Source organism: Ziziphus jujuba, chromosome 10 (assembly GCF_031755915.1).
Source record: "Ziziphus jujuba cultivar Dongzao chromosome 10, ASM3175591v1".
Lineage (NCBI taxonomy): Eukaryota > Viridiplantae > Streptophyta > Magnoliopsida > Rosales > Rhamnaceae > Ziziphus > Ziziphus jujuba.
Window position 1 is genome coordinate 2385280 of NC_083388.1, and position 72089 is coordinate 2457368.

The 72089-nt window shown below is 32.9% G+C and overlaps 5 protein-coding genes, 1 long non-coding RNA gene and 1 pseudogene across 6 annotated transcripts; 3 read left to right on the forward strand and 4 right to left on the reverse strand.

Moving 5' to 3' along the window:
• Positions 1-811: 811 nt before the first annotated feature.
• Positions 812-6067, reverse strand: LOC132799608 (uncharacterized). Its single transcript, XM_060811902.1, has 4 exons — positions 5492-6067; positions 1507-1995; positions 903-978; positions 812-819 (listed from the first exon to the last, which is right to left on the reverse strand). Exons 1-4 carry the CDS (start codon positions 6065-6067, stop codon positions 812-814), a joined length of 1149 nt encoding a protein of 382 aa, XP_060667885.1.
• A 2063-nt stretch (positions 6068-8130) lies between these two features.
• LOC125420828 (laccase-17-like) lies at positions 8131-9445 on the reverse strand (annotated as a pseudogene).
• Positions 9446-11568: 2123 nt separating this feature from the next.
• On the forward strand, positions 11569-12629 carry LOC132799609 (uncharacterized). Its single transcript, XM_060811903.1, has 2 exons — positions 11569-12081; positions 12174-12629. Exons 1-2 carry the CDS (start codon positions 11569-11571, stop codon positions 12627-12629), a joined length of 969 nt encoding a protein of 322 aa, XP_060667886.1.
• Positions 12630-14692: 2063 nt separating this feature from the next.
• On the reverse strand, positions 14693-17229 carry LOC125420947 (cysteine proteinase inhibitor A). Its single transcript, XM_048468618.2, has 3 exons — positions 17050-17229; positions 16607-16835; positions 14693-14986 (listed from the first exon to the last, which is right to left on the reverse strand). The coding sequence occupies exons 1-2, from the start codon at positions 17149-17151 to the stop codon at positions 16611-16613; spliced, it is 327 nt and encodes a 108-aa protein (XP_048324575.1). The 5' UTR covers positions 17152-17229; the 3' UTR covers positions 14693-14986; positions 16607-16610.
• Positions 17230-25253: 8024 nt separating this feature from the next.
• Positions 25254-34366, reverse strand: LOC107409354 (uncharacterized). The gene is made up of 3 exons (XR_007239133.2): positions 34188-34366; positions 33707-33944; positions 25254-25517 (listed from the first exon to the last, which is right to left on the reverse strand). It is a non-coding gene; the product is annotated as an uncharacterized LOC107409354 (long non-coding RNA).
• Positions 28867-29513, forward strand: LOC132799578 (uncharacterized mitochondrial protein AtMg00820-like; the record flags this gene model as incomplete). The annotated part of the gene is made up of 1 exon (XM_060811799.1): positions 28867-29513. A coding segment is annotated over exon 1 (489 nt), but the record flags the coding sequence as incomplete, so codon positions are not given.
• Positions 34367-50350: 15984 nt separating the features above from the next.
• Positions 50351-58348, forward strand: LOC107410436 (protein DGS1, mitochondrial). The gene is made up of 14 exons (XM_048469192.2): positions 50351-50692; positions 51592-51706; positions 51883-52086; positions 53343-53480; positions 53625-53786; positions 54289-54483; positions 54729-54829; positions 56181-56270; positions 56407-56479; positions 56559-56587; positions 56670-56793; positions 57162-57272; positions 57813-57913; positions 58011-58348. Exons 1-14 carry the CDS (start codon positions 50457-50459, stop codon positions 58129-58131), a joined length of 1800 nt encoding a protein of 599 aa, XP_048325149.2. The 5' UTR covers positions 50351-50456; the 3' UTR covers positions 58132-58348.
• The last annotated feature ends 13741 nt before the right edge of the window (positions 58349-72089 follow it).

Consider the following 72089-nt stretch of genomic DNA (forward strand, 5'->3'; position numbering starts at 1 on the left):
CAACCCTCATAGATCCAAAATTCATAGAAATTGAATATTCTTCTTGTTGTGACATCTCCATCATAGATTTCTCTTTACGTGTATAGTCTTTTCCAACAGCACCGAATCCTTGACCTGCATCTCTACTCCCATGATCTTCATCTTGTGTTGCATGTGTGTAATATTGTTTACCAGTAAATGGGCTTAATCCAACTTCTTGACTTGGTGATTCCCTTTGGCCCCTACCTCTTCTACCTTCTAATTCAGATAATTTATTGAAGTTATCTTCATCACCACTAGAGCTAGAGTAATTACTAAGAGTCTCAAATTGTGAATGTGTACCACCTGATGGAGCTGAAGCACTAGTAGTTCTAGTTAGCTCTCTCATAAGCCTTTGAAATGAATCACCACTACTAGAATTTACTTCTTCAGTAATCACTTTTTGAACATTTATCCCTTCTTTTTCAGCTTGTTGAGCAATTTTTGGATCAGGATTCCCCTCATGATCTTCTAAATGAACATCTCTAATCCATTGGTATATTTGGTTGCCCTCTTCATCATCATCTTCCATTATAGTTTCAAATATTATTGTTGGATCCAAGTCTTGATGATTTTCTTCTTCAGCTTCCATATCCCTCAACTTGAGTTTCATATTATAATAACAATAGACTAGTTTTTCAATTCTACTATATGCTGGTCTATTTCTTTGTTTTGTATGTATTAGTGCAAAAGTGCTCTAATTTCTTTCACAGGCAGAGGATGATGCTGTTTGTGACAAAACTTTCAATGCCAATTTTCTTACTGTAGGTGCACTATCACCATACATGACCCACTATTCAACTGTTACAAAATAATTATTATATGATTACATATTTGTACTATTAGATCAATTGATATTCACATACTACAATATTTAAACTTACCAGGAGACATCTCTTTTCTAGAAGCAATTGCTGTTGGTCTTGCAAATCCTTTCCTTGCATCCTTGAAGTATGTAAGCTGTAAAATAAAATAAAATAAAGTTATAAACCCTTAAAATATATTATGTTAATAAATTATCATCATTATACCTCCTTTCCAAACTGGCTAATTGCGGCTGATTTAGGATCCAATGTAGCATAGACATCGTGTACAGTTTTTATAAGATTAGAATCTTCTCCAACCCTAGGTCTATATTGATATTGAGAATTTAAATAATAAGCAATATAAAAGGGAAAAAACAAATATATTTTAGTTTAATTAGAGATAAATAATGAAAGATATAAAGTATTTTACATTAACAAAAAAATAAAAGTCTAACATATTTTATATAAATTAACTATGAGCTCATACCTGCTGCATGTAATGGATGCTTTAAGGTTTTATTCCACCTATTATTGATAATCTTTAATATCCACTTTGCACCATGCATGTTGTCAAGTTCCTCTTTAACAATTCACATCAACTCATACACTGCTCCCATTGTTGGATAAACTTCGGTGTCACAATACGTAAAAACTTATATAAAGGCTCAAGCAATTGACACACCTTATGTGCTTGATCCCAAAAAGTATGATTAAGTACTATATTTTCCACTGTTTGGCCTTCTTTTGAAGCACTATAATTATGATTAGTCCAATCAGTAGATATGAATAGTTGCTTAAGTCTTGCTTTCTTTTTAACCAAGCTATCAAGCGCAAGATAGTTTGTGGCAAATTGTGTAAGTCCCGGACAAATGATGTCACCTTTGCAAGTTTCACACATCTTTGCTAGCAACCAATTATGATTGTAGATGTAAGTTGTGATTGCTCTAGCTTGCTTGATCACAATAGCCATATTCTCATTCTTCCCACTATCTTCAAACATGAGATCAATGTAATGTGCTGCACATGGAGTCCAATACAAATTGTAATCTCCCATCAATTTCTTCCCGGCTTTAACAAATGCAGAGCCATTATCTGTTACAATTTGTACCACATTTTTCTTTCCAACTTCCAGAATTAGTTTCTCCAATTGCTCATATATGTATTTATGATCCTTTATTTGATTTGAAGCATCAATAAATTTTAGAAAAACTGTGCTTCCTTTTGAGTAAACAATGAAATTAATAATAGACATCCTGGTGGGACCCGTCCATCTATCACACATGATTGTACAACCATAGGTTTCCCACTTCGCTTTCATTTGTTTACATGGTCTTTTATGTCAGGACTCGTCCAAAATTCCTCACCGGAACCCTAGACAAATCCTAATCCCAGGAAAACCCTACCGGACCTTCCAATGGAAAATCCGGCAGAACCTCCCCTAAGGGTTGGACTACTACAATTTTCCTACACTGAAAATACACTTCTAGAAACATCCCCTTATTCCTCCCACATTATTACAATTTAATCCACAACTTTCAGCACACCGATAAAATAAACAGGAAATTCATGTAGTATTAATACAATAGGTCCAGTAAATGTACATAGCATCAAAGTTACAGATGAGTGTGAAAGTTATACAACATAAAATAGAAAACAATAATACAATAGAATACAAGGAAGCATAACTCTTGAAACTCAACAGCAACAAACGTCGAGTTGATTCTGATGTCATCTACCAGCCCGAACCTAAGGGAACGGAATTTAAAAACGTGAGATGCTAATCATCTCAGTGAGTGACCCTATCTACTGTACAATTATAATGGTAACGAAAATTATAGCATATTTGAATAATTAACAATAATTGAGCAAATAAATAATAATTAATTGAAAATAATAATTTCTCTCAAAACCCTCACGGTTCATTCGGTTGGAAAGTTCCCCTTTTAAAACATTTCACAAAACCCAGCAATTGTATTTCTCCAAAATCAAGGTAGCCAATAAATAATTAATTAAATAATAACTAAATGGAATATCAACATTTAAAATACAAAATCATGCAAATAATAATATAGAGCACCACAATTTATATGAAAATGTTTAATTAATAATTACCAATAAAATGCAACAATTTTTGGAACCCAATGCACTCAGAAAAATAATCCGGAATAAAGTAAATTTTGAATAACAATTAATAAATCATATAGAAAAATACCACAAAATTATTTGTTTGAAATAAACAGTAAAACTTAAATAAATTAACCATTTTATTTGAATAGTATTTCCAAATAATAAGCTTGAAAATTCAAATCGAAAAATAGCCTGATGCACCACACTATATACCAGTGATGCCCTACGGTACTCAGCGTCCCGAGCACTCTTAGGCGGCGATTAAAGAGAGAACCGGCATACGGTCGCTTCGGCGTCCCGACAGCGCCGCTGCTAAAACTTGTCATCCTCGCCTAGGAGGAGGGCGGTTATGTGCACTATACTAAACCGGCCTGCCCTCAGGTCCATAGGTAACTCGCGGGAGACTAAAACCTGTGTGCTAATCACAATCTCATGTACAGTACAGAACACCAGTACTGCATAAGTGCGTCCAAAATAATTAAAATAAAATAAATACCAATAGCCCATTTTTATTATTACCAAAAATTTCCGAAATTTACCGTGGGAGTTATAAAAATCTCAAATCCCACATTCCTTGCATTTCTCACCATATATCAGCAATATAGAAGAAATATGGTTTACTCAAAACCATGAAATCAACCACCTCGCATTATAAATGCAGAATTACCTTTTTAAAACATACAGTACCATCATACCAATATTTTTCTTCAAATCCTTTAAATCAATTTTTTTTTCCTTCAAAATAATATATAAGGCTCACAAAAATATTTAAATATATTTTCTCTTCATAAGCCCTTGATTGTACATGAAAATCCTAGGTAAAAATAATAATAATAACAATCCAGAATTTAAATAATAAATTCTTTGAATTTCTCCAATATTTAATCATGGCATCAAAATATATATATATGCATATAACCAAACATCCGAAATTTGACATTATAAAATAAATATCAAATTTTATAAAATTCCAACCACATACATATATTTTCCAAATATTCAAATATCACCAAATAAATATAAATCATCATCCGAAAATAGTTTTTAAGGTGGGTCACTCACCTTAAGTGTGTATGTCAATCAAGATCCTCCACAGGATCAACTCCACTACCCCCACGTGCACCTAAAATATCCACAATACACAAAACCAATTATTTTAATATTTTAATCGGGTAACACCCAAATGGGTACCCGGGAAGTGAACACAAACGACAACCAAAATTGACGAGCAATATACCGAATCGAAGCTTGAGGGACGAGGATTACGAATCCGGTCTTACTTCCCGGAGATTGGACCCGAGGTGGCCAGAATTTCACCGGAAAGCTTTCGGGATTCAACTCTTCGATTCTCTTGAATCGTCACAAATTGGAGGAAAATGACCCCGGATTTGGATTCAGGGGGTCGGAATTAGTGGGGAGGGATCGGCGGTGTAACTGGGTACTCACCGGAATAGTGATTTCCCCGGCGAGCTGTCGCGGTCATCGGCAACCGTCGCAGCCGGCGGCGCGTATGGTGGCTGGTGGATGAGATTTTTGGGGGTTTTGTAGATCGAAGGGAGAGGGTCTCAACGGGATCGGAGGTGACAAGAATGGAGGCCGGAATGTGGAGATCTCGGCAGTTGAAGGAATCGGAGCCGCCGCCGGAAAAAGCCCTGATCTGGGCGCATCGTCGGTCGGTTGGCCATGAAATTTTGGGGTTTGGCTGGGAATGGAGAGGGGCTCCTATCTGGCCGGCACGTGTGGCAAGATTCGGCCGGAAAAATTGACAACTCCGGCGGCCGGTGGTTTTCTCTCTCCCTCTCTCTCGCCTCTCTCTCCTTCTCTCTCCTCCCCCCCCCCCCCCCGTTTTGCCAAAATAAAAGCCACCGTGGGTGAGACTATTTACACATGTGGACCTCTCAGATGTCGACATGTGGTGTCACTGTTCACTTAAGCCAAATATAATAAAATATTACGATATTCGGAAAGCTTCACATGTCCATAACTTTTTAACCAGATATCTAATTTAAGCGTGCCGCTAGTCTATGAACTCGTATCGACGAGTACTTTACAACCATATGAAAGTCAAAACAAAATTCTACAACCATAAAAAGTCAACTCCCGGCATTTTTTGGACAGTTTGAATCTCGACTTGTTTTGGCCATAACTTTCAAACCGTAGCTCCGTTTTCGACGTGCTACTAGTCTACGAACTCGGAGCATCATGTACTTCGCCACGGCACCATGGTCAACTAGAAATTTCAACTGGAACAAAAAGTCAACTTTTGACCCACTCGGTCAATGGTGAACATCGGTCAATGTGCAAGAATTTCTATGTAGTTTGGGATGGGGTGTTACATTTATCTCCTCATACTCTATATCCAAATATTTGTGCTGATCTCATAAGGGGTTGGAGGTTCTATACCTGGCCCTTCTTGTTGGCATCCTGCTATCAAATTCTTGAAATAATGGGATGATGCTTTATTTGTTAGTAAATTTTAATAAATAAAAAATTCTTCCCATACCTTCTTTTATTTTTCTTCCAAAAAGAAATTTTTTTACATTTTTTTGCTTTGCTTTAGAGGACTTGTATAAGCTTGGTGCAACAAATCTTGATTGTGGATCTTTAAAACTCTTTGTTTGTTGTACTGCAGGTTTAGCACGACTGCTAGATTCGCCTCCTTCAGCTTGATATCGAACTTTGTGGAGATGACTTCTTTCCAACTCTGATTGTTTAGAAGCACCAATTGCCTCCCGATAATCATTTTTCTCATATGGATCCATCCCAGGTGGATATGCTATGTCATCATCATCCTCATCATCCACATCATATGTTTCAGCATGCAGTTGTCCTCGTAAATCTGCATGAATCTCTTCCATTCTATTTGGTTTTTGGATCTTACATTGTTGTTTTCCTTTTAACGAATCTATTATGAATTTTTTAACTTTAGGAGGCACTTGACCACAAGGTTGTACATTGTGTGAAGGATCAATACCACTAAGGTGGTATTTTAATCGTGTTACTCCACCACTCTTCATCACACGATTACAATATTTGCATATTGTTCCACTTTTATTACCTTCAATTGGAAAATCATGTTCCCATGCAGGATCACGTCTGCTTCCTCCACTAGCCATTATCCTATAATAATAATAATAAGAGTAACAGTAGTAGTAACAATAACAATTTTAATATTTATCTATGAATATATATATATATATATATATATATTTGAATTTTTGATCGGAATTGGATAGAGATATTTGATTAAAATATTTTCTTATAACTATGTAAAATAATTTAGTATAACAAAAAAATCAAGATCTTTGAAATTAAATAATTCATTTTTAATGAATGTACCTAGTACGAAAATGATTCCTTATAGATCTCCAATGCCTTGAGTATAGATGTTTACAATTGGAACAGGGACAAAACACTACATAAAGAAATAACCAATATTTTCAAAGCAAAAAAAGAAATAACCAATATATTTAGGAAAATTTAATATACTTTAACAATGTATATTCTAGCCGACATATATATATGTATAAGATTTATTTTCTAATCAAGTTTTTATTTATTGTTTATAAGTTTCAACATATTATATTATGAAGTTTTGCTTACGTAGAAGACAACATGAAAAAATTAAATGACAAAGTGGGTTTTTTAAGTTATGCTTTTTATCCAGTAAGAAAAAATAATTATATTTTCAATCACACATCATACATTAAGTTTAAGGTATATATTAAATTTGGATTTGTAAATCTAATCATTTATGATTACTACATATATATATATATATATACATATATACATGTTACATTTTCACCATATATATATATAGAGATAGATACATATGTTAATATATAATTAATTAGCTTACAATTAATAATTCAAATAACAATAATACAAGTGAATTAAAGAATTTAGATCTTAAAGTATAAAAGTATATATAAACCTCTTTTTTTTTTTTTTAAGATAAAGAAACTAACCTGTAAAAAGGATATCCAAAGAAGTTGTATGAAAGAACTTGAAATTTTGTGAGAACCGAAAATATGTATAAGAAAAAATGTTAAGAACAAAACATCAAACTTGCTCTTTAAATAAAATAATAATGTGAATTTTTTTTTCCATGGAATATTTTATGATCAAAAGCACACTCATGACTCATGAAGAATATGTATTGGCTCTGGTAAAATATAAAAGACACGTGAAATTATGCAAAGACAAGATAGTGGACAACCAAGTGTAGTATATAGAGACAAGAAAGTGCCCAAGCAATGGTCAAACACACATTTATGAATAATATTTTTTAATTTCAAAACTACATAATGATATACTAATATAAAAGACACATAAAATTATGCAAAGATAAGAGAGTGAACAAGCAAATGTAATATACAGAGACAAGAAAGTGTCCAAGCAATGGTCAAACACACATTTATGAAGAATATTTTTTTAATTTTAAAACTATATAATGATGTACTAATATAAAAGACACGTGAAATTATGCAAAAACAAGAAAGTGGACAAGCAAGTGTAATATGTAGAGACAAGAAAGTGCCCAAGCAATAGTCAAACACACATTTATGAAGAATATTTTTTAATTTCAAAAGTCTATAATAATGTACTAAGATTCTCTAGCATAAAAATATTTTTTCAAAACTATATAATAATGTACTAAGATTCTCTAACAAAAAAAATAATTTTTTAATTTTAAAACTATATAATACTATTGTAAGATACCCCATGGTATAAGAAATTCATGGAGAGTATTTGGTTGATTGATATAATTGAATGATATATTGTCTTCTTTTTAAAAGAAAATGAAAAATAAAATTTATGAAGTTTTTAAAAAATTATGAATTTTCTTCTTCAATAATATTTATGAATTTTAAAAAAAAAAATTTCATAGATATTTTTGAAATTTCCATGGAAATTTTATGGAAATTTTAGAAATTTCCATGGAAATTTTTGTGAAATTTCGGAAATTTCCATGGATATTATGGAAGTTTTATCCATTTTTATGTCAAATCTAAATTTTATATTGACCCTTTCAAAAAATGAAAATATCAAAGAAATTTCGAGGAAATATCGGATATTTTAAACCTTGGTTTGAGTAGCATTACAAAAATCTCTCTCTCTCTCTCTCTCTCTCTCTCTCACTTCCATATACCAAAAAGAATATTAATGCCTAAAGGATAAAAATCGCTTAACAAATTAAAGATTATGAGAAACAATTTAAGGTTAGGTAGTTCCAAATCAAATGTCAACATTTGGTAAGGTCAGCTGGAGGAGGAAGCAACTTTTGATTGGGAAGCTTTCCATCCAACACTAGCCAACCCATCTTCAACCCCCAACTTAACCATACACCTATTCAAACATCGAAATTCAAAACCAACAGATTTATTACATGATTATGTATATCTTGTTTACTATATGTAAGAGTATGGAACTTGCCAGGATTATCTGCCAACATAGAAATTGAATCCATGAATTCTGCACCTAGAATGCTGGTGTCCAGCGTTACCAACTCCACACTAGTGTTAAATGGAAGAACCACAAGCTTTTTTCCATTTCCCGCCATTGTATAGTTAAATGGGAAAATGGGATTGCTCGGAAAGCCTGGTGTGTAAACCTCATTGGATTGGCCAAAGTAGTGGGCCTGGAAGAGAGCAGTGTTTGGGACTGCAAAGGAAATATTATTGACGGAAGCAGCAAACATGGTTGCATTAGGCCCCTGGCAGGTTTGGTTATTCTGCCATTGGCAAGGAGTTGTTCCAAGACCTATTGTGAAGAAAAATCTTTTGGCAACCTTTTTGGGGACATCAGCAAGCAGTTAGGCATTGGCTAAGCTATGAAGTTTATTGGTGAATTTTGTTGCATAAGAAGTGGCTTGAATAGTGGAAGTTTCTTAATGGAGAGTGGTGTTGAATGAGATGGAGGTTCATATTAAAGAATACCAGCAACCGTGGAGTTGTCGAATGTGCCTAAACCTGTAACATATGGTCTAGCAGTCATGAAGAATGTGGTATTTGGGTAGTGGGTTTTGGTTTTGAGATGAACATTTGTGGTTTGGCCTAGGGCTATGAGAAGGTTCTCTGTTTCGAAGGTTTTACATAAATGGCGTCAGCTTCAACCACTTGGAAAGTGTTTGTCTGCAATGCTGAAGAAGAGCTGATCATTGAGTGCAGTATCGATTAGGCATGGAAGGTAAAACTTCCCTGGCTTCACTTCGCCTTCAATGTATCTACATGTCAACATCCAATTTGAACATGATTATTAGTTGAAAATTCTGAATTTCGAAAATGCCAAGTGTCTTATTTTGGAGTAGAATAAGAATATAAGCTTACCTTGGGCAGTGCAATTGTACAAAGTCCCTGGAAGTCCATTCAGGGTATAGGCGTTAGAAACATTTGGACCTCCACTTGTTTGCATGGCCAGGGTACTGACTGCCACTGGATCTGCATTCCACCGTTCTCCCATAATATATATAAACATTATTTATATAGACATTTTTGCTAATTATCACTCTTGAAAGAGAAGGAAAAAATAATGCAAAGAAAACATGTTTTAAGAAAAATGTTATACAACATGGCAGTGGATGATATTATATATAATTATATCATTTGTGAATGAGAGATTTCTCAAGAATCCCTCGATCAATGTTTTCAAAATTAAGAATAAATTACTAGGATTTTAATAATCAAATAACTATATTAAATAAAAAAAGGTTTAGATTATTTGATTAAATAGTGAAAAACTAATTTAAATTTAACTTAAATGATTTAATAGCCTTTTTTACAAAAATGAAAATATCACTTATGACGCAGGGAATTGGTTGCAGTCCAGAATAGAAATCGAAAACTATCTGAAAAAGAAATTTGAGGACTTGTTCAAAGCTGAACCTATCAAGTTTTGTGAGTGTCTTGATGAATACATCCAACGAGCTATCAAAGCTGAACCTATCAAGTTTTGTGAGTGTCTTGATGAATACATCCAACGAGCTATAATTGATGCAGATAATGTGAGATTGGATGCCATTCTTACTGCTGATGAAAATTTTAAAATAGTGAATAGCATGCATCCCATCAAGGCCCCTGACCTGATGGGATACCTGCTATTTTCTTCCAAAAATACTGAAATGTGGTGAGAGATGAAGTAGTTTAGCTTGTTCAAAATGCTTTCCAATCAACTACAATTCCGAGGGCCATCAACAAGACTTTTTTCATGCTCTTACCGAAAGCCAAGCATGTATCTACATTCAATCACCTCAGGCCGATCAGTCTTTGCAACACAACCTACTTGGTCATCTTGAAGCTTGTAGCAGAGAGAATCAGGCCTTTTCTGGACAACATTATCTCACCCTCACAAGCCGCCTTTGTTCCTGGCAGATGGATAGGTGAGAATTCCTTATTAGTTAATGAAATTGTGCACACAATGAAGAAAAAGAAGATAGGTCCTGGTCTGGTTGGTCTCAAAATAGATATGATGAAAGCCTATAACCGAGTAGATTGGGGATTTCTGATTAGAATTCTTTCGAAGTTTGGTTATTCTTACAAGTTGAATAAACTTATCCTGGGATGTATATCTACTGAATCAGTAGAGCTTCTACTAAATGGGAGTGTTTTTGGTAAAATGAAGATGCAAAGGGGCCTCAAGTTAGGAGACCCCCTTTCCCCATTTCTCTTCATCATTTATGCCGAATTGCTTTCCCGAATGCTTCTGAAGTTGGAGCGAGACAAGAAGATACACGGAAATAAATTAGGAAGATCTAGCCTGTCAATATCACATCTGTTTTTGGCAGATGATATCCTTCTTTTCTGTAAGACCAATCTGGAAGAGATCGAAGAGTTAAGGAACTACCTCAATTCATATTGCAGATGGACGGGACAAAAAATAAATCTCTCGAAGTCAGGTTGCTTCTTTTCAAAGAATATTCAAGGTAGCTTAAAGGCAAGAATAAAAAATTTGTTTGGTCAAAACGAATTATCGAAAGAGGCCAAGTACCTCAGAAACCCCATGTTCGTTGGAAGAAACCACTCTAAGGCATACAAGGATTTGAAGAGGAAAATAGAGGCAAATCTCCAAGGATGGAAGGCTAAATTGCTCTCTCAAGCAGGAAAATCCACCCTGATAAAATCAGTTATTAGTGCAATTCCTCTATATGCTATGTTGGCCTATAAACTCCTAACAAGCTGGTGTCAGGATCTAGAGAGGATGGCAAACCCTTTCCTATGGCACCAAGAGACAAATGGAAAAAAAATTATTCTGATCTCTTGGTCAACGATTTGTAGGCCAAAGTTTTTTGGTGGTCTAGGTATCCGAAGATTAAAAGATATCAACATGGCTCTTCTTAGTAAGCTGGCTTGGTTCCTAGCTAGGGATGCAGATAAATTATGGGTGAAAGCTTTAAAAGCTAAATACTTTGCTAGAAGTTCCTTCTTGCAGTGAAAAGAAGAAAAACCGTTTGTGGAACTAAAGTGGCATTCTTCAGTCCAGGAAGCTTATTTTAAATGGCCTATGCTTCCGAGTGGGTAATGGAAAAGATATAAACTCTTGGGAAGATCCTTGGGTGCCAAACAATCCAAGTTTCAAACATATTCCTAACTCAGCTAAAGCTCTCAACAATTGTGGCATGGTCAGCTCCCTTATGGAGTCAGATGGTAGTTGGAATATGGAAAGGATCCGACTCTTGTTCAACAGGGACACAGTTAACAACATCTGCAAGATACCATGCACCAACAGAAACCTTGATCACAAACTTATTTGGATTGGAAATTCCAATGGGTGCTTCTCAGTCAAATCAGCTTACAAGATGGAATTCTATGATAAAGGTGTCGTTTCTCAATGGTGGAAGCATATTTGGACTTCCAAAATACATGAGAGATTGAAATTTTTTCTCTGGAAGTTAGCCAACAATGGCCTCACCACTGCGTCCAATCTTCTGTCTAGAAACATGGTTATAAATCGAAGAGATTGTGTTCATGGTTGTGGACAACTTGAATCTAGTTGGCACCTGTTTTTCCTCTGCCAGATAACCAGAGCTCTATGGTTTGCTATGCCTTCGAGCATTAAGTGGGATAGCCTTCAGGATAAATCCCTCAAACAGAAGTTAAATTTGCTAATCAATCCTTCTGGAACTCTCCCGGTCCACTCTATTGACAAAGAGGATTTCTTCCTCTATGCCACTCTCATTTTAGACCAGCTATGGAAACTAAGGAATAAATCTCTTTTTGACAGACAAATGTTCTCTCTAGCATCCCCTATGGACAGGTTGAAAAGGCTAAAGCCATATTATCGCAGACACGGACTGAAGGCATGGCTACTCATTCCAACAATACGCTATGGGAAAAACCTCCATGCCAGTCCATAAAAATTAACACAGATGCTGCAGTAAAAGAAGGCAAATCTATGATAGGAGTTGTGGCTCGAAATCACTTGGGTGAAGTCCAGAAAATAAAGGCTGTGAGGCTACAATCAGACATACCGGAACTAGCAGAAGCGTTTGGAGTTTTACAGGGTCTGAAGTTAGCTAGTAAAGAAGGCTGGTCCAAGGTTTGGTGTCAGTCAGATGCTAGGAACGTGATCACCAAAATCAACAACCCAACTGGTCAAAATACTCATTGGGCTGCTGAAGGAATTTTCACAGATATTGTTCGATTGAAGCATCAATGTCTGGTTCACTTGGTCTCCTAGAAAAGATAATTTCTTAGCACATTTTGTTTGCAATTGGTGTATCCAAAATGATGTTTCTGGTTCTGTTGATGTTGATTATCTTCCTAGCATTTTTTCCTTTTTTTGTAACCCAGGAGAGTGGCAGAGAAGCCAACTCCTTTTAAAGGATGTTTTCCTTGGGGTTTTTTTGGTTTTATATTTCCAGAGCCAAAAAATAAAAAAATAAAAAAAAGCCGCCTGTTATTTTTTTCCTTTCTATTTTCTTAGTAGTGTCTCTTTAAATGGTTTGTTCCTATTCACCCAAAAAAAAATAATATATATATATATATATTTGTTCCTTGAGGTAATTGGTTTTTGTGAGATTCCATTATAAAAGTTAAAGTACAATTTAAAAAAAAATAGAACAAAATTACTTAACTGAATTGACTTTTTTAATGGAAAAGTTCTAAAAAGAAAATATAACAAACAAAAAATTAAGATTTAAAAAACATTCATGTAATTAGTTTACAAAGAAACCATAAGAATAGTATTTGTATATATATATATATATATTAAAATAGCATGTAATCAATTCAAAACAAAATAAAAGGAAACTAGTAAAAAGGCATATGAAGAAATTAACGGCTAAAAAAAAAAAAAAGTGAATTATTAATTAAATATTAATTCACACTAAAAGAAAACAGTAAATATAAAAAAATTAAGTAAAAATTTAAAACAAAAAAAAAATTCTAAAAGAAAAAAACCAATAAAAGATATGCGTAAACAATTAATAAAAAAAAAAGAATAATTTTCAGAAATATGTAAAAATATTAAAAAATGAGTAATAATTAAAAAGTATAAATCAAAAAAATGCCAAAACAACCTAAAATTGTATATTAGATGATATAGAAAATTTTCAAAACACCCTAAGAAACTAACTAAAATATTCAACTAACTAATATATTTTTCTGAATTAAAAACAAGAATGTAAGATAAATTTTTAAAAAAATGTAAAAGAAATAATAAAATAAAATGTGTTGGAGATAGGGAAAATCAGTTTAAAATAAATTTTAGAATTTAATTTATTGGATACAAAATTTTAAACAAAATAAATGTGACTAATTGATATGGTAAACATATAAATAGAATTTTACAAAATCTAATTAGCTTTGTGGAACTAACTATTTCTTCTTCTTCTTCTTCTTCTTCTTTTTTTTTTATCCATGACAATGTTATCAAATGAAGTACTTGAGTGGAGCAAAGGAGTAGGGAAATAATCTAAGTGGAGTAAGTGGGAAGTGAAGAGAGAATTCAAGAAGAAAATGTGGGAAAAAATGTAGAGAGAGCATAACTAAAAAGGGAAGGGGAGTGAGAAAGTAGATGGTAAGGAGAGAGAAAATGAGAGTGGATTAATAGAGAATGTACGGTAGAAAGAAGAGGAAGTGGATAAAGAACAAATGCAGAGAGGGAAAGTTGAGGGGAGAGAGAGAGGACTGGGAAGAAAAATTAAGAGAAATTGGGGATTTTTTTTATATTTTTTTTTGGTTGTGAGTAGCTCTGATTATATATCTTCAATGATAATTTATTAAGTTAAAAATTACTAACACTCTACATTGTAATTTTATTAAGTTAAAAATTACTAACACTCTACATTGTAATTTGCTTGTCCATGGACTTAAAAACAATAATATCATGTCCTACCTGTTGAATTAAAACGTCATTCAATGTTGGAGAGACAACAGAGAAAGTAGATGTTGGATACAGAATGAACGCAGAGGGGGAAAATTGAGGGGGAGAGACAGGACTAGAAAGGGAAATTAAGAGAAATTAGGGATAATAGTTTTTTTCTTTCTTTTTTTTATTTTATTTTTTATTTTTTTAGTAGTTTTGGTTATACATTCAATGATAAGTTTCAAAACGTTGAAATTACGATGTCAAAAATTACTATACTCTAATTTGTTTGTCCATGGATTAAAAGAAAATAATATTCAAGTCCTACTATTGAATTAAAACGCAAAGCCGAATAGACAGACCACTTCATAGATAGGACAATGTGATGGGCCTAAATTTAGCTTCTCAAACGTTGAGATCAAACTAATACTCCATAATAATTTAAAGAGATTCACTATGATCCAAAGATTCAACAAGGTGGTTACATGTATCCATTCAAAGTGATTTTTCACTAAATCAAACATTCAACAGGTAACATGCATCCATCCACAAACTTTACATAATTCAAAAACTTTACATAAGTCAAAAGATAATTATATATATATATATATATATATATCATTTTTCCAAGAAGGATTTACCTCCATTTATAAATGGAGTTCACCTTTAACGTTATTATGAACTTAGGCTTCAATTAAGCATGGTAATTTCTGCAAAGTCACCATCACCTGAAATTCAGAAAACATATGTATATCTATTAAACAAAAATAATTCCAATGATCCTAAGACGCTATAATCAAAAAGTACAAATCAACAGGTCGTCCTTCCACAAATATTTAGCAATTTTCCTATTTAATTCGTTTGGTGAGTTCAAATGTCAGACAAAACAAACATTTTTTTTTTTTTTTTTTGTTTTGGGTAACCAAACTTGAAAGCCATGAACAACAACATTTTTAACACCAGTGATTTTCCACAAACGATCTAAGCAGAGCATTTAAAGAGAACAGTTCCGGTGATGAAATTCTATTTTCTCAACGGCTCTTCAAGTGTCACCACGCAATCTTTGTATTCTATATAGATTATGACTGTAAATAAATAATCGTTCAAATTTCAAAGAATGGCCAACCAACTCTACGGAATATATATGAGCTAAAACACCTTTATTACCAAAAAAATAATGAGCTAAACAACTAGCCCGACAAAAGGTGTCATGCCCTTGAGTTTCCACATAAATTTTCATGTAGAAGAAAGAATAGTTTCCCTACAGAAGTCCAAAAGTATCCATCTCATAATCATTCTAGATCATGTTACCTAATCTTTGTCTCAAACTTTTTAGTCCTCTCTATCCTCCAATGTCATATGTGGATTTATTTTCCTAAAGTAATGTTTGGCACAGCTACTTATTTTTCAATTCTCAAACATAATATTAAAAATCAAAAATAAAAAAGGTAGCCAACCCGAGGTTCCAATGTCATACAACATATATGACGTAATGGATTCTAATAGTTTTTGGAATAGATTTTAGTTTTTTTCTTCATAGTGTTTAAAATCCCAAGGATAAGTTAGACGTTATACAAGGTATTAATCTCTATATAGCAGCAATAATTTATAGATAGAAAGTGGCTACTTAATACAATTTGCTCAGTGGGTGTCTAATACGACATAAGAGAGAGTGACTGATAGAACCTAAATACTTAGGAATAGGTAGAAAAATCAGTATACATTAAACTTTAAGGTTTAGGCTTTCACTACCCCACTGAAACTCTTTCTATACAGTTTGAACATGAATAAACACATACTTATGTGATTCTATCATTGCCTTTTCTTTTCTTTTTTTTCCTTTTTTTTTTCTTTTTTTTCCTTTTTTTTTTTTCTTTTTTTCCTGAAAGAAACTAATTTTCTCATGCAAATTTCGAAAGTATAAAGGTTATGAAACATTCTTGGATTATTAGAATCCAAACAAGATCTAGGAACCAATATAAAACTGCGAAGAATAAGTGATGGATTAGATAAAAACTTCTAAAGCATTCAATACTAAATTTGATGAGGGATCGTTATTGGTCACAGAGACATGGAATTTGCTCACAGGTGAAAACTAAATACATGATTTATATGCAGAGTTACTATAATTAATTCTTCTGTTTCCAAAAACTAAACACAAAGCAAGGAAAACCAATTGGCTTGCACAGTATCTACCTACCGACGAAATTAACAATTTGGAATAAAATTCCATATTTACAAAGGGGCAAAATACTTGCTAAGATAATACTAGATACAATACAATAATGGTAAAAACAGAGACATATATGCAAACAGGGAGTTTTTAAACAATCAGCCAGCTAGCTTACCAAGCTAAGCACTAGTGGTAGAGGTGGTAGAGGTGGACTCACTAGGAACATCACCAATAAGTTTGAATTCCTGCACCTCCTTGAAGTTCTCCCATGGCTTCACCCAGACCTTGGCTTCGTAAATTTTCTTCTTACCTCCATCGATTGCTTCAAGGGTTATGTAGTACAAAGTACCAGAAACGACCTGCTCTTTTGTGTTCACCACTTTCACAAACTCCAAAAGAGCATTCTGAACAATACCCAGGATTCTATTATCAACCACAATCAATTTCCACATACTATTTTCCATAAAAAGTTACACCAAAACCCCAAAATTCCCCTAAAAACAAAATTTCCCTAAAACCAAACAAAACCCATAAGAAAAATTCATCCAAACACATAAAAATCTGAATATTTGAGAGATGAGGTTGGAGCAGAGAAATGGGTATAAGCAGAAAACGAACCTCTTTCTTGTTGTAGTCGTCAACGGCGTAACGAGCCAGGTTTTCGATCTCGACACTGTTCTCGTTCCCTTGCACTTCCTTGATGCCACCCAAAGTCGCCATTATTGCTCAAATTGTTTTTGCTTTCTCTCTATAAACTGTTCTACACTCTCTTTCCTTCTCTTTCTTCTTGTGAAAGTGAACGAACGAATGAATGAATGAATATATAAAGGCAGAAGATTGGTGGGGGCCATTGATGGTTCACAGTCTATAACGCGTTTTATGGCTTTCTGTAAATCGCCGTGGTCAGTTTTGCCTCCGTAGGTGCCGGAATCTGGTGTTGCTGCTCTTCTTTTTCGCTTTCTGCACCAGCCACCTCTCACCAATCAAACTGTTACATGGTGTGCATTATTGTAATTTGACTCCTTTTGACATTTGACTTGTTGCAAGTGGATTATTGAAAAATCATACGTCTATCAGTAATCTCATGGTTATTTTCTCATGTAACGTGGCGTATATAAATTGGTTGCAGTTTGGTCGTCGAAGACTTTTTGGTAGAATGGATTACTGTGGATTTTGCCCCATGTAATGCATATCTACTTTGAAAAACAAATAAAAAAAAAAAAAAGATATATAGTGAATTTTGCTTAGCTGATAAGCTTTTGGAACAGATTTTCCATTAAAAAAATTGCTTTTCGAATTAGATTGTGTGGTCCATTCCGAGGGACTAATGGCCAATCGTATAATAAATAAATGTAAAAATAAAACTATATTTATTTTTGGCATTTCTTTTCTAGAAAATCTGATTTTTTGGATTATTTCTTTCTTGTGGATGCGATTGAACACGTTTAACATAACCAAGGATACAATTGACAATCTCCCAAACAGATATTTACTATACATGAAAATGATGTTTAGAAAATGACAAACAATCTACAAATCCTATACTGCTCAAGACTTTTGTCGTGGGTCATGATTATTCATATTAAATTTAAATATCAACCAAATTAATAAATATTAATACAAAAATTAAATTTAAATTATATTTTGAGTAACATATTGGTTTTTATTTTTTAATCTAATTATGTGTAGTTTAAATTATTTATTGGTAAACCTGGTAATTCGTGTTCGTTGGTTGTGTTCGTGTGAACCCGTTTAATAATCGTGTCAAAAATGCCTAATCCGAACACGACCCATTTATTAATCGTGTTAGGTATCCAAAACACTAAACCGACCTGTTTATAAACAGGTCAACACTACACGGCCCGTTTAATACGATTATTTTAACGGGTCGTGTTGACCTATTAATCCGTTAACCTGAAATTGACCTATTAACCCGAAAACTAACTTATTAACCCGTTAATCCGAAAATTAACCTATTAACCCGAAAAAAAATTTTATTTTTTTTATTTTTATGTTTTTGTTTTATTAAATATGTATTTTTTGTTTTTAAAAAATTAGTAATAGAAAATTATTTTTATAAAATTTTTAATTTATAATATTTTTTAGTTATTAAATATTATATTAGTGATAAAATATTAATTTAAAATTAAATTTAAATGGATTATAATAGGTGTATAATCGTGTCGGGTTGAAACTGACACGTTTAATAAATGGGTCGTAACGGATCAATTTCAAGTTAAACAGGTCAATCCGAAAATGACACGATTAATAATCGTGTTAAACGGGTTGACCCGATTATGACCCGAATCCATTTATAATAAACTCAAACCTATTTATTCCCTGTCGTTTTCGAGTCGTGTTACCGTGTCATGATCCAAATTACTAGGTCTATTTATTGGTGCTAGTTAATGTTATTAAAGAGGAAAAACAAACTATAAATACCAAGGTAAAAATCAATTTAATTTGAAAATCCTATCGGGACAATTAATAGTGTTTTCAAGTTCCAAACTTTCTATCCCAATATCAACCCCAAAAAAAAAAAAAAAGTTTTAAAATAATTGAAATGCTAAAAGACTTTAATTTTTATTAACACTAGAATTGAAGTAAACAAATTGAACCTATGGGTTGAGGAAAAAACAAAAACAAAACTTAAAAACACCTTATCAAACGGTGAATGAGTTTTTTTATAGTTTCCTAAAATATATATGTACATGTATAAAAACTCTTAAAATAATTGAGATGGTAGTGCTTTTTTTCTCAAAAATATAAGATATAGATAGAAACAAAGGAAACAAATAATAGATAATTTTAAGATTAATATCACATAGACTCCCTTAGATTTACTTCTACTTCAAATAATAATATATAGAGGTTTCATACATTTTAAAACATTCCATTATTAGGTATATTTCGTTAATTTTAACTATGAAAAGAGAAAAAAGTAAAGTGATTAAACCATCTAAAAAAATTAAAATTTTATCTTATATGTATTAAAAACGGTGAAATTAATGAAAAATTCATTATTGTTGCAGTTCCTTAAAATAAATGCTCTATATTCCAAAAAAATTACTTATTAATTTTTTCTTAGGCTGTAAATTAATAACTGTTTATTATCTGTTATAAAATGAAAAGAAAAAATTAGTTGTTGATCTCCCAATATAAAATGTTCTAATACCTAAAATTGGAAATTAATAAACCAATTATTATATTTTTTCAAAAATAACAAAATATTTAATTAGTTGTTGTTCTTCCTAAATAAAATGCTCTATTACCTTAAAAACTATTTATTCTCCTTTATGTTTTTGGCTAGAAATTAATTAACTAATTATTATATTTTATAAAATGAAGAAAAGATAAACAAAAATAAATAAATAAATTAGTTGTTGCTCTACCAAAATAAAATGTTTTGCTACCTAAAAAATTAATTATCCCCTGAAATATTTTTTAGCTTGAAATTATTATCTTTAATTAATATGTAGTTTAGTCAATTCGACTATTTGATATCATCTTCCATATATATAGTACATAATGATAAATTATTAGAACTATTAATTTTTTTCTCCAATTTATAATTTTTGTATTTAACTTTGCTTTCGATTCTTTTTTATATACTGTAAAAAAAAATTTTTTTGATTCCTTTTAATATGATTCAAAATTTGTTTTATCAGTATTTATTCATTGCTAGTATCTTTAATTTTTTCAGTCTATTACTTGGTATTAATGCTGAGAATTGTGTTTGTATTTCTAATTTACTTATCTAATATTATTTTTTGAATAAAAAATTACATGAAATATTTTTGAGAGTGAAAAATAAAATAATTGATGGATAAATAATAAGAAATTTTTATTGTTGTCAAATTTTTATATGGTATTAACCCTGCCATTTTTTAAGACCATTAAAATTTGTTTTTCCAAAAAATATTAATTTTAAAAATATATTATGATTTCAAACAAGTGAAGAATAAAATTGAAGCTACTTATAATAGATATGTATATATATATATATATATATTATTTAAGTGAAATCCATCAATATTTTAATGTTACAATGTAGTCATTTAATAATATGTATAAAAAGTTATATACATATAGCTAATTTTCAAATTAAGTTAATCTAAATATATAATTACATAATAAAAAAATAAAAAAAAAAACAGTTGATGCAATATTGTAAATTATGCAACAAATATAGAAATGGTAAAATAGTAAAATTAAATAAGCAAAATATTTTTATTATAATGATAATAGGTAAAGTAGTAATAAAGATACATGTGAATATTTAATTTTTGGACAACGGTATATATCATACAAATTATATTAGTAATTAAATGTTATTTTTGAATCGTGTGTATTAATATCCTTTGACCTTACTTCGTAGGAGAGAAAAAAAAAATTATGGAAATTAAGGGTATTTTTTAAATGTTTGAAACTTTTTTTTTTCCCTCTTTTTTGGGAGATAAAAAAGTGTGAAGAAAGGAGATGCGTTAACCTCAGACCTCATTGAATATAAAATATGCAAAATATCATTAGTAGCCATAATAATTTTATTTTTTGATCAGGTTTAGTAGCCTTAATTTTTTTTTTTTTTGAAAAAAAAAAACTTTCATCAACTAAAATCAAGAAAAAATGATTTTTAATATAGGTTATAAAACATTAAAGTCCAATTATACAATGAAAATTTTCAAATCTCCATGTCTTCATTTATTTCTAAAAAAGAAATTTACACTTTGAAAACTTATAAAAAACTATACAGAAAATTTTTGACCAATTAATATAAAAAGCAAAAAATTAAAAAAATTAAATAATCATCGTATAATATAATATTATGCCACAAGATAATGTGTACGAACATTATGACTTAGTTCGGGCCCACAAGGACCAGTTGGCAAAAAATTGCCAGCTCGGCCCTTTTATGACTCGTTGACTATTACACTCTTCCTCTTGCTCTGCGAAGTATTACATATGCACGGCTATAACAAAATCGACGCAAAAGGTTTTTGATTTGAGAGAGCAGCGAAGTGCGAAAATGGACGACGTAGCGACTGGTAATGCCGAAAACCAACAATGCAACGACCTGAAAACCCTAATCTCATTCTACTCCAACTATCTGTGGAACCGAGCTCTCACTTTCATTCCCTCTTCCGATTCCAATTTTCTCCACAAAATTTCCAACCTCTATCATCATTCAGCTCGAGCCAGGTCGAGTAGGCGTCGAGCATCTCTTCCTCTTCCATTGCCTTCCAACGCTCTCGACTCTTCTCTGTACACTCTTTTTCCATTTTTTTGTTAATCAAATTTTTTCTGCTTTCAGTTATGACCTGTTTGGTCGGGGAGAAAATTGAGCAATATTTTGACGTTTTATGTAGCTGGTTTGTTATGTGTGTGTTGTATTTTTGAGTTGGAAAAGGTTAGCTTTTGTTTTTTTTCAGATTGAGAGCGTTCCGTTGTTTTTTGATCTTCTGCATTTGGTTCTGATCTGTTTTGTGGTTGCAATGCTCGAAACCTGCTCTGTGCTTGGTAGAGTTCCATCTCACTTTCCATTTGCAGTGATTTATTTTTCTCGTTTGGTGGTCGTGTTTGATCAAATTGGACGTTTTTGTTATTATTATTATTATTTTTTTATGTTTTTAATGTTTGAATCAAGTAAACATAGTTGTTTTTTGTTGTCTAATCTTGTATTTCATACATTTCTGTACTTCTGCCCTATATGTGGAGGACTCCCACGTACTATGAGGCAATTTTTTCCTTTTTTTTTTTTTTTTTCCCCCCTTAAATTAAATGACCTGGTGAACCAGTAGTCAAGTGCTATTTATGTGATGCCTACTTGAGTTCATGGCAATTTTTGTTTTCTAGGTATCTTGGGCAGCTGTATAAAAAATGACTTGGTCAGTTTTACCAGTTATTGTCTTTTCGTTTTAATGGGCAGTTAGGAGATTCTTTAAATGTTATCCAGAAAGCATTATCATATTTTGCTAGCACATAAACAGCTATCATGTAATAATATGTATTGTTTATCCAGCTAGTGAGTCTTAAGTGATATCTCCAAAGATTTTGGTCCTCTAAACATGCAGGGTAAAAACAGAGGCATCTAGGGTTTTTGAGGTTCTGGAGGACATTTTGGAGCACAGCTGTTTGAACTTGCATAACATTCAGAAGAACTTGCAATTTTGGCAATCTAAGGCTGAGGTTAGTGAATTAGGCATAGATTATCTATTCTTGATAGCTAAAAAAGGTGATTTGGAATGGAAAATATTTCTCACTTAATAAACCATGTCTTCAATGTGTTCCAAAGTATAGCTAACAACTTGATAGCATTTCGTTCACCATTAGTTATAATATGTATATCATTTCTGATTCAAGGATCAAATGCTCAAAAAGTATATTTTATGGTTTTTGAGAGAGGCCCACGGGCTTTTATTGACGGAACAATTCAGCTGATACGTGAATATGTTGCTGAAGGTTCTTCCTTGCAGCAACTATCTCATTCTGCATCTACTTACATTCATGAAAGAATATCTATTTTAATTAGCTTAAGGTGTTCACTTACCACATTTTTGGCCCAGGTTTTCTTCACATTTTGCTTGACTGATTTTTTTTTTTTTTTTAATTTTCATTTTTAAAGGATGATGGTTTCCAAATATACACTTGATTGAATTTGTCTTTCTTTTACAAGCACATGGAAGGTGTCACGGTCCCATCGTTGTAAGTGTACAATGGGGCCATGCAGTGCTTACTCGTCCCTCGCGGATAGCAAGCCAACCGTTAATGTCCCTTGCAAGCAAATAATTCACACGATATTAGTATTGTGCAAACAACAAGTAAGCAATAAAATAAAGCATGTAACCACAATAGTTAGAAAGGGTCAATAAACAAGGCAACAACACAATGAAATGGAAATGCGTTGTCACTACGAAATGCGTTGTCAACGGTTTGAGCCTCTAACACGGTGTCATTTTAGCTTCTAGTTACTTAGATAACCACCTGGAAAATGCTTCTGTTTATATTGTTGTCTAATAATATCTAACCAAACTAATATAAAAAGATATAAAACCTCAGTTAAGAGGACTGCTTATGTCTAAAATTCAAAATTAATTGTGTAAAAATGTAGTTTAGAGGTTCATGGTTAGAAATAAAATGATTGCAGAGGATCTGAATGTTGTTCTCGTTGCTGTTGTTTTTGGCTGTCTTTTTATTTGTACTTAAGTGGAGCTGAAAATGAGTTGTACTTCATAGGAATTGAAATTGAGCGCAGAAAATTTGAAGAAAAAGAATAATTGACTAAAGTTTTTCAACCTTTCTCTTAAGACCTTCTGGATGAAGTCTCACTATTAAAAGTTCATTGAAGGAAGAGGAGAAATTAAAAAGTTTGATCGCGTAAATTTTCTTGAATGTCAATTGCATGAAATTCTTTTATATATTAATTGATTTTTATTCTTTTAAATATCTTCTTGGGTTAAAGGGGTTCTTGTACATATAGAACTTGGTTGTGGCTCTATGATGAGTTCGTCCTTTCAATATGCTAGGGTGAAAATGGAATTGCCTTTCGTTGTGCCATAACTGGTTTTAGAAGTTCCCTTCTACCATGTTTATAAAAGCTTACTATGGTTGGCCTATAACATCTTGTTTAACTTTCATTAGTGACTAGGCTTGCATTCTAATTAATTTGACAAGCCTTTCCGGCGTAGTGAAATACTTAGTTAATAGATTAGATAGAATTTTCATAATATCCATCTAAATTTTAAAATTTTATTGAAATTTTATGAAAATTTTCATTAAAATATCTATTTTAAATATTTATCAATTTGATTAAAAAATTAATAATATCCATCGAAATTTTAAAATTTTTTATATGAATTTTTTTTTATTTTTTTATAAAAAAATTCATAACTATTATTGATGTTTAGTAAATTATTTTACCAAATTTACATTAACAATAGTTTTTTTTTTACTTTTTAATTATCTTTTAAATATTTAATGATATAAATAAAATGGAGTGAATTAAATTGAATAACTTTGATAGGTTTTATTTATTAATAAAGTGTATATATATATATATATATTTACTCTACATTTTGTATAAAATGGATTAATTAAAATTTTGTAATTACAAATTAATAGTTGATTATGTAAAAATGAAAAATAATAACAGGAAAATATAATATAATGTAGAATTGGTAGTGATAATATTTGAATTAATAAAATTAAGCAAATAAAAAGAACATGATAGAATATGTTATACTAAATATTAAGGACAATTACATTTAATATAAAATTTTTAAGGTTGATATATTAATAATTATATGAAAAATCATCAAGAATATACATATTTTAATAATTACGTTTTATATTTTTAACCACTTAAGAATTCTATGAATATTTAGATGATATTTATGAAATATAATATAATTTTAATAATTATTTTATCTTAATTAATAAATAATTTTTATAAAATATATATATTTTACATATTTTCATTAATAATTATTTATTTATAACCATTATTATTTACTATAAATTAAATTGATTAATAAAGATATAATATCTATTTAATATTTTTGCAATTTTTATAATCAATTTAATAATCGATTGATTAAATAAGTTAATTCTAAAGTTTCAATAAATAAATTTATTTTTAATAAATTTTCATCAATTTTTATTATTTTTTGTGAGTTCTTATTGATATGTACTATTTTCTAATATTTTTATGAAAATTTTCATATTTTAAATCTTTAATATTTCCATCGATATTGAAATTTTGAACCTTATTCTTCATAATATATATATTGAAAGAGATTCACTATAATTTTCATTAAGAAAGGAAGAAAGAGAGTCACCATAATTCAAAGATTCAACAAAATGGTAACATGTATCCATTCAAAGAGATGCACCATAATTCATGGCTGTAAGATGTATCCATCCACAAACTTTGAATAATTCAAAAGATAAGTATTTATTTATTTATTTTACTTCTACAGGAAGGATTTACCTCCATTTATTAATGGAGTACATCGTTAATATTATTATGAGATATTATTATGAACTTAGGCTTCAACTAAGCATAGTAATTTTTGCATAGTCACCATCACCTGAAATCCAGAAAAAAATACGAACTAAATTAAACAAAAATAAATTCAATGATCCCGATGCTATAATCAAAGTATAGATGCTTAGAGGTGTTGAAGTGTGGCAATTTTGCCACTTGATGGTGCATGTCACCGCCTAGCATGCACACCTTGGTATCAAATCCTTTCCTTTTATGAGTTTATATTTTTTGTATGTTTTTAATTGATTCAAGGTATATTTTGATAATGTTTTGTGCCTAAGTTATGTATGCAAAATTATAGGCAAAATTATGCACAAAAGAGTAGGAATGTTATGCTTGAAGTGCCTATGGTGCTGGATTCATAATTTCCAGCAACATAGTTCTACTATTTATCTTATATCTCAGGTTGCAAATGGATTTTTGGGCTGAAATTTTGAGGGATGTCTACAGACATATATAGAAGACTATGGTTCAAATTTCAGATCCAAATGACATGGGAAAGTCCATTTTCTATTCCAAACAGATTGCTGTATCTGATGGGCCCAGTATGCAGAGTATGGGTCAGTTTTGGAGCTGTTTGGCCCATGATCCGGTTCCAGAACATTCCTATCTCTTGGAACAATATTTATTGATGACCAAGGATGCTTCAAACTAAGTTTCATAAGCAGATACAAAGGGGAACTAAGTAGGTGAAGCTAGTTTGGTTGTTTACCCAAACTAGTTAAACAATAGGAACTTAGTTCAAACCATGCGCCACTTTTTACTATATTTGGAATAGACATGTTGCAGCTGGTTTTTGACTCTTTTGTGTATGAAAAGTTAGGTGTTGACCATTTTACTTTTTAAATTTCAAATACTTTACTCATTTTGTAAGCTCACATGCTTGGCATGTGTGAACTAGTTGTAATTTCAAGTTTATATTGTAAAATGAATGAAATGGCTACACATCCAAGCCTCATTTTCAAAACCCAACGTGGTCCCCTTCTTCTCATCTCTTCTTCAACACCTTAGAACACTTTAGGAACCCTAAAAACCAGAAAACACCATAACCAAAACCTAAAAACACAACTCACACACAACCATTCCCAAGAGCATCACCAAAAGCTTGCTTGTTGCTAACACTTCAAGCTAGCTTGCTCTTGGTCATAACCTTCTCACCCCAACAAAGTGGTATCAGAGCTAGGCACATTTTTGTGAGATTTGTGAGGTTTTTGGGCTGGTTCGTTCCTTGAGAGTGAAGAGATACTTGAAAGAACAAATATATTTTCATATTCCTTCATACTAGAAGGCAACATTCACATGGCTTCTTCAAGTTTTTCAACTCCTTCTCCTCCTATCTTCAATGGGGAGAACTACAACATTTGGAGTATCAAGATGCAAGCCTACTTGAAGGCTTATGGTCTTTGGGAGGTCACCATAAATCCCCAAGAACCCGAGCCTTTGAGACAAGGGGCAACGGTCAACCAAATCAAGCACCATGAGGAGGAATTGGCTAAAGGTTTCAAGGCTCTCACCGCCATTCATTCTTGTATTAGTGATACCATTTTCACAAGGATAATGGCATGTGAGAGTGCCAAAGAAGCTTGGGACAAACTTCAAGATGAGTTCCAAGGGAGTGCAAGGACAAGGCAAATGCAAATCCTTAACCTAAGGAGGGAGTTTGAGACCATCAAGATGAAAGACAAAGAAACGGTTAAGGAGTTCACCACAAGGCTTCTTAATGTGGTGAATCAAATTAGGGTGCTAGGTGAAAGATTAAGTGACCAAAGGATTGTAGAGAAGGTGTTGGTCTCCTTGCCCGAGAGGTTTGAAGCTAAGATATCTTCATTGGAGGAGTCAAGGAACCTAAATGAAATTTCCTTGACCGAGTTGGTGAATGCCTTGCAAGCTACGGAGCAAAGGAGGAGGATTAGACATGAAGAATCAATGGAGGCTGCATTTGTGTCTAAACAACATCAAAAGACACAAAATCAAAAGAAGAACAAGCTTAAGGTCATAAAGGAGAAAGGTGAAACTAGCAAACCCGAGAGGAAGTCCTATGAACCTTGTCACCATTGCAAGAAGAAAGGTCATCATCCAAGAAGGTGTTGGTGGAGGCCGGATGCATTTTGCCATAAATGCCAACAAAAGGGTCATGTGGAGAGAGTATGCAAGGCAAACAAGAAAGATAAGCAACAAGCAAATGTTGCTAAAGATAATGCAAGTGATAGTGAATCCGAAGAGTTGTTTGTTGCTACTTGTTTTAGTAGCATCAAGAATGATGAAGGATGGATCATTGATAGTGGAGCAACACACCATATGTCTCACAAGCATGAGTGGTTCACAAACTTGGATAGGAGCAGCCACAACAAAGTCAAAATTGGAAATGGAGCCTTGATGGAAGTGAAAGGCAAAGGAGATGTGGTGATACACACCACCAAAGGTATCAAAACTATCCATGATGTTCTCTATGTACCTTCTTTATGTGAGAACTTACTTAGTGTAGGTCAAATGCTTGAGAACAAATATGCATTACACTTCTCAAACATGACATGCACTATAGTTGATCCACATGGAAATGAATTAATGTGTGTTGGAATGAAGAACAAGAATTTTAGGTTTCAATATGGATGAAAATGGTGCATCGGTTGCATTAAACACCAAAGTTGAGAACATCTCTCAACTTTGGCATAAAAGACTAGGCCATGCTAGCTTTAAGTCATTGGTAGGCACACATGAACTTGTTAGAGACATGCCATTGGTGGAGAAGCAAGAACATGTGTGTGAAGTGTGTCAAAAAGGAAAGCATACTAGGCTAGCATTTCAATCTTGTTCTTGGAGATCAAAGGAGAAGTTAGGACTTATACATTCGGATATTTGTGGTCCTATGAGTGTTCCATCCTTAAATGGCAGCAAGTATTTCATAACTTTCATTGATGATTACTCAAGAATGTGTTGGGTGTATTTCCTTGAAAGAAAATCACAAGCTTTGGAGAAGTTTGTAGAATTTATGAAGTTAGTGCAAAATCAATCCGGTTGCACTATAAAGGTGTTAAGGACGGACAATGGTGGGGAATACACAAGTGAGGCTTTCAAACAACTTTGTAAGGATCATGGTATAGTTCATCAATTCACTACACCATACACACCACAACAAAATGGTGTATGTGAAAGGAAGAACCGTACCATCATGGAGATGGCTAGATGTTTGTTGTTTGAAAGTGGCTTGCCAAAGAAGTTTTGGGCCGAAGGAGTTAATACATCCATCTACATCCAAAATAGGCTTTACTCCAAGTCTTTGAGGAGTAAAACCCCATTTGAGCTTTGGTTTGGATATAAGCCTTCTCTTGATCATCTAAGGGTATTTGGAAGCATTTGTTACATCCTAGTACCACAAGAGAAGAGAGGAAAGCTTGATGAAAGGTCACAAGTTGGTGTCTTGGTTGGCTATAGTGATGTGACCAAGGGATATAGAGTGTATAACTTGGAAACCAAGAAACTTGTGATAAGTAGAGATGTGAAAGTTGATGAGGAAGCTAAATGGGTTTGTAGTAAGGAGGAGTTGGCTAGTATGGATGAAGACAATCGACTTGAAGCTCATGATAATGATGAGGAACAAGGAAATGATGAAGGTGCTGCCCATGATGATGAATATGATGAGAATGAGCTAGAAATCTCCATAGGGGCTGACTTGGAGATTGGTGATGGTGTGAGAGGCACAAGACCTCTTAATGAGATTTATGAAAGGTGTAATGTGGCATTGAGTGATCCAATCAATGTCCATGAGGCTATGGCAAGAAAAGAGTGGAGACAAGCCATGCAAGATGAAATCGATGTGATAAACAAGAATGACACTTGGAGCTTGGTAACAAAACCGAAGGGAAAGAATGCTATTGGGGTGAAGTGGATCTTTAGGACCAAGTACAATCCGGATGGGTCCATAAATAAGCACAAGGCAAGGCTTGTTGTCAAAGGATATGCACAACAAGCCGGTGTGGATTATGGAGAGACTTTTGCCCCGGTTGCAAGGATGGAAACCATAAGACTTCTTCTTGCAATTTCGGCACAAAAGTCTTGGAAAGTATATCACCTTGATGTGAAGTCAGCCTTCTTGAATGGAATATTGAAGGAGGAGGTCTATGTTGTGCAACCCGAAGGTTTTGTGAAGAAAGGAAGTGAAGAGAAGGTATACAAGCTACACAAGGCCTTACAAGCTCCTAGGGCATGGTATGCCAAGATAGATGGTTTTTTGACAAAGCATGGATTTAGGAGGAGTCCTAATGAGCCTAAATTGTATATTAGGACTCATGGTTGCATGGTGTTGGTTTCTCTTTATGTTGATGACCTCCTAGTGACCGGTGGTAATGAGAAAGAAGTGAGCAATTTCAAAAGTGAGCTAGAATTGAACTTTGAGATGTCTAGCCTTGGAGAGATGAAATACTTTCTTGGAATTGAAGTTGTCCAATCATCCAAGGGCATCTTCATATCTCAAGAAAGCTATGTGAAGGAGCTGCTCAAGAAGTTTGACATGGAAGATTGTAATAGCGTTGCCACACCTATGAATGAAGGCACCAAGTTGGTGAAGGATGATGATTCTCCAAAGGTAAATCCTTTCATCTATAGAAGTTTAATTGGTAGCCTTTTATATGTATGCTCTACTAGACCGGATATCATGTTTAGTGTGGCTGTTTTGTCAAGATTTATGCATAGTCCATCACAAAATCATCTTAGTTGTGCAAAAAGAATCCTAAGGTATTTGAAAGATACTAGTGATTTTGGTATATGGTACAAGGATGGCATGAATGAAGCTTTGCTTGGTTATAGTGATAGTGATTGGGCTGGTTCTTTGGATGATAGCAAGAGCACATCGGGCTACATTTACACTCTTGGAAATGGTCCTTTCTCATGGAATTCCAAGAAGCAACAAACCGTTGCACAAAGCACCGCGGAAGCCGAGTATATTGCTTGCTCAAGTTGTGCTAATCAAGGTGTTTGGCTTAGGAAATTATTGGAGGACTTGAGCTTGAAGCAAGAGGAAGCCACGGTAATATTGTGTGACAATACTTCAGCAATAGCAATTGCACAAAATCCAGTCCAACATGGGAGGACCAAGCATATACCGGTCAAGTATCATTCCTTAAGGGAATTTGAAGCACGTGGTGAAGTGAAGTTGGAGTATGTGACTTCCGAGGAGAACTTGGCGGATATCTTCACCAAGCCATTGGGAAATAAGAGATTTGAGATATTGAGAGGACTTCTCAATGTCTCATACAAAATTGCCAAGGAGGAGTGTTGAAGTGTGGCAATTTTGCCACTTGATGGTGCATGTCACCGGCTAGCATGCACACCTTGGTATCAAATCCTTTCCTTTTATGAGTTTATATTTTTTGTATGTTTTTAATTGATTCAAGGTATATTTTGATAATGTTTTGTGCCTAAGTTATGTATGCAAAATTATAGGCAAAATTATGCACAAAAGAGTAGGAATGTTATGCTTGAAGTGCCTATGGTGCTGGATTCATAATTTCCAGCAACATAGTTCTACTATTTATCTTATATCTCAGGTTGCAAATGGAGTTTTGGGCTGAAATTTTGAGGGATGTCTACAGACATATATAGAAGACTATGGTTCAAATTTCAGGTCCAAATGACATGGGAAAGTCCATTTTCTATTCCAAACAGATTGCTGTATCTGATGGGCCCAGTATGCAGAGTATGGGTCAGTTTTGGAGCTGTTTGGCCCATGATCCGGTTCCAGAACATTCCTATCTCTTGGAACAATATTTATTGATGACCAAGGATGCTTCAAACCAAGTTTCATAAGCAGATACAAAGGGGAACTAAGTAGGTGAAGCTAGTTTGGTTGTTTACCCAAACTAGTTAAACAATAGGAACTTAGTTCAAACCATGTGCCACTTTTTACTATATTTGGAATAGACATGTTGCAGCTGGTTTTTGACTCTTTTATGTATGAAAAGTTAGGTGTTGACCATTTTACTTTTTAAATTTCAAATACTTTACTCATTTTGTAAGCTCACATGCTTGGCATGTGTGAACTAGTTGTAATTTCAAGTTTATATTGTAAAATGAATGAAATGGCTACACATCCAAGCCTCATTTTCAAAACCCAACGTGGTCCCCTTCTTCTCATCTCTTCTTCAACACCTTAGAACACTTTAGGAACCCTAAAAACCAGAAAACACCATAACCAAAACCTAAAAACACAACTCACACACAACCATTCCCAAGAGCATCACCAAAAGCTTGCTTGTTGCTAACACTTCAAGCTAGCTTGCTCTTGGTCATAACCTTCTCACCCCAACAAGAGGAAACTAACAAATCATGTATTTAATTGAGATTTCAATTGATTTTTATAAAATTGAAAAGTATAGTCGTATTTAATATAGACTTTTGAAAACTTAGTATGAATTTTAAAAAACTTTTAAAAGTCAATAAAAATTATGAAATATATAATAAGGGTTTTTTAAAAAATCAATAAAAATCATAAAGTATTTAATTTTAGATTTTTTAAAATCCATAAAAATGAAGAAGTATTCAAATTATCAACCATTTTTCGAGACTTCAACAAATCATAAATTTTAATTGACTTTTAAGCTAAATATAAAAATCTTTGCTTTAAAATTCTCCTCTCAATCATTTCAAAATTTTGAAGGCTTTCGAAAAATTCAGAATGACAAAACATTTTTTAAAACCTTCCATCACCCATTCGTTCTCCCCTCCGCTCTCTACCCTACACAAGATATGAAATAAATATTTTTTCATTTTTTTTATAAGAATTACATAAACTTTTTTGGTGCATCATTTTTATTTTATGTCAATGGACTAAACTTAAAAATATTTTTGTAATAACAAAGAAATATTTAAAAAAAAAAAAACAAAACATTTATATTTACAAAAGTGTAATAAACATTTATATTTCCCTTATTCTTCTTTATATTTTCATTTATTTTTGCCTGTACCTAAAGTAAAATACCTCACTTACTTTTAATACTAAAAAAAAATTATAAAACCATTAAGAATTTTTAAAACTAATTTTTGTAAACAAATTTTTACTTCTTAAATGACATATTTTTTAAAAGTTTTTAAAAAATATTTTATTAACAAAGGAAATGCAATTTTATTGTTACAAAGTCTATATTATATTTAAAAGTCAATGAAAGTTTCATCAAAATCTTTTGAATGAAGTTTACAAAAGTTTATTAAAATCATTAATAATTTCATAAAGTCTGCAAACGTCTATGAATATAAAAGTCTTCAAAAGTCATTTATAATTGGATAAACTCTTTAAAAATCCATGAAGATCTATAGTTTCTGCAAAAATTAATCATTTTAAAAAAAAATTATAAAAATCTTTTAAAATTCAAATTGAATAACCACCTTGATTTATAAATTCTGCAAAAATAAGTGACGTCCACAAACGATCTAAGCAGCATTTAAAGAGAAAAGTTCTGGTGGTGAAATTCTATTTTCTCAATGGCTCTTTGATGGTCACCGCCTAATCTTTGTATTCTATATAGACTATGATCGTCAATAAAGTGATTCAAATTTTAAAGTCACTATGTAGAAAGGGCTACTTGATGCACATTGCATAGTAGGTTTCTGGGATGACATAAGAGAGAGTGACTGATACAAATACATTAAACTTCAAATTTTAGTATTCCACCTCACGGAAACTCTTTCTATACAGTATTGACATAAATAAACAGTAAACACATAGTTTTGTGATTTTCTCATTGTTTATATACATATATATATATATTGAAAGAAACTAATTTTCTCAAGCAAATTTCAAAAGTAAACAGGATATGAATGAAACATTCTTAGATAATCAGAATCCGAACAAGAACTAGAGACCAAAGTAAAATTGAAAAGAAAGAGGGATTGGTTCAGATAAAAACTTCTAAAGCATTCACTACGAAATTTGATGAGGAATTGTCACAGAGACATTAGAATTTGTTCACATGAGGTGAAAACTAAAAATACATGATTTATATACGAAGTGACTAGAATTAATTCTTTTGTTCCCGAAAACTAAACAGGAAGCAAGCTGGAAAACCAATTGGCTTTCACGGTATCTACCGACTGAATGAATTAAGCAATTTGGAATAATTTTCAAATCTACAAAAGGTCAAAATACTGAGAAGATAATGCTAGATACAATAATGGTAAAAACAGAGACACTTATGCAAACAGAAACAGGGAGCTTTAAATTTAAACACTTAGCTAGCTTACCTGGCTACGCGATAGTGGTAGTGGTAGTGGTAGTGGCAGTGATGGAGTCAGAAGGAGCATCACCAATAAGTTTGAATTCCTGCACCTCCTTGAAGTTCTGCCATGCCTTCACGCAGACCTTGGTTTCGTATACTTTCTTCTCACCTCCATCGTTTGCTTCCAGGGTTATGCAGTACAACATACCAGCAACCACCTGCTGTTTTGCTTTCACCACGTTCACAAACTCTAAAACAGCATTCTTAACAAACAAACACACACCCAAAATTCTATCAGCCACCACGATCAAATCAATTAAATTTCCACATACATTTTTCCATTAAAATAAATAAATTATACCATAACCTCAAAACTCACCCTAAAAAAATGAATAAACAAACAAACCCATCACGAATATTCATCCAAACACATAAAATAATCGATCTGTAATTATGAAAGAGATTTAGAACGAGAAAACAAGACATGGGTACGAGCAGAAAAGGACCTTTTTCTTGTTGTTGTCGTCGACCGCGTAGCGGGCGAGGTCTTCGATCTCCAACCAGTTATTAGCGTTCCTGTTCACATCCGTGATGCTGCAAGGCATCACATTTGTTTTTTCACTCATTTCCTATCTCTCTATAAAGCTACGTCTTCACTTTCTTTTTCTCTTTCTTATTCTGAAGGTGAATAATGAATATATAAAGGCAGAGATTGGTGGGCGCCATTGATGCCTCTGAGCTGTCAAGCTCAATCTATAATGTGAATGGCTCTTTCAGAAAAAGGTTGATGTACGATTGGCATGCCATTTACATTCACACTTAAAAAGTCAGTGAATCGGAGACTGCTGGGGAAATTATTATAAATAATAGTAATAATGATATATACTAAGGCTCAATAAATGGCCGGGCGGGACGAAATCTGGCGTGGCTACACTTCATTTCCACTTTCTGTACCCACCTCCTACTCACCAATCAAACGGTTTAAGGTGTGCATTGCATCATTGTAATTTGAGTTCTTTAAACAATTGACTTGTTTCAAGGGGATAATTTCAAAAATCACACGTCTATTTTAGGTCTCTTATCATAGTATCAACTATGAAATAATATCAAATTTCATTTTTAATTAAGTTTTTTTTTATAAAATTGATAACTTATTATTTATTTATGTTTTTAATCAATTTTATACAAAAATATAAACAAATAATTTAAACACGGTTCATTTACTCAAAATTTAAAAATATATACATCGATAGGAAAATTATAATATGATTTGTTTTTAAAAAATACAGTACAAAATATACATCTAGTCATCTCATAATTATTTTCTCATGTCTAGCGTGGTATATTTAAATTGGTTGTAGTTTGGTCGGCAGGGACTTTTTTTTGTAGAATGGATTACTATGGATCTTAGCTCAGGTAATTCGATTTGTACTTTGTCCCATTGAAAAAAAAAAAAAAAAAAAAAAAAGAATGGCGCTTTTAAATTAAAGCTTATTTGCACCGGTCTCCCCTAACTTTTTGTGTTTTTTACAAGTTGCCCTTAGAATTTAAATTTGGCACCAATCCTTCCATTATGGTGAAACATTGTATCGATGCTCCAAACACTGCTTTCCGTCAATTTTGGCTATTTAAGCTGGGCATGTATTCAAACATCTGAAAATGGGGTAATTTTGTCTTTCTCTTTTTCTCTCTCTGTCTCTGGTAAATTAAACTCTTTCTCAATTTTTTTTCTGTTTCCTCTCTCCACTTCTTGTTCCTTGGAGATGTCTGTTTTTCTCTCTTGGCATGTAAGCCATCATTAAAAACTTCGAACTTTTGATTTAGGGCTTATTTACCTTCTTTTTCCCCCAATTTTTTTAAGCAACAGCTTAGATGTTACCGTTTCTTTAATCCCAGATTAAACAGCAGACCTTGGATAATATTAAAGAGTTCCATTCCCGCTTGAGAATCTCTTATTTTGTATTGATTTTGACTGGTAAAATAATAAAGGAAAATTAATGATTGTGAAACAGAGGATCAAAAAAGCAAATTTTTTTTTTTCATTATGATAGAAATGAAAGGAGCAAATTTTATACTTGATGGGATTTCTAAAGGGTTTGATATGGTCATTAATAGAGGGATTAAGAAGACCTAAAAGACAAGGTATAGGGATTAAGGGTTTGATGCAGCTTCTTTCTCATTCTTTCCCTGTTGAGTTTTGTTTAGACGTTCTTTGTAAAGAAGTGAATTTGAAACAATAAATTTGTTTGTAAATTCTAGTCTCGGGTGTGGTAATACTAGCATATATGTGAGCTTGAATCTTTGCTTTCAAGTTTTTTAATTCCTCTTTGATTTTCAAAACCCTGATTTCCTTTCGTTTTTTTTTTTTTTTTTTTTTTTTTTAAAAACTTTTGAACGAGGAAGAGAGTAACAATCTTGACAAAGAGAGAGAGAGAGAAAGGTGAAAATTCCCCGCTCTCACATGTTCAAAAATCATATGTACCACACCTGTCTAGCTTAAGCAGCCAAAATTGAAGGGGGGCAACATTTTGGGCCGGTGGTACACCATTTGACTATTATAAGAAGATTAGTGTCGATTTTAAAAATTAAGGATAACTTGTAATTAGGGTTCAAAATTTTGATATTGATAAAAGTATCAAGAATTTAAAATATGAAAATTTTTATAGAATTAATGGAAAATATCAAATATCGATAAAAAAATTATAAAAATTTATTTTAAAAAATAGAAATTTTTATTGAAACTTTAGAATTAACTTATTTAATTTATCAATTATAAAATTCATTATAAAACTTGCTAAAATATTAAATGAAACTTATATTCCTCTTAATCAATTGATTTATAATAAGTATTATCAATCATAAATAAATTATTATTAATAAAAACATATCAAAAATACATATTTGATTAAATTATTTATTAACTAAAATGTATAAAACAATTATTACAATTATATTATATTTCATAAATGTCATCTTAATACCATATAAAACTTCTGGATGATTAAAAATCATCGGTCTCTTTCTCATTTTGATTTTGAGATATAAAATGTGATAAATGGTTATGAAAATATGTATCTTCTTAATAATTTTGTATATAATTGTTAACATACTAACCATATGGATCCTAGCTTTATTGGTTCACTATGTGTATAATTATTTTTTTCTGATGGTTGAGTTTGAGATGATACTTATGAGTTGCCACTTGACAACATTCTATAAATATCCATCGAATAAGGATTATAAAAATAACTTACAATCCTTATTCATCCAAAATTCATAGAAATCGAATCTTTTTCTTATTGTACCATCTCTATCATGGGCTTCTTTTTACGTATATAGTCTTTTCCAATATCACCAATTCCTTGAGCTGTATCTCTACTTTCATGATCTTCATCTTGTATCGCATATGTCTAATATTGTTCATCAGTAAATGGACTTAATTAAACTTCTTAACTTGGTGATTTCCTTTGGCCACTATCTCTTTTAATTTGTAATTCAGAGAATTTATTGAAGTTATCTTCATCACCACTTGAGCTAGAGTAACTAGTAATATTCTCAAATTGTAAATGTGTACCATCTGATAGAGCTGAAGTACTAGTAGTTCTAGTTGGTTCTCTCATAAACTTTTGAAATGAATTATTGCTAGTAGAATTTACTATAAAAGCTTATGAATTGTCAGGAATATTTTTTATTTTTCAAACAAACATTATTATTTCACATATACATGTTTAATAATCTATTTACCTACACTTGTAAAAAACAATATTATCGACAATGAGATTTGCCAGATTAAAAAATATAAGCCAAAATTTTTGTATTTTTATTTTATCAATATTCAATAAATAGAACTTATTAATGTTATTCAGTTCAATTTATTCTATTTGTTTATATCACTAAATATTTGAAAGATAATTAAAGGGTAAAAAAACCTATCAATGAAATTAATTTGATAAAAAAATTTATTAAATATCAATAATATTTATGAATTTGAAAAAAATTAAAAAAATTAAAAATTGCACCGATATTTTTGAAATTTTGGTGGAAATTTTATATAAATTTCGGAAATTTCTATAGAAATTATAAATTTTTTAATTAAATTGTTAAGGATTTGAAAAAGATATTTTGATAGAAATTTTTCATAAAAATTATAAAAAAATATCAAAAATTTCGATGGATATTACAGAAATTATATCCATTTCCATTTAAAACTTAAGTTTTATTTTTATCCTATAAAAAAAATAGATATATTGGTGAATATTTTTGATTTTTTAAACTTGTTTGTAACCAACCTCACAAGTTATGAGGGTGAAAATAATCTTCAAATTAATAAATTACAGCTAGCTGTTTTGATTTGGACAAGGACGAAGACATGTGATTTTCTTTTTTCCACAACCACCAAAATTAATGTACGTGTCTGCATGGGAATGAAAGAATATGGGCAAAACACGTGCCAAACGACAATTCAATGCAAATAACAACCGACAACTCATGTTCTACATGTTGTTTCCTTTGTTTGCCAAGGACCAATATAAATATACATTACAATCAAGATCAATGTCAACTTTAAAAATTAGGGGATAATGTGTAACACCCCCAAAAGTTAGGAGGGTGCAAATAAAATCAAACTAAATAACCCAAATTAAAATAAATAAGGGTACTAAGTATCAAATTCAAAACCTCTCAATCATCAGGACTTTAATATTATGTTAAATTATTATTTATTTTAAAAATTTTAGGTGACAAAAATAGATCCAATAATGTAACACCCCATCCCAAATCGCATCGGAATCCGTGCACGTTGACCGAGGTTGACCGTTGACCGTTGATCGAAGGGGGTCAAAAGTTGTCTTTTTGACTCGGTGGGAATTTCAAGTTGACCAGGGTACCGTGGCGAAGAGCACGATGCCCCGAGTTCGTAGACTGGTAGCACGTCGAAAACGGAGCTACGGTTTGGAAGTTATGGACGAAACAAGTTGTGGTCCAAACTGTCCAAGGGGTGCCAGAGTTGACTTTTTGTTTATGGGGAAATGAGCTTTGACTCGTGCATGGTTGTGAAGTGCTCGTCGATACGAGTTCACAGACTAGCGGCACGCTCGAAACGGACATCCGGTTGAAAAGTTATGGACGTTTGAAGTTTACCGGATACCGTATTATTTTAATGTTTTTGGGTCGGTGAACAGTGAAATGCCACGTGTCAGCTTCTGATTGGTCCACATGGCATGACCAGTGTCACACATGGGTTTTTATTTGTTAAAAGTCTCGGGGAAGAGAGAGAAAGAGAGAGAGGAGAGAGAAAGAGAGAAAGAGAGAACCGCCGGCCACCGGAATTTTTGCACTTTTCCGGCCGATCTACAGTGCACGCACCGGCCAGCAAGCTTGCCCTCCTCATTTCCGGCAAAACCTCCAAATTTCACGGTGAACGGCCGCCGGATGCGCCCGGATCGGAGCTCCGAAGTTCAGCGGCGAGTTTTTCCCCTCCACCGCCGGCCACGGCAAATCGACCCTTTTCCGGCAATTTTCCGACCACATGCGCCAGCTAGCCTTCATCCTCTCCTCAAGTCCGGCCGACCCACCAAAAATCACGGCCATCGGACCACCGACGCGCCGGGATTGGAGCGTTTTCCGGCGAGGGGCCGGAAATCTTCAAACGGTGATTTCTCCGCCGTCCGACCTCCGTTTTGCTCATCGCCGGTCCCGTTGGGTTGCTCTCCTCAAGATCTACAAGTCTGCAAAATTTCACGACCAACGGCCACCGCACGCGCCGCCGCCTGCGACGGTTGCCGGTGACCGTGGCGGCTCGCCGGAAAATACTGTTCCGGCGAGTACCCGAAATTCCGGCCAGCTCCAGTCCACTGTGTTCGACTTCCTGAACCCGAATCCGACTTCCGTTTCAGTCAATTCGCGACGGTTTGGGAGAATTGTGGAGCCGAAATTCGAAAAGCTTTCCGACGAGATTCCGACCCCGTCGGGTTCGATCACCGAAAAGTAAGACCGAATCCATGATCCTCATCACGCGAGCTTCGATTCGGTATATAACTCGTAACCCTTTAGATGTCGCTTGCTGTTCGCTCCCCGGGTATCCATTTGGGAATTACCCGAATAAAATATTAATATTTTTGGTTTGTGCACTGTGGTTGTTTAGGTGCACGCGCGAGTTGTGGAGTTGATCCTGAGGAGGATCTTAGTTGATTTGCGCGCTCCAGGTGAGTGACCCACCTTCAAAAATTATTTTAGGGCAGTTAATTATATTTAATTGGTACTTAATTTAGTATTTAAACTATGCTCATGTGGTGTGGTTTAATTATGGTTTTAATGTGGTTTAATTTAATTTATTTGTTATGCATGAGCAAGGTATGTTTCGGTATTAATTTTACGTGGTTTCAAATGTGATTTCTCGGGCATAATTGGGTTAAATATTTTATGAAAATATTTGGTTAAATTTTATAAATTATGCCCGCGGTATTTTTATGGTTGCATCTCGTATTTCGAGGAAAATTGTGGTTTGTTGATTATCGCTGTTTCGTACCGGGTTGTTTAAATAAAAATATGTGGGATGGTGTTTTGTGAAATTATGGTATACTTCCCACGGTGGTTTTTGGAAAAACGGTACGGTTGGTTGTTATTGTTAATTTTCAGACGCACTCATACAGTATTGGTGTTCTGGTGTATGGTGTATGGACACGTGGTAGTGCGCGGTTATTATCTGGTTTAGCGCACGGTTTTTACTTCACCCGTGAGTTGCCATTGGACCGTGGGCAGGCAAGTTGTTATTGGCCACAGCCGCCCCCCTCCTTGGCCGGGTGATGGTTTTTAGCAGTCGGTACTGTCGGGACGCCGAAGTGACCGCTGCAGGTTTCTCTCTTTAACCCCCCGCCAGTCGGTGCTCGGGACACTGGGTATCGGAGGGCATCACCGGTATATGGTGTGGTGCGTCAGGTGTAATTGTCGGTGTAAATTGCAAATAATGGTTTAAACCCCAAAGGTGTTCAAAATTATTTATTATAATTTATTACATTTTAATTATATATTTGGGGTATGCATTTATTTAATTATTGTTTATCAAATGGTTTAATCCCTTGATTTTTGGGAGGTATGTACATTGGGTTTTGCGAAAATGTTTTAAAAAGGGAACATTTCAAACGGAGCGATTGGTGAGAGTTTTGAGGGAAATCATTATTTTCCAAAAGTTATTATTATTTATTTATTAATTGCTGGTATTTGTTCTATTCCTTAATTGCTATTACTATTATTTTTATTATTATAAAAGGTGTTCAGTAGTTCGGGTTACTCACGGAGATGATTAGCATCTCACACTCTTAAATTCCGTTCCCTTAGGTGCAAGTGGTGGTAGACGTTCTTCCGGAGCGAACCAAGTTTTCCGCTGCTGTTGTGTTTCGAGAAGTACTTCTGTACTCTTTCATTTCAGTGTATTATTTCTTTCTAGCCTTGTTGTATTTCTGTTGTTTAGCACTTCTTAAAGCTCTGTATACTATTGGGATACTTCTGTTTTATTTATGCACTGGACTGTTGTTGCTTTTGAGAAGTGCTGAAGTTTGTGGAATCAGTTTGTAGTTGTGGGAGGAATAAGGGGATGTTTTTAGAAGTGTGTTTTCAGTGCAGGTAGTTTGTGGTAAGTAAATCCCTTAGGGGAGGCTCTGTCGGATTTTCCGTTGGAGGGTCTGGTAGGGTTTCCCTGGGATCAGGGCTGTCTAGGGTTCCGGGGAAGGAATTCTGGACGGATTCTGACAAATAATATATATCAAATTTATTTTCCTGTAAGATATATATTATAATTTCATTGAGTTCGACAATATTCTCAATATTAATGCTGTTGTTATTAATTTGTGGAATTTACGTTATCAAATAAAATGCAAAGCAAAAAACTCAAAAAGAGTCCCCGAGAAACTTGTTGTTTTAGTAGGAATGGGAAATCTGTCACTGCCTAAGTTAGAATTAGGGTATTATGATCAGGGCATGTTAATTATCAAAGCTTGATATATTAATTTGATCACGAGTTTGATATTGTTGGTTTATTGTTGAACAATGAATCTTCAGATTAACCTTCAATATATATGCAATTCATTCGTATATATGCCTGTAGGCCTCCAATAATTAGGGTGCTGCGCAACTCGAACTGTGAAATTCGTAGTCCACTTAGACAATTCGCACATCATTATTTTAATAGTTTGGAATGGATTATTTTATAACTTATTATATGCACCAGTCATTTATTTTAAGTTGAGAATGGATAATTTTATAACTCATTATATGCACCAGTCATTTATTTTAAGTGTGGTTTGATAACATGTTTAGTTTCTGTTTTTTCTTTTGTTCTTGTTTTTTTTAAATTGAATGTAATTTGCTTACTTTAATAGTTTGTTAATATTAATTAGTGCTAATTAAATATTTTTATTAATTTTAAATTAATTTAAGGAAAAAAAAAAGCATAAACATCAATTGAAATACAATTTGAAATTATATTTATTTTTATTCTAGTTTTTTTTCTTTCTTCAAATTTATAATTATTTGATATATATAGTAAACTTTATTTATCACTAATTAAAACTAACAAACATTTGAAAAGGGAAAAATAAAAATAGAACACGTTAACAAAAGACACTAGAGCGTCCCTATCAAATACCATAGAAACAGCTAACCCCCTTCATCATGTTTGGGAGAAAAATGTAGAGCATTTGACTTGTGTAAAACCAAAGACTTCATGAAGCATTAACTAGTTTAGGTATACTATTGATGGCACAGGGAAATTGAAATGTCACTCACCGATTTTTATTTTTATTTTTATTTTATTTTTCTGAAGATTCACCGATTTTGAATTGTGAATGAAAAAGCAAGAGTTTTAGGGAAGAGGCTAGAAAGGATCCCACAAAGGATTTTTCAAGTGTATCTCATTTTAAGGAGTCAATATTTAAAAATGAGCTTAGATTTTTTATTTTTACTTTTTAATATGGCAAGTTGGTTTGAATTAAGTATAAATAACCAAATTCATTATTTATTTTAGTATTATATTGATTTAATTTAATGTATATCTATAACACATGTTCTCACACTATTAATATAATATTCAAAAAATAGTTCATACTAAAACATTTAGGATTTATAAGCAGAGCACTCAATATTTCTGGAGAAAAAATATAAATAAAAAAAATAAATCAAGAGTATTTTGGAGAGTCTTTTAAAATTTTACTCTTTGATCAAAAGATTTTTTTGTTTATTATTATAGAATGTATACTCTTTATTTTATTTATGAAGATTTTATTTATTTATTTATTTTTTTCACTCCTTCAATCATTGTTGACACTCCCAAATTCCGGCATCCATAAAATATCTATAAACAAGGAGTTAAAGCCCAAATACAAGAAACCATACACAAGAAATTTACATAGCCCCTTTAAAATAAAGAGAATTGTCTTTACGACAAAGGACATGGTTAAACATAAAAAATGAAATTTTGAAATATATTTCAACAATGTTCCTACATTATACTATTTATTTTTATTTTTTATTTTTCTAAAAAACAAAATATCACTATGTTAATTTCCCTCTCTTTTAAATTTAAATTCCCTCTCAATTCTTAACAGTTAAAAGATGTGTCAATATATATGTATATAAGCAATAAAAATTGATAATTTAAATGTGATAATCGCATGATAATTTATTTAATAATAAATTAAAATATACAATATTCAATGAATTTACCTGTCTACATTTGAAAAACCAAACTAATATTTTATTTTAAAAAGTAAAAATCAAAAGTTTGTTGAAGCATATTTTTAATAGATTGACTTTATAGGATGGACAAAGAGTCCATGATCTAACTCCTTGTTTATAGATATTTCATAAATAAGCATTAACCTAATAAATAAATGACTGGTGTTATCAAGGTTTAGGCATATAATAAGTTCTAAAATTATCTCTTCCAAACTATCGAAATGATAATATGAGAACTGTCTTATTGGACTATGAATTTCACACTTCCGAGTTGGGTAGCATCTGAACTATTGGAGGCCTACAGGCATGCGATGCAAATGATCAATTCATAAATATTGAAGGTTAATCTGTACATTTATTATTCAACACAACAAAACAACACTATCAAATTTATGATCAAATTAATTATATAAAACTTTAAAATTAACATGCCCTGATCATCAACGTAATTCTGAATTAGACAGTGATATATTTTCCATTCCTAATATAACAAAAAGTCCGGGACTTTTCACCAAAAAACAAGTTTCTCAAAGACTCTTTTTGAGTAGTTTGCTTTCCATTTTATTTGATAACATAAATTCAACAAATTAACATCAAAAGCATTAATATTGAGAATATTATTGAACTCGGTAAAAATATATCGTAGATTTCCTTGGAGACTTACCTCATACTTTGTTTTGTTTTATTTTTTAGTTGTTGGTAATTCCTTTCTCGTATTTTGTTACCTATTGAGAGAAGCTGGGGCATATACATTAATTTTGGTGGTTGGCGACAAAAGAAAATGACATGTCTTCGTCTACCAGAATTAAAACACCTAGCTACATTGTACGTAATTTATTAATTTTGGTGAATTTGCTTAGCAAGTAAGATTTAATTAGGAATAGATTGTGTGGTCCATTTCAATGGCTAATGGTATAATAGATAAATATAAAACCAAAAATACAATTATTTTTGGCGTTTTCCCTTATAGAAAATTTGGTCTTTGGATTATCTTATTCATGTGGGTACGATTGAGCACGTTTAACATAACCTAGGATACAACTTAGAATCTTTCAAACTGACATGAAAATGTTGTTTTCGATCTAATGCTAATAAATTTTTTAATTTGTTATTTTTCTTCCCAAGTGGTTAACATGCATGGGAAGAAAGATGAAAAATAGCTTCAGAATTTGATCAACTTTCCCCCAAAAAAAAAAAAAAGAAAGAAAAAGAAAAAACTGTTTGATAAGGAAGCTAATAAAATTATAATCAACATTATTTTGAAATTTAGTTAGTAGTCTTGGTCAATATACACGGTTTAACAATTTGTCAAGTAGCAGCAAATCTCCCATTCGAACCGTCAAAATGAGAGAGATAAAACAAACTACTGTATACAAATCATTTTCTTTTTCCCTATTCATAATAATCAAACATTTAAATTTCCTTTGTAGTAATATTATAATTTTTATTATATAATTATAATCAATGTACAAGGTTTGGCATGAATCCGACAGGTGCATGTTTCACTGTTAATGGTTTTCTCTTGTTACACGAAGAGGAGCCTGGAAGCTCGGACTGTGGAAGGAAGTGGGCGGAGGAGTTAAATATAACACCCCGTACCAAAAATTATACATGATTAAACAAGTTTGACCAAATTGACTAAGTTTGACCAAGTGAACAATATATGGATTCAAGTTGACTTTTCCAATAGCCAATATTTTTTGTTTGACTAAGGTACCACTGTGGAGATCTCGTCGATATGAGTTCATAGACTGGCGGCATGCCAAATTCTGAATTACGGATAAAAAGTTATGGTTTTGAGAATTTTTAAGCACAAGTTTTAAATCAGTATCCAAGCCAGTCCCCAGTTTTTGTCTGTTAGTGACTCAAAGCTTTATATAAGCCTAGATAAGTGTGTCAAACAGGAAACAAAGCCCAAAATATCCATTTCTTCCCCAAAACCCGAGAAATTCTCTCCTCAGCCTGTGGGTCCGAACTGGATCGTTTCGACCCGTTTATCGTTGAATCGGGTCACCGTCGTTTTGTCCATTTCCGGCCAACCACCACTTACACGCACTAGCCAACTAGAAAGATCACTTGAAGGCGAGCTCAACCGTGAAATTTCACGGCAAGAAGTGGCTGGATGCACCCAGATCGGGTCGGCGAAGTCCGCGGCGGCCGGCAAGGTGGGGCGTCAGATTTTCTCATTTTTTGGCCGTTTCAAGCCAACCCATACACTTTTTCCACTATTTTTGATCCCTCTGAACTCATTTCCGTGGTTATTTTGTCCAAATTCCTCATCGTTTGAAAGATCCGACAACGAGAAGTTCGGCCGAAGCTTCAACAGTGTTTTCCGGCCACCGGAGGAAACTTTGACCAAGGTGAGCATACTAATGAGTTCCTTGTCTCTTGGGCTTTCCGTCAATATAAAGTTTGTGAGTTTTGGAGGTCGTTTGATAATTTTTTCATTTTTGGATCAATTAGTTAATTTTCGGATAAGTTAGGGACTATGTTTGGACAAAATGGGTCAAGTTAGTTAAAATTGGAGTTGAATTAGTGAAATTGGATATTATTAGGACCCATTAGGTGGTTTGATTTTGAAATATTAGGTTTCGGGTGAAAATCCCCAATTTTGGGTACCGGATCCTAAGGACACGCGGTATAATTGGATTGTCTGGTGTCCAATTTATGCAATTTTATAGTACTGTAAATTATTTTGAGACATTTGGATTATACAAGTGTCTCTGGTTTAGTTGTTTGGAGCCTGAGGAATATTTTATTATATTATAGACACTCGAGTTGAGCCTGAAGGTGATCCTGTGAAGGAGCAGACGGGAGCATCTAAAGTACTGTGAGTGGTTATATCATTTTTAAATGTTTGGGTATATAGTATAATATATATGTGGTTTAAATATTTTACGTATATACCATTTGATTGAAATGTTGTTTTATGCATATATAAATATTTGCTTTCACATATATGTGTTATCATTTTATATAACTTTTGATAATATTTTAAGTGATTTCCAATTTTAATGGGTCCATAAATGGACTTGTGGTATTTAAATATTTTGGTAATTAAATTGAGGTTTTAAATCATTTTGGAAACTATTTGGTTTGAGAAACCAGATTGAAAATCATATAAGTTTAAGTATGATCAAATATTTTATAATTTTATGTGCTTAAAATTGGTTTATGGTGAATATATTTCACTGTGGTATTTTTGATTTTCGTATAAAATGATGTTTTGAGATTTTTGGAGTATTTAATTAAGCGGTGGAAGTTTAAATGTTAAATTATGATTTATGATACAGTATCATTTAGAAAAGTATATATATAATCTTACAAGATTGTTTCATGTATACTGTATTGATTATTTCTAAATTGATGTACCATGTAATGCCAATACCTTGAATCGGTATTATATTATATTATATTACAGCGCGCTGGGTTTACCACGGTGCCGTGAGGTTGGTTTCATCCAATGGTTATCTATTATTACCACGGACTGTGAGATCGGGTTTATCTGACGGTTTATTATTATTACCACGGTGCCGTGGGGTTGGTATCATCCAACGGTTTATTATTACCACGGACCGTGAGGTTGGGTACGTCCCGATGGTTAATTATTATTTCCATGCCACCGTTCATATATTGAGGGTCGTGAGGTGGGTGTATCCCACGATTTACAGATTGGTACATCGTATGATACATTGTATATGTTGTATATATTGTTGATTTACAAATATTGTGGTGATTTCTGCATTTTCATATTTATTTGGTGGAACTGTATTTATTATAGTTTATGCTCAAATGTTTATATCTTGATTTGAGACATTTCATAATATTACAATGATCGTTCATTCATACTTTTAAGCATCGGTTTTTATGATATTAATTGGGATACAAGTTTGGATTTTGTGAAATGATTTATAAACGGGAAACTTTTCAAACGAATGGAATGAGAGGTCTTGAGAGAAAGATTTTTCAGAAATAAATCATTATTTTTCTATTATACTATGCCACTCACTGAGATTTTTTTATCTCACGTTTTATTGTTTTAAATTTGTTCCTCTAGGTCCAGGCAGCTAGTAGCAGTCTACCTTGCGCACAGCTTATCGTTTTGTTCCTTCCACGACAGCAGTCGTATTTATCTTTTCTTTACCTATTGTTATCTTCTGGACTTATTTATTACTTATTTTACTCATAAACTTTGTTGACACTCTTAGAATGCTCTAATTTTAAATATGGGACTCAATAGAGACCATGGTACTCATGTGTGTAGTTATGGCCTGTAGTACAATAGGCCGGTTGTGGACTTATTTATATATATATATATATATATTGAGGTATTAATGTTAATGTTGGTGTTTGATTATCTACATTTTAAGGTGAGATTCCATTAGATATTTTTTAGGAATTGTACAGTGGGACCTCACTAGACAAAATCACCCGGGAGATAGACAAAATCACCCGGGAGATCTTGGAAGGGTTTCCGGGATGAGTCCTATCATTAAATGTATGATGAATTATAGAAAATTTTTTTTTTCTCTTTTTCTCACTCATTGTATAAAATAAATATATAACACCTAAATTGTAGGATTTCCTGTGACTCTCTCAAAAGCCAATAAAGTTGTTAACTTTTGTCCTAATCATACACGGATTTCACTCCCACTACTTCCCATTCTTCTACGTAAATCCAAATATATCGCTCCTACATGGACTACTACTCTCTCCTCATATATATTCTATTACTTAAAAAACAAGAAAAAGAACAAGAAAAGAAAAAAGAAAAAAAAGAAATGTAGAATAATCTACAAGTACTCTATTAGTCAATAATTTTGTGGTTCGTGGTTATTCATATTAAATTTAAATATGAACCAAATTGATAATATTAAAACAAAATTGAAATTTAAAGTGTAGTTTTGGTGATATTTTGGTTTTTAATTTTTTTTTATCTACTTGTAAGTAATTTAAAGTGTTTGTTAGTGTTAGTGTTGTTAGACATAACCATTAAAATTAAGAGGAATAAAAAACCTATAAATACCAAGTTGAAAATCATTTGTAGTGTCATTAGACGTATCAATTAAAGTTAAGAGGAACAAAAAACCTATAAATACCAAGTTGAAAATCATTTAAATTCGAAAACATGTGGAAATCAGTGAAATGTTTTTGAATTTGAAACACCCACTCTAATATCAATAGGGAAAAAAAAATTTAGTTAATTGATACGCATAATAAATTTTAATTTTCACAACACATAAACTACAAACAACATTTTATCAAAATGATAAATGAGTACTTTAGTTTTAAAATATAAAAGTACATAAAATTTATATAAAAACCTTTAAATAAATGAGCAGCTAATGCATCTTTCTCCAAAATATAAGACATAGATGGAAAAGAAGGAAACAAATAATAGTTAATATAATTTCAAAAAAAAAAAAAAGAGTTAATTCTGAAAGACCAATAGTTAATAAAAATTATTTTTTGCTTTTCATAATAAAGATGCTAGGCAGGAATAGAAGAAGAAATAAATTTAGTTAGTTTTTATGTTAAGGAAAAAATATACCTTTTTTTATTTTTTTATTTTTGAATCTAAGAATAAGTATTCATCGGGATTAATGATTGCCCATTTTAATAAACAACTATTCCTTTTCAAAATTTAAAGAATAGTCCTTTCTTAACCCAAGTAGTGATAAATATCTAACATAAAATTGATAATTCTTAAAAATATTAAACTTGATATAGTATCTGTATATCAAAAATAGATAAATACAAATATTTTAAAAATCACATTAACATAAAAATTATGATATAAATTAAATTTAAAAATAATAATTACACATTTAATCAAATATAAGAAATTTGTTTAAGTAAAATTATAAAGATTATAAACAATTAAAAATTTCATAAACCTAAAAAATATGATATAAATTAAATTTAAAAATAATACTTACATATTTAATTAAATATAAGCAGAATTTTTAAATAAAATTATTAAGATTATAAACAATTAAAAATTTCAAAAGAAAAAAATAGAAGAATTTAAAATAAAAAATATGTATTTTTTGTGCTAGTCATTGGATTTAATCCATTGGCATAACCCCAAAAAAAAAAAAGGATTATTAATTCTATTTCCCTATCTTTTATTTATTGAAATGATTATTTTCAATCATGAATAGTTATTGTGAATATGAGTATATCAAATGATAAATGCCATTTCGACATTTTTATTTTTAAAATTTGACATTAATATGAGCTTTCTAATAATAAAAATCAACATTATTAAATTTTAGCATCTGCACTCTAACAGTAAGTGTTAAAAAACACGAACGCCAAATTATAGAACTCATTTTTTAACAATTAAAGAAAAAAGATAACAATGTTTAGTTCAGTAAAAGATTATGGGGCCATATACTTTTTTGGTTGTGAGACCTAATGCTAAAAAATGATGATACCAAATTTGAAACCAATTTTTGCATCCCCATTTGAGACACTACATGGAAGGAAAATGCCAAATCATAGCAATGACATGCCAAATCTAATGTCACAAGTTACGACACTAAAGTTTATTTTGTTTTTTTTTTTTTGGTTGGAATATAAAAATGAAGTAGGGAGATGTATCAACTCCAACCTATGCAATTCAATTATACGGTGAAAAATTTTAAAACTCCATGTCTTCATTTATTTTTAAAAAAATAAATTTACACTATGAAAACCCATAAAAACAAAAATGCTGTACGGAAAATTTTGATTAATTACTTAATTATGTAACAGCGTGTGTCCCACCAAAAAAAAAAAAAAAAAAAAAACCATCAAATAATACAACTTGCATTCTACATGGATAATGTGTACGAACAGTATTACTTCGTTCTGGCCCATAAGGCCCATCTGGCGTATCCATTTTGTTGAAAAATTGCCAGCTCGGCCCGTTTTTATGACTCGTTGATTATTACTCTTCCTCTTGCTTGTTTGTACTTCCTGTCTGCGAAGTCGTACATTTACAACGTTATAGCAAAATAGTCGAAAAGGTTTTTGATTTGAGAGTGCAGCGAGGTTCGAGAATGGACGACGAAGAGACTGGTAATGCCGAAAACCAACAACGCAACGACCTGAAAACCCTAATCTCGTTCTACTCCAATTATCTGTGGAACCAAGCTCTCACTTTCATTCCCTCTTCCGATTCCAATTTTCTCCGCAAAATTTTCAACCTCTATCGCCAATCAGCTCGCGCCAGGTCGAGGAGGCGTCGAGCATCTCTTCCTCTTCCATTGCCTTCCAACGCTCTCGACTCCTCTCTGTACGCTCTTTTTTTCTTTTTTTTTTTAATCAATTTTTTTCTGCTTTCAGTTATGACTAGTTTGGTCGCGGAGAAAATTGGGCAATACTTTGACGTTTTGTGTAGCTGGTTTGTTATGTGTGTGTTGTATTTTTGAGTGGGAAAAGGTTAGCTTTTTTTTTTTTTTTTTTTTCCCCCGAATTTCTACTGTTGTTCCGTTTAGATTGAGAGCGTTCCGTTTGTTTTTGATCTTTTGCATTTGGTTCTGTTCTGTTTTGTTGTTGCAATGCTCGAAACCTGCATTGTGCTTGGTAGAGTTCCATGTCACTTTCCATTTGCAGTGATTTATTTTTCTCGTTTGGTGGTCGTGTTTGATCAAGTTGGACGTTGTTTGTTATGATTATTATTATTTTTTTATGTTTTTAATGTTTGAATCAAGTAAACATGGTTGTTTGTTGTTGTCTAATCTTGTATTTCATACATTTATGTACTTCTGCCCTATATGTGAAGGACTCCCACGTACTATGAGGCAATTTTTTGCTTTTTGTTTTTGTTTTTGTTTTTTATTTTTTTGTTTTTTATTTTTTTGTTTTTTGTTTTTTGTTTTTTTTTTTTCACTTAAATTAAATGAATTCGTGAACCAATAGTCAAGTACTATTTATGTGATGCCTACTTGAGTTCATGGCAATTTTTGTTTTCTATGTATCTTGGGCAGCTGTATAAAAAATGACTTGGTCTGTTTTATCAGTTATTGTCTTTTCGTTTTAATGGGCAGTTACGAGATTCTTTAAATGTTATCCAGAAAGCATTATCATATTTTGCTAGCACATAAACATCTATCTTGTAATAATATTTATTGTTTATCCCGCTATTGAGTCTTAAGCGATATTTCCAAAGATTTTGGTCCTCTAAACATGCAGGGTAGAAACAGAGGCATCTAGGGTTTTTGAGGTTCTGGAGAACATTTTGGAACACAGCTGTTTGAACTTGCATAACATTCAGAAGAACTTGCAATTTTGGCAATCTAAGGCTGAGGTTAGTGAATTAGGCATAGATTATCCATTCTTGATAGCTAAAGCAGGTGATTTGGAATGGGAAATATTTATCTCACTTAATAAACCATATCTTCAATGTGTTCCAAAGTATATCTAACAACTTGATAGCATTTCGTTCACCATTAGTTATAATATGTATATCATTTCTGATTTCAGGGATCAAATGCTCAAAAAGTATATTTTATGGTTTTTGAGAGAGGCCCACGGGCTTTTATTGATGGAACAATTCAGCTGATACGTGAATATGTTGCTGAAGGTTCTTCCTTGCAGCAATTATCTCATTCTGCGTCTACTTACATTCATGAAAGAATATCCATTTTAACTAGCTTAAGGTGTTCACTTGCCACATTTTTGGCCCAGGTTTGCTTCACATTTTGCTTGACTGATTTTATTTATTTATTTATTTTTTCAAAGGATGATGGTTTCTAAATATACTTTTGATTGAATTTGTCTTTCTTTTACGAGCACATGGAAGGCATATGTGCATAGTGTGTGTGTGTGTGCATAGTCTTTTACTAGGCAAAGCCCATTTTAGGCTGCTAATCATGCTAACCATAAGAGGCATTTTAAATTAAGAGCTGAAATCATTAGTTTTCAATGGTTTGAGCCTCTTAACACGGTGTCATTTTAGCTTCTAGTTATTTAGATAACCACCTGGAAAATGCTTCTATTCATATTGTTATCTAATAATATCTAACCAAACTAATATAAAAAGATATAAAACCTCAGTTAACAAGGCTGCTTATGTCTAAAATTCAAAATTAATTGTGTAAAAATGTAGTTTCTAGGTTTTGGTGGATGGTTAGAAATAAAAAGATTGCAGGGGATCTGAATGTTGTTCTCATTGCTGTTGTTGTCGGCTGTCTTTCTATTTGTACTTAAGAGGAATTGAAAATGAGTTGTACTTAATTGGAATTGAAATTGAGTGTAGAAAATTTGAAGAAAAAGAATAATTGATTAAAGTTTTTCAGCCTTTCTCTTAAGACCTTGTGGATGAAGTCTCACTATTAAAAGTTCATTGAAGGAAGAGGAGAAATTAAAAAAGTTTGATCGCGTAAATTTTCTTGAATGTCAATTGCATGAAATTCTTTTATATATTAATTGACTGTTATTTCTTTAAATATCTTAAGGGGTTCCTGTACATATAGAACTAGGTTGTGGCTCTTCAATGGGATAGACCTTTCAATATGCTAGGATGAAAATGGAATTTCTTTTCGTTGTGCCATAACTGGTTTTAGAAGTTCCCTTCTACCATGTTTATAAAAGTTTACCATGGTTGGCCTAGACCATCTTGTTTAACTTTCATTATTGACTAGGCTTGCATTCTGATTAATTTGACGAGCCTTTCCGGCGATGTGAAGTACTCAGTTAATAGATTGGATGGGCTTGTCCTTTTAGTGTTCTGCTATGGTTGCTCTCTCTCTCTCTCTCTCACTACACAAACACATTTACATGAAAACACCACATATACACAACATTCTGTATGGTCAAGACTTTTCATTCTATTCAGCATCTCAGTTATGTATTTTGCTATATACATTATGTATTAGAATTTTTCTTTCTTCTCAAGCATATTTAAGATATTTTGTGATATCATTTAATGTTGAATTTTACAGGTCTATGTTGCAGTTGACCAGTCTGGAAAGGAGTTAGTGAATGATCCAGAGAATTCACTGCCATCTTTATTGGTTGTAATTAATTCTTTATTCTCACAATTAGAGACATCCATTGGCAATCTACATGCCATGCGTCAGGTAGCTATATCAACTTGAGGCCTACTTATGTAATTATACTGCCCATACATGTGGTGGTCATGTTACTCTGGTTATTTTCAATTATTCAGTTTGCTGGATACATATATCGGAACTTTACTTTTCCTTCATGCGATGATAATACAGGTTGATTCATCAATTGATGCAAGCTACTCATTTCCACTACTGTTTGAGAAACTGCCAGAAGTAAATCAAGAAGGATCCCAGTGGACAGATTGTGAAATCAAGGATACTATCAACTTGGTTTATCTAAATCTGAGCAAATTGGATTCTTACTTATCGTTTATTGTAAGAACTTCTTCCATTTTTTTTTTTTTTTTTACCTTTGATTATTAAAGATCAGATTGTTTATCCATTTCAAATATGCTAGAGAGTTTAACTTTTGATTATTTTCCATGTTGGAGATGACGAAAGTCTCCTTTTAGCATTTCCTGTGCTTCTCTTGTAGCAGTCCTACTCCCAGCCTTAGGAAATTAGCTTATTATCACATTTTGTCTTTTCTAGTTGTTGCCACTCATCCATATCAACTAAAATTGTTTTCTAAATATTTTTACTCTTTTAATGGTAATTTATGTCTTCGAGCATATATGACTTTAATGCAATTTCTTAGGCCTTTCTTTAACTTCATAGGTCGTTTACAATTTTTCAGGACCACACATGCACTCTTCTCTTCATCCATTTTACTTTGATTCAAGGACAACGTCCTCCTCAACTTGGATTCTGCTTATTGGTTCTTGTTTCAAATGTGTTATAGATATCTGTAATAGGAAAATTTTCTCTTTTGGGTTAGGTTGCCAAGCATCGTAAACCAAGGAAGGTAACTCAATACTGGATCCGCTATATGTGTGGGGCTGTTGGCCTTTCAGTTTGTTCTATATGGCTCCTGCAACATAGTAGTTTGATGGGAAGTCCTGACATTGACAATTGGGTTCGTGAAGCAAGGAATTCCACTGTTAGCTTTTTCAATGATCACGTAGAGCAACCGGTAACTTCTCTATGACTTGATATCTCAATCTTTCTTGTTTTCATCTGTTGATTATGGGTGTATTACTTTTAGTGATTTGAGGCAGTGACACTTAGGGATTTCAGTCCTTAATGATTAGATATTGCGTTCTCATAGCACCATATAATTGTGTCATCTCATGTTGCTCTCATTTTTGTTAGCACATGATGTTGTGTATATTTATAGATATATCTAAAACATGAATTATTTGACTCATTTTTTACCAGCTTCTGTCTATTAGAGATGAACTTTTTGAGACATTTAGAAGGAGACACAGAGGTGTAATGGAGCTTGAAGAAGTGCAGTTAACGTCTAATTCTCTACATAGGTTATTTTCTCCATCTTCCACTTATTTATTTATTTATGTATATTTATTTTTTATTTATTTTATTCTGGATGTTGTCCTTAGTTCAATATCAGGTAGTTATTGCAAACTAGTAAATTTTGGATTTTCTTCTGTCAAACAAACAGTTAGTACATCTTTTTACTTGTTCAGTTAGTGTATGGTTCTGTATTTCCAGTGGAGAAAAGCAGAGGGGGTGTCTGAGTGGATGTAGACTCTTGGGTATTTTACTTGCGTAGTTATACATGCACTTGAGCCTTCCTGCTCTATTTCATGGAAATATCCTCCTCAATGTCTATATTCTTATAATTGATTGATATTAAAGGTTTGACAATAAAGTTATTGTCCATATACTGATAGTTTTATTTTTTCTAAACTTTAATCTACATACTCGGTATTATTCCTATTTAATCTTAAATCTTTAGCCTTTTGCTCTTCCATACTAGTTTTAAATTAGTCTGACTCTGTTATGGTGTTATCACAACACCACCATGATCTGGATTGATATTAATTTTGTTAAGCTGATGCAAACATACTGTAACTGGAACATCTAGTTCCTTCACTAAATTTCAGCTCTCACATTTGTCTTCATATTGATAAATTTACGAGGATTAAGCTGTAAAATCTTTTGTAAAAATTTATAATAAGTATCAAAACCAAATGAAAATTTTCCCCTCGAATTCTTCCCCTTATCCTTAAGAAAGTAACTTGTCTTGGCATGAAACCTAACCGAGTCTTGTTTTTTTGTCTTTTGCTCTAATCATTCTCATCTCCTATAGTTTCATTTTATCAGGAAGTGTGATGTTGAAAAATGCCTTTCTGATATTATTTTTGCCTGTCTTGCTCATGTTAATAGTCCTCTCCTAAAGGTTTACTGTAAAAACACATGGATTTTATTCCGTAATTGTAAGTATGAGATTGAATATTGCCTTTATTCTTATAATAAGGAACTATAAGAGCTTACTTATGAGTTATGACACTTATTCATTGCATGGCATTTCTTTATTACTTTTTTTGTGAAGTTTGGTATGCTTGTGTTTACCCATACTGCCTTAGCAATCATTTTCAGTAGGTACCACTTGCTTTCCTAAAATCATCGTCATCATTATGCCATGTAGTAAACCCACCTTAAATATGTATAGAAACTCTAATATTATTTACCAATAAACTACAAAAACTTGGTTCGCTACCAAGAATAAAGATTTTTGGTTCAGCAGGAAACAAATTGTAGGCTTCATATGTCCTGCCTTTCCTTTCTTAACTTCTATACTTTATTGCTATTATTAAATTTCAAATTTTATGTTTATGTTTTGTGACCTATCTTGTTGATTTGCAGGATGTTGTTGGCTTTTAGTGAGCAGACAAAAGGGCAAAAGTTCCCAGAGAATGCATCAGATCAGGAAATGCTTGAAATAGTTATGGCCAGGTGAGTCCTTCTCTTCATGCTTAAAGGTAGTTATTTGTGGTGGTTAATTGGATACTGATGTAGTGATGTATATACCTCATAGAGCAAATTCAAAGTTGCTAAGTTAAAAGAGTTGTGTTGGTTTTTCTATACACAGGTATGAAAAGGAACTTACGCATCCCATCCAGAACCTTCTTAGTGGAGAGCTTGCTCGTGCCTTGCTCATCCAGGTGGTATCAGTTTTCTTGACTGCATGGTTGCTGCTGTTTATACTGTATCTCATGTTACTTCAGTTTTTTGTCATTTCAGGTGCAGAAACTAAAGTTGGATATTGAGACGTGAGTCCCAAACTGGTTTCTTAGTAGATAATCAAAATTGTATATGTGATATCTCTTCTCATGTTTTACTTCTTATGGGTAGGGCAATGCTTGAACTCAACCAGATTCTTAGGGCGAATGAGATCAACTTTGCTATTCTAGCTGCATTACCTGCATTTTTTCTCTCCCTTCTTTTGCTAATGTTAGTCCGTGCGTGGCTTAAACAGGTACAGTTCTCTAGAACTTATCAGCCTTTTCTTTAATTGATGCATTTGCTTCTTTTTTGTTGAAATGCATATGCATCTAGAATTTAAATAATGGAAATATGGAATCATTAGATCCAACCATCTGCTTCTAAGTCAGATGATTGCCTGGCATGGAAATAGTCTTTCATTAGCATTAGAGACAACCTAATTGGAAATCCCAAACTCTTTATCAGGATTTAGGTTTTAAGTACATCCAAAGGAGATGTAAAGTTCCCTTAGTTCTATTGAAATTAAAGTCCCTAAGCAATAGAGTTTTCAAAATCATCACTCACAACCAAGTGAAGGATTGTGACATCTCTTTAAAGCAGTTATAAAAACATCTTCTACAGGATACTAGAGCAGAAGGAAGGGGAAGAATTGCTCGGCTTCAGAGGAGGCTACTTCTTGTGGAGGTTGAGAAAAAGATAATGCAATATCAAACTTATATAGAACAAGGGCTGGTGAGAATCTATTTCACAATTTTTCTGCAACATTTTCAGTGTATTTATTTTTCTTTTGTCTTTCTTTTTCTGTTATCATTTTGATTTTCCTGAAAGACAATAAAAGAATTTTTGTGGTTATTCATGATGATGAATGATGCCTATTTGGGTCCTTGCCTTTGAAATTCACTTTGTTTCAATTTCTATTTTAATTTAGCACCATGTTTTATTAATTTTTTAATAAAAAAATTGTAGTTGTTATTGTATGCTTTTTATGGCTTATTTATTGCTGGTAAAATAAACCAGGACCATATGTCTTTTTCTTAAAGACATACTCCAATATGATGAGAGTGTGTGAGTTTTGCTGGACGTATTGGCATATTATGAAGTAATTTTTTTTAAAATTTTTTTTATCTCAACTTATTTGTCAATACTTTGTCCTGCATTTTTCATGAACGGATTTTTATTTGCTGCTTTGTATGTTCTTTTTTTAGGATCCCATTAAACAATTTTCTTTTCCAACTTAAGTGCAACAAATATTTGTTTTTCGTGATTTCACAGGAAAGCGATGCACAATGCATGTTTGGATTGCTATTATATAGTTTGGATCGCCTATACCTTGCTGTTGAGAGACATGCAAAAGCAAGTGGTGAATGGCAGTGGTGAGTTTCAATTTATTCTAGTGGGAGTGGCATATTTTCATTGATCATTTTGTGCATATTTGGTATTTTTGCTAATAAGTTGAGTCACTATATACAGTTTAAAGCAGGATATCATTGACTTAGGAAAGCCTGGGCTTCAAACTGCATATAAGCTCACTGTGACGTCACGTATGGAACGGATGTATGACTCTCTACTTCCCTCACTGAAACGACAATAGCTTTTGTTTTAGGTTTTGCATTTTTTTTTTTTTTCACAATTTTGGTCCGTGAATGCCCGATTTAAAATTCTGTATGGATTATAAAATTTTACGTCTAATACAAAAGTGAATTCAGGATTTTAAATTTTATGTGTTGTATAATTAGACACAAGTGGAGTTGGTTTGACCTATGATTAATTTTTAAGTTACATGTTAGAAGTGAAATATTTATACATTATGAGATATTCCAATAGAGTAAAAGAGTTTATAACGATAGAACCAATAATTTGAATGCCAAAATAAAAAAATAAAAAAATGGAGGCTGACAGAAATATTCTGGAAATTTTTAATTTCAAAAAACTTCTATAACTCTCAAAAAAAGAATGGTATATACATGCAGGAAATAAAATTTTTGCGAGTTCCAACAGATAATAATATATTAATTTGAAATATTATGGTAACTGATGATGATAAAAACTCTCACATGTTGTAAAAAAAGGAAGCTGCCCTGAATTATAAAGATTTTCGATTAATCAAATTCAAAAGATATCATATACTTAAACAAACAATCATTTTTAAAATTTTAAAATTTTATATTTTACCAAATATCGATATAGTAAAATATTTTATTATTTACCAATTTTATCCTTTAAAAGAAAAAATCAACCAAAGGCAAAAAAAAAAAAAAAAAAGAAAAAAGAAAAAAGAAAAAGAAAGAATTATATATAAAAATATTTTATTATTCACTCATTTTTCCTTTAAAACAAAAAAATTCGACTTGAAAGTCAAAAAATTGATTCAAAGATTGCCAAACATATTATAAAAAATTTAGGCGTTTTATTATCATTTTTTCAAAAAATTTCATATTCTCTATTTTTATCTGATCAAACATTATTTATTTTTTACCAAAATTTATTACTTGAAAAATTATCTCTCTTTTTTCAATCTTAATCACATTTTTTAACAAAATGATTAAATAGTATTAAATGAGATAAATCAACAAAATATAATATTACATTTAAAAATATTTAAATAATAAAGTTAAACAGTTTTTAGAGAATCAACAAAATAACGTAAATTTAATACTTTATTTTCTCACAAATCCAAATGTTTTTTTTCCCTAATATATGTTAAATTATTTTTATTTTTCAATAAAAATGAAGAAAATATAATTTTTGTTCCCTCAAATCGATAAACTCTTAAAATTCTTCTTAAAAGAGAAACATTTATGTATTCAGATTAAAAATACACAAAATATTCAATATGTCAATATAATATTTTTTTTGGTAAATATTAAAAACATAAATAAATAATGAGAACTTTTTTTTTTTTGAAGAAAATAATGAGAACCTATCGCTTAGATATAAAATGCATAATTAATTTTTTAAAAAGATATTCGTTGTAAGGATTAGAACAAATTTTAGACGAAACGGATAGATTCAATGATAGAGTATTTTTATTTGTGTCTATAAATCCACGAGTTTGAGTTATAGGAAAGAAAAATTTTAGATAACTTGTAAATTAGATGAATTATTAAAAAAAAAAATTAGAGCAAAATTTAAAATAAAATAATTGTAAAAAAGAATGAACTTTAAAGTATAAAAAAATGTGCATTTCAAAGCACTTGGATAAAGCACTGCAAAGCACGTGGATAAAATCTATCTCTATATATAGCTTCGTGCCGTTTATGGCACCTCCCTATACTTGTCATGTAAAATCTATTTTGTTGGATAAATATATTTGTCATCTAAAATCTTACCTATATAATGCGGATTTATACATTTTTCTTTTTTACCATATGCACACACATTTATAATAGATATATTTTGTACAATATTATACATAACTTTTTTGGCCACACTCAGCCACCTTCTCTTCTCATCCCTTTATAATAGCTTTAATTTCCACCTGAATGTCCAAGTATTCCTCTTCTTCATATTCATTTTCGTACTATTCATGGAGAACTATCAAATGTTCTTTCCTTGTTCATCTTCAATGAGTCAATCAGGTTTCCTATGGCATCAAACATGGGAGCTGCAAATTTTATGGGATTTAATGGTTGACAAGGAGAAAGTTTAAAGGGGTTTTTAAATTTGAGGACAGAAAGCCAAGTCCTAATTAGAGGAGAAGATTGAAAATACCATTCTCAAAAGTGGAAGCATTATATATACATATGTATGTATGTATAAGAAAAAGAGTAAGATCATCATATCCATTAAGTATCAATTTTAGCTTCTTCAGATTTGTTAACATGAGAAATTCAACAAGGCCACATTAATAAAATTAAAAAAGTAACTTACAATAGATAAAGCTTTTGTATTACCGGTAAGTAAAAGCTACGGAGCCTAATAAATAATTTCTGTATATAGAGTAACATATGTTGTACACAATAAGCTAATTTAACTATGTTTCCTATAATTGTATTCACAATATATATCTGTATATATATATACATACATATTTCCTCTACTTACAAAAAAAAAAAATAAAAAATAAAAATAATAATAATAAATAATAAAAAAAATCTGAACCTAGGTGTAAATTCCTAACCCCCCAGGTTATAGAAATTTTCTCTACCCACTCTAAATTTTGTCTTTTCATAATCTCTCATATTTTTCTCACTTTTTTTTTTCTTTACCTTCTCTTTTTATTTTTCTCCATATACTACTTATTTTCTCCAAATACTACTGTGAAGTTTTTATGAGATTACCCCTTTTCTTTACAAGAGAAATTACTGCATTGCTTTTTCAGCCCCCAAAAAAAAAAAAAAAGGAAAAAAGAAAAAGAAATTACTGCAGTGTTCTTTTACTTTTATGGTAGACCTTTCACCATCAACTTTTTTATAAAATGGTGTATGTCTCACTTTATTTGAATTTTTCCTTCGGCACAAATTTAGATTTATGGACGAAAAAAAATATTTATATTTAGAAATTACTTACTCTATTTTATCAAATTGTCTGCGATTCTTATTCGCATTTTTTATGCAGTGATGGACAGCGTTAGTAATGAAGCACATATCCAAACAACCATCAATCATGACAGCAACAAAAAGGAAACAGAGGAAGTCAACCATTCTAGCTAGCTGTTAAGGTTACATATGGCAATATATATTCTGGAAACACCTTTCACGGGAATGCATGTCTATAGCTCCCTTTATTATTTTATACTGTTGCTTTGTTTCTTTCCTTTTACAAAGATTGATCTTTTGTATAAAGACTTGGTTGAACATCTTGTTAAGTCAAGAAAGAGTGAATAAGAATTTTCTTCACTTCATTGCTTTTTTTTTTTCTTCATTACTTTCTTTTTCAAAATCATTATGGTATCAGAGCCTTCCTCCATTGTTTCTGAAATGAGCTGCCATGATGAACCAAAGCTTACAATCCATCATTCCATCAATGTGCTAGCCTTATTTCTATCAAACTTAACCCCTCTAATTTTTTATTGTGGAGATCACAGGTTTTGCCCTTGATTAGAAGTCTTGGAATAGCCCATCATCTCACACACGGGAAACCAGCAGCAGAAATCTTGGAAAAAGATGGCATGAACACGGAAAATCCATAATATGAGATATGGATAAACAATGATGGTCTACTTGTAACGTGGCTTCTTGGTACAATGACTCTGGAGACACTTACTATGATCAATGGAGAAGACATAGCAAAACAAATCTGGACAAGTCTAGAGGAGCAATTGCTCCCTAACACCATTGAAAAGGAAGCACTCTTAAGAGACTCTTTTTGCCTTGAAGAAAGGCTCTCTCTCTACTGATGAATATGTACGGAAATTTAAAGGAATCTGTGATAGTCTTGCTGCCATCAACAAACCAATCTCAGAAACTGAAAAAGTCTTTCAATTTGCTCGTGGATTGGGTGTCAAATATCAAAATTTTTGAATTGCAATGCTCTCTAAACCACCATATCCCTCACTTAATCAGTTTGTTCTCTCCTTACAAAACCATGACCAAAGATTTGCTGCACAAAATGAGGAAGGAAAGAAAGAGATTGATCATAACCAAGCCTTTTTTGGGCAAAGCGGACGAGGAAGAAATAATAGAGGTGGTCGATTCAACTCAAGAGGACGAGGATTTCCTCCCGCTGGACGGTCTGAGAACTCCAATCCTCATCCACACAAAGGCACACAGGGATATAGAAGCTCTAATAACAGCTGGCAGAACCCACAAATCAACAGACAAGGCTTTTATAGAGGAAATTCAGGACAGGTACGATGTCAAATTTGTGGACTCAACAATCATACTGCACTAAAATGTTTTCATAGATTTGACTACGCCTACCAAGAAGAAAACATACCTGAAGCTCTTGCTGCCTTCACCATTCAAGATGGTAATGATCCAACCTTCTATGTCGACTCCGGAGCAACAACACATATGACCAATGATGTTGGTAAGCTAGTCTCTGCACATTCTTATCATGGTGATGATGCTGTTTATGTTGGTAATGGAACAAAACTGCCTATCTTACACACAGGAAATGCACTCTTAAAAACATATGATGGTAATCTAAAATTAAAAGATGTGGTTGTTGTTCCTAAGCTAAAGAAAAATCTTTTATCAGTTAGTCAATTAACACGTGATAATGCTTGCATTTTTGAATTTGATGGTAACGGCTTTGTGATAAAGGACCCAAACCAAAAGATTCTAGCGAGAGGGAGTAAACAAGGACAGCTATATGCCCTTGAAGAAGCACAAGTGGAGGCCCTTGCTGCTATTAAAACACATATAGACACTCCATCAAATCTCTGGCACCAAAGATTGGGACATCCTCATTCAAAACTTTTACAAGTCCTTAAAAAAAATAGTGTCATTGGCATCTCTAAATGGCTTAATAAAAATTTAGTTTGTACTAGTTGTCAATTAGGCAAACGTTGCAACCTACCATTCTTTGATTCTAATAAAATTTGTCAATTTCCTTTAGAAAAAATTCATTGTGATATATGAGAGCCTGCTCTTATTTCTACTATACAGAATTTTATTTATTATGTTATTTTTATTGATGATTGCACTCGGTACACTTGGCTATATCCTCTTAAGTATAAATCAGACTTTTATGAATGATTTTTAAAATTTCAAAATTGGTAGAAAACCAATTTGATAGAAAAATTAAAATTTTTCAAAGTGATGGTGGAGGGGAATTTACAAATTCTATTTTCACTAACCATCTTGCTCAATGTGGAATAGTTCATCAATTATCCTGTCCAGGTACACCGGAGCAAAATGGGATCGCTGAAAGAAAGCATCGTCACATTGTAGAAACCGGCCTCACTATGATTTTCCATGCAAATTTACCTCTTAAATTTTGGATTGATGCTTTTCTTACAGCAACCTTTTTAATTAATAGACTACCCTCTTCATCACTTCACATGAAGACTCCTTTCTTTTTTTAAATTATATAAAAAGCACCCAAATTATAATGGTTTAAAAGTCTTGGGCTGCAAGTGTTTTCCTTACTTGAGATATCAAAACCAAAATAAGTTTTTAAAGAAAACCTTTCCATGTGTGTTCTTGGGATACAGTCCCAATCATAAAGGCTATAGGTGTATGGATCCCACCACTAATAGAGTTTGCATCTCTCGCCATGCAGTTTTTGATGAAATTTTTTTTCCTTATTCTACTAACTCTGCTCCAAGTAATAATGTGCAGGAACTTGTTGTCACTACCTTTCCTGATCAAGATGAGTGGTACATCAAATCAAATACCTCATTCTCACCATCAAGTAGCTCAATTATATCTCACAAGGAGACCTCGTATAATGGTCCTATTGGTGCCTCATAACCAAAGTCCTTTACTTACTGTCCTGATCCTCCTGACATTCCCACTACTATAAATGATGATGTCATCACCACTTCATCTCAGGAGCAACCCCTTGAGTCAAGCCACGAAGATGCCACCATAGACAATGATACTCTTGAAGAAACAGCAGTTCATAACCAGCTATCGTTTACATCTAGGTCCTCACGTAATTGGCGACCTCCTATTTATTTGAGTGACTATGTCTACCAACATATTTCTCCCTCTAATACTGCTCTTGTCATGACACAAGACTACCCCACTCAAGAATCCAAAATCTTGAAAACAGCACTCAAATTTCCTCATTGGAAATCTGCAATGGAAGAAGAATTATTAGCTCTTCATCAAAACCATACTTGGAGTCTTGTTCCACGTCCTCAACACACAAATATAGTTGGATCAAAATGGGTATACCGAATTAAATATAAAGAAGATGGTCCTATTGATCGCTACAAGGCACATCTTGTAGTTAAAGGTTTTACTCAAGTTCCTGGCCTTGATTATGAAGAAACTTTTAGCTCCATGATAAAGCCAACTACCATAAGACTTATTCTTTCCTTTGCTGTAACATCTAATTGGTCTATTAGACAACTAGATGTCAAGAATGCATTTTTTCATGGTTTTCTTACAGAAAGAGTCTATATGGAGCAGCCACTAGGTTTTATCAATCCAAAATTTCCAGACCATGTTTGTTTATTACATAAGTCTCTTTATGGTTTAAAACAAGCACCTCGTGCTTGGTTTGATAGATTATCTCAATACTTACTTACTCTTGGTTTTTTGTGCAGCAAAGCCAATTCATCTTTATTTATTTATAAGGAACACAACGATATTATTTTACTTCTTATTTATGTTGATGATGTACCTCTTACAAGAAGTAGTTCAAGACTCATCCAATGTCTCATTAACAAACTAAGCAGTGAGTTCGCACTAAAAGATCTTGGTCCTCTCCATTACTTTCTAGGAATTGAGATCAAGTACTTTTCTGGTGGTATCTTTCTTTGCCAAAAAAAGTACACTTGGGATCTTATCTCTCGAACACAAATGATGCACTCATCTCCTCTGTCCACACCTATAGCTGTCAAGCCGCCTGCATTAGCCGATGATCACACTCTAGTCAATGAAAAGGATTTTCGTAGTATTGTCGGGGCTCTCCAATACCTCACTTTCAGGCTGGATATTAGTCACGCTGTCAACAAAGTATGCCAGCATATTCACCAACCAACTCTTGCTCACTTTCGTGCTGTCAAACGCATACTTCGCTACCTCAAAGGCACAGTTACATATGGCCTTCGTATTATCTCCCAAAGTGCTTTAACTCTCAATGGTTTCTGTGATGTTGATTGGGCTGGATGTTCTCTCACTCGATGAAGTACAACAAGGTTTTGCATTTATCTTGGCTCAAATTGTGTATCATGGTCTTAAAAAAAACAACCCACAGTTGCTTGCTCAAGTGCCGAAGCTGAATATCGTGCTTTTGCCTCAACTGCAGCTGAGTTAACTTGGATTAGTTATTTGCTTCGTGATATTGGTGCCACCTTGTTACATCCCCCTCAACTATTTTGTGACAATATAAGTGCTCTCCACATGACTAAAAACCCTGTTTTCCATGCTCGAATGAAACATATCGAGATTGACTATCATTTTGTACGTGAAAAAGTTGTAATTGGTGCACTTGAAACTAAATTCATACCATCATTGCAGCAAGTTGCAGATGTGCTTACAAAACCACTGCCAAAACATTCTTTCAGAATCTTTAGAATCAAGCTGGGAGTTCATAATCTTTCCCTCGCCAGCTTGAGGGGGCCTAATGAAGCACATATCCAATCAACCATCAATCATGGCAGCAACAAAAAGGAAACAGAGGAAGTCAACCATTCTAGCTAGCTGTTAAGGTTACATATGGCAATATATATTTTGGAAACACCTTTCACGGGACTGTATGTTTATAGCTCCCTTTATTATTTTATACCGTTGCTTTGTTTCTTTCCTTTTACAAAAATTGACCTCTTGTATAAAGACTTGGTTGAACATCTTGTTAAGTTAAGAAAGAGTGAATAAGAATTTTCTTCACTTCATTGCTTTCTTTTTTCTTCACTATTTTCTTTTTCAAAATCATTAGTTAGTTTTTCTCCTTCTTGACTTCGCTGTGTTTTCCTTTCTTGTAAGTAGCTCTAATTTCTTTTACAAATTTTCTAGTGTCTTTCTTCTTTTCCTTTAATTTTTCTCAAATTTTCTTGTAATTTTTGCTCTCATATTCTTTGCAGTGATAGAGAGCATTAGTTTTTCTCTTTCTTGGCTTCGGTGTGTGTTTTCGTTTCATGTAGGTAGCGCTCACAAATTTTATGGCGTTTTTTTTTATTGCTCCTAATTTTTCCACATTATCTAATTAAAGTCTTAGCTTCGTATTTCTTTGCTTAAATGCAACCTCTCTGGTTTTTCTACCGTTTTTCCACGGTCGCTTAAAGTAAGAAATTGCTATGATCTGATATGAGTATATGGATTTAATTTTACTAATTCCATTTAACCCTAACTGTAATATGTAATGTTCTTATAAAATGAAAAATCTTCCATAATGTGGGCAAGTGCTTAATATAAGCCCAACCAAGTTGCAACTCAGAGTTAATTTGTGATAAAGAAGAACAAGAGTGGTAGATTTATATAATAATGAAAGTGCATGCATTTTCCCTGATTTATAACCAGCTTTTCTTTTCGAAAATATAAGTTTATGAACAATATTAACGCATAAGACTGAACTGCAAAGTGGCAAAAGCCATTATATGAGGCACCAATTTTGCTTCAACAATAACTATAGTCCCAACCTAAGTTCCCTTTCAACTGTTTGCGTGTATATGTAATATGTGTGTTTGTGTATATGTAATATGTAATGTATGCATGTGTCTACTATATAATGTGTATGTGTAATATGCAATATGTGCGTGTATGTATAGAATTTGTATTGCTTATACTACAATTTCCCTAGTGTTGACTTGTGTCAAGCATGGAAAGCCGATAGTGAAATGTTAAATCAAATTCTGTCGAACATGAGGAATGCAATTGGACAATGTTCTTAATTTAACATTTCATTTTAGACATTAATGCTTTATGTGGACTGTTGATTGGATATCATATTTTACCAAAGCCATTATATTATCTGATTTTGAGGGTTGATCACTATCTTTTTGCTCTTGTTGTATGGTGGTGCTTGTGAGTGTAATATCTACAGTTAGTAGTCTTGATTTAGATCTAGATTTGTGTTTTTTCTTGAATATGTGCGTTTGTGCTTGTGAATGTAATATTTACAGTTTAGAAATTGCTTTCAACTCTTTGAGGTATAAGATACTGTCTCTGTGGCAGTATTCGAGTGTTCTTTCTTGTGAATGTCTAAGGTCTTTAATGGGTATATGAATTTTGGTATAACTTGATTGGAAATCGTTTTGAATCATTATTAGGTTCAGTTCTTGTGTAATTTGGGTTTATTATTTTTAAGAATTGAGTATTTTGGATTGCTACTTTTGTTGCTAATTTAAAATTTCTGATGATATTTAGTTATAAACTGTTTATAGTTTCCAAATATATGCAGTGGTTCATTAAAACATGGATAGCCAAAAGTTATGAATAAATTAGTTGAATTTTTCCTAGCCATATGTATTTTTTGAATTCTGTTTTTGTCTTTTTTAGATTTAATATTTTTTTTATGGAGTTAATTTGAAATTGTAAAGTGGTAATTGTGAAGATGGAAAGCTCAATTTGTATTATTAATTAAGGTTAATTATTCGTTAAGGTTTATTGTTCCTTAAGACAGTACCTCATTCTTAATTGCAGATGAAAGGCTCAAAGGACTAAAAGGAATTTAAAGGCTTGTCAGACTTGTTGATTTTCAAGGCTGCGTTTGAAAACTACATTGCAACTCTTCAAAAGTACAACAATGCAAAGGACTTGGAAAGAGATGATGAGGAGAAGGAAATGGCTGAAAAGGACTTGAAACATGCTATGTCTATGGCTGTCACCCACCGGGCTATAGAGGTTTACAAGGAAGTTCATCTGCATTGTAACACCCCGCCCCAAACTACAACGGAAATTTTCCAACTTTGACCGAGGTTGACCGTTGACTTTGACTTTGACCGTTGACCCAAGGGGTCAAAAGTTGACTTTTTGACTCGGATAGAATTCTAGGTTGACTGAGGTACCGTTACGAAGTACATGTTGGCACGAGTTCGTAAACTAGTAGCACGTTGAAACCGGAGCTACGGTTTGAAAGATATGAGCAAAACAAGTTGAGGTCCAAACTGTCCAAGGGTGCTGGAGTTGACTTTTTATTCATGCAAAGTTGAGCTTTGACTCATGCATGGTTGTGAAGTGCTCGTCGATACGAGTCTATAGACTAGCGGCACGTCCGATTTGGACATGTGGTTTGGAAGTTATGGACCTATAGAGTTTCTCAAATACTATATTATTTTAATATTATTTTTAAACGTGTAACGCATTTACCACGTGTGACTTAATAAATGTGACCATGTGTCACCATATTGTGAGCACATGTCAACCATGCTTAATATCATATTATTTTATTATTGTTATTTTATATAATAATATTATTTTGTTATTATTTAATTATTTTTAATTTATTTCTTTTTCTTTCCTTTTCTTTTTCTTTTCTTTTCTTTTTTCTTTTTTTATTCTTTTCCCCCACGTGGAAAAAATGCCCAGCCACCCGAAGCTCTCTTATTCTTCCTTTCCTTTCCTTCTTCCTCTAGGACCGTTGCCGTTTCTTAGTTTCCAGCCACCACCTTGCTACACGCGCCGGCCAGAGATGAGCGGGGGACAGAGGTGAGCTCGGCCGCAAAATTTCACGGTCACCGGCCGCCGGACGCGCCCAGATCGGACCGGAGAAGCTGCCGGTCGGAAATTTTCTCTCTCCTTTTTTCTTGTGTTTTCCGACCAATCTAGCTCGATCCATACCTCTATTCCATCATTTTTGACCCCTCTGAGTCCATTTCCGGGATTAGATTGCCCAAAATCCCCACCGTTTGAGAGATCCCTCAAGTTTAAACTCGGCCGAAGCTTTCCGGCCACCGCCGGTCGAATTGAGCCCAATGGAGGTCGGTAATGTAATCCTCATCTCACAAGCTTTCCATAGACATATAAGTTGTCAATTTTGGTTAACATTTGTGTTAGACCCCCCGGGTACCGGGTATTATTTACCCGAATAAAATATTAATTTATTTGACTGTGTGTGAATTGTGTTCTAGGAGCACGGGTGAGTCGTGGAATTGATCCCATGGAGAATCTTAGGTTAATTGCGTGCTCCAGGTGAGTGACCCACCTTTAAAAATGTTTTGGGGTAATTAATTATATTTATTTGGTGTTTAATTAATATCTGCAATTATGCTCATGTGGTGAAATTTAATTATAATTATGGAAAAATATTATTTTATAAGTACATGTATGTTTATTGATGCTAAATGGAATTTTGGGTTATTAAGAAATTCCTGACTATTATTATTTATTGTGATTTAATTTTATTTATTACGCATGAGTAAGGTATTTTCAGTAATAAATCGTATGTGGTTTTAATATTATTTTTGGGCATAATTGGTTTAAATATTTTAAGGAAATTATTTGTCTAAATTGGTGGTTTAAATTTTATAATTATGGCCGTGGTATATTATTTGTTGAACCTCGTGTTACGAGAAAAATTATTGTTTTATCGTAATTGATGGTTTCGTACCGGGTATGTTAAAGAAAAATATGTGGGATGGTAAATTTGAAAATTTGTATATTTTCCACGGTGATTTTGGAAAATCGGTACGGTTATGATTAATTTAATAATTATTTTTGACGCACTCATACAGTATTGGTGTTCCGGTGTATATGTGGTTAGCGCGCAAGTATTATGTCTCCCGTGAGTTGCCATTGGACCGAGGACAGGCAAGTCTTATATATTGCGCATCAGCCGCCCCCCTCCTTGGCCGGGATGACGGTTTCAGTAGCGGTACTATCGGGATGCCGAAGTGCCGTATGCAAGTTTCTCTCTTTAATCTCCCGCCAGTCGGTGCTCGGGACGCTAGGTATTGGAGGGCATCACTGGTATATGGTGTGGTGCGTCAAGTATAAATTTTCGGATAGAAATTTCAAACCCGAAAGTGTTCAAAAAATTATTTATTATATTTTATTACATTTTATCTATATTTGGGGTATTTATCTATTGTTTATTAAATTAATTGATCCCTTGGTTTTCGGGAAGTACGAATATCGAGTTTTGTGAAAATGTTTTAAAAGGGGAACATTTCCAACAGAGTGAATAGTGAGGGTTTTGAGAGAAAATATTACTTCAATTGTCGCTATTATTTATTTATCTAATTGTTGGTATTAATTAAAATCTTTTATTTGTTATATTATTAATATTAAAGGTGTTCAGTAGATAGGGTCACTCATTGAGAAGATTAGCATCTCATATTTTTAAATTCCGTTCCCCTAGGTCTAGGTTGGGAGACGTTAATCGTCCGGGATGAGCCCGACGTCTCAGTTCATTGCCGAAAGTTCAAGAAGTATTTCTTCCCTTTTTCCTCTCCATCTTGTATTACTTCTTTATCTGTCATTGTATAAATTCCACATTCATTTGTATAATGCTCTGTATACTGTATTGGACATGTAGTTATTATTTATGCACTGAGTTGCTGTTATTCATTTGGAGTGCTGTAAATTTGTGGAATTATATTGTAGTAATATGGGAGGAATAAGGGGATAAATATAGAAATGTGTTTTCAGTGCAGGAAATTTTTTGGTTAGTCCTACCCTTAGGGGAGGTGCTATCGAATTTTCCGTTGGAAGGTTCGGTGGTATTTCCCTGGGATCAGGGCTTGTCTAGGGTTACGGTGAGGAATTTTGGACGGGTCCTGACAGTTGGTATCAGAGCTCTAGGTTTTAGTATTATTAAAGGACTGTGCATTGTTGTGCATCCCATCAGTGTCTAATCTCTCATTTTACCTGTCTTAAAGCGTTCTTTCCGTTTGTCTCGAAGCAAATTTGTTGCTCGAGTTTGAGTAACTCTAATCTTCGAGGGTGTCAATGAGAATCACCTATCCTAACGGGGAATTCCCATGGCCTAGTCGATGGTCGAGGATTGCCTTTTCTTTTTGAAGGTCAAGTAATGGGGGCAGATCCAATTCTGTGAATCTTTTTGGGATCTGAAGTGGTCCTAGGTATGGAGTGAGTAGTTCTTATGTTTATGGACCGCTACCATAAAGGAGTAAAGTTAAAGTGATTCAGCTTACCGGAAGTGGTGCTTTGTGGAGGAGTTAGGAAGCTTTTGCTGTGGTTAATTTCTGTCCTCGTCTCTAAGGAGCTATCGGAGAACGGTTGTTAGGGTCTATGGCCCAGGTGGTTTGTAACACCCCGTCCCGAACCATGTCGGAATTTTTGCACGTTGGCCGAGGTTGACTGTTGACCGTTGACCCAAGGGTTCAAAAGTTGACTTTTTGACCCGATTGGAATCCCAGGTTGACTGAGGTACCGTTACGAAGTACACGTAGGCACGAGTTCGTAGACTAGTAGCACGTTGAAAACGGAGCTACGGTTTGAAAGTTATGAGCAAAACAAGTTGAGGTCCAAACTGTCCAAGGGGTGCCCGAGTTGACTTTTTATTTATGGGGAAATGAGCTTTGACTCATGCATGGTTGTGAAGTGCTCGTCGATACGAGTTCACAGACTAGCGGTACGCTTAAAACGGACATTAGGTTAAAGAGTTATGGACGCATGAAGTTTGCCAGATACCGTAATATTTTAATATTTTTGAGTCGATGAGCAGTGAAATGCCATGTGTCATCACCTGATAGTGTCATCACGGTGGCTTTTATTTGACAAAAATCTCAGGGAAGAGAGAGAAAGGGAGAGAGGAGAGAGAGAGGGAGAGAGAGAAACGACCGGCCACCACCGGTTGGCCACCGTCCGGCCACCGGAGGGCTACATGCGCCAGCCACCGGTGAAGCCCAGTTCCCCGCGACCTTAACCTCCAATTTTCACGACCGCCGGACGCGCCCGGATCGAGGCGGCGAAGTTCGGCGGTGATTTTTCCCTCCACCATCGGCCATCGCCGTTTGACCCCTTTCCGGCCGTTTTCTGGCAACACGCGCCAGCCACCCCTCACCACCTCCTCAAGTCTGGCCTACCCACC

What these genes read in the sequence shown, in the direction of transcription:
- LOC107410436 (XM_048469192.2), top strand. Translation starts at nt 50,457, where the DNA reads ATGGACGACGAAGAGACTGGTAATGCCGAAAACCAACAACGCAACGAC. An exon ending in TTTGGCAATCTAAGGCTGAG is followed by an intron (nt 51,707 to 51,882) that starts GTTAGTGAATTA and finishes TTCTGATTTCAG; the next exon opens with GGATCAAATGCTCAAAAAGT. An exon ending in ACGTCTAATTCTCTACATAG is followed by an intron (nt 54,830 to 56,180) that starts GTTATTTTCTCC and finishes GTTGATTTGCAG; the next exon opens with GATGTTGTTGGCTTTTAGTG.
- LOC125420947 (XM_048468618.2), bottom strand. Translation starts at nt 17,151, where the DNA reads ATGGCGACTTTGGGTGGCATCAAGGAAGTGCAAGGGAACGAGAACAGT. An exon ending in ACGACTACAACAAGAAAGAG is followed by an intron (nt 16,836 to 17,049) that starts GTTCGTTTTCTG and finishes GGTATTGTTCAG; the next exon opens with AATGCTCTTTTGGAGTTTGT.
- LOC132799609 (XM_060811903.1), top strand. Translation starts at nt 11,569, where the DNA reads ATGGTCAGCTCCCTTATGGAGTCAGATGGTAGTTGGAATATGGAAAGG. An exon ending in ATCCTTCTGGAACTCTCCCG is followed by an intron (nt 12,082 to 12,173) that starts GTCCACTCTATT and finishes TCTTTTTGACAG; the next exon opens with ACAAATGTTCTCTCTAGCAT.
- LOC132799608 (XM_060811902.1), bottom strand. Translation starts at nt 6,067, where the DNA reads ATGGCTAGTGGAGGAAGCAGACGTGATCCTGCATGGGAACATGATTTT. An exon ending in CTAAAGCAAAGCAAAAAAAT is followed by an intron (nt 1,996 to 5,491) that starts GTAAAAAAATTT and finishes AATCAAATAAAG; the next exon opens with GATCATAAATACATATATGA. An exon ending in TTTGGGATCAAGCACATAAG is followed by an intron (nt 979 to 1,506) that starts GTGTGTCAATTG and finishes TTTATTTTACAG; the next exon opens with CTTACATACTTCAAGGATGC.